The sequence below is a fragment of the Mesoplodon densirostris genome, chromosome 17 (genome assembly GCF_025265405.1).
Source record: "Mesoplodon densirostris isolate mMesDen1 chromosome 17, mMesDen1 primary haplotype, whole genome shotgun sequence".
NCBI classification, from domain to species: domain Eukaryota; kingdom Metazoa; phylum Chordata; class Mammalia; order Artiodactyla; family Ziphiidae; genus Mesoplodon; species Mesoplodon densirostris.
Genome location: NC_082677.1, coordinates 36,293,956 through 36,364,254, shown reverse-complemented (window position 1 = coordinate 36,364,254; position 70,299 = coordinate 36,293,956).

Below are 70,299 nucleotides of genomic sequence, written 5' to 3'. Positions count from 1 at the left end.
CGTAGTGCCGGACCCGGGAGCCTTAGCCGCTGAACCTAGGCCTCAGGAGCCGGCGCTCCGCAATGGGAGAGGCCACAACCGTGAGAGGTGCGCGTACAGCCAAAGAAGAAAAGACACAGGGCAAGATAATATCCCACCCGGGAAACGCAGGCACCCTGTTTCTTGGAAAAAATCTCAACTTCCTATCCGAGCCCTGCATGAAAGGACTAGAATCCTGGAAACACAAGTGTTTTTGCAGAAGCTTCAGGGTGCCCGAATGTAATGGTCAACATTGGGGAAAAGAGGCCTGTGCCCTCAGGCCCCCACTTCGAGGTTGACAGGAAGCGTAAGTAGCTATTGTTTCGAAAAATTCAGAAGAGACACATGGTACTCACCGGGCCCTTCCCTAAATCAACTTCTCGATACAGCGTGTTCTGCGTTGTAGGGCGTGGCCTAAAGGAAAGAATGCCGTGGGTCAGCCTAGGGGCCCGTGCATCTCCCAAAAGCCTGCTGTGTTCCGCGAAGAACTGATCTTTAGTTGCAGTGGAACCCAACCCGAGTTTTTCCTTGAGGTAGGGTGACTGCAGGTAACAAGACCTAGAAGGAATGCTAAGCAGAGTGTCTCTCTCCGTATCGCTCTGACAGGGCAATGAGGCCAACCGGCATTGAATGCTGGAAGGGCTACAACCGTGTGACTGAATCCGTCTGGGACCGGAGGCAGTCTAGCTCTCCAACGCATGAGTTCAATATGTTGCCCTACACTCAGCTACAGAGGGGTACAGCTAAGGATCTTCGCGACTGGATGAGGCTCACCAGGCCACTAGGAGCCTGCAGTTACTCATTGTTCTTATACAGAATCGTGTGCGGACGCGAGGGTCCTAGGAGGCCTTTACAGCTTACTGCCTTTAAAGTAAAGCAGAGCTGCGACGTGGGTCTCATAGAAGATGCCGCACGCCTCCCCTTCTGCATGGCAAAACAGGGCCACACGTCGAGGCGAGTGTTCATGTTGAGTTTCCCTTTCGCTAGAAAGCAGGGCAGGGAAAGCTCCCACCCAGGAAGTCGTAGCACCCTATTTCTTTCGAGGAAACTCAGGTTTTACTCAGTGCCACGCCTGCACTGACTAGTAAGCCGGCAAACGCACTATTACCCGGAAGGGTCAAGGGCTCACGCATGGCGCTTTCCAGCGGGGAAAACAAGGCTTGTGATATCAGGCCCCCCCATTCGAGGTTGACGCACTGCTTACGTACCTGTTATTCTGACGAAGTCAGAAGAGACACAGGCTACCCACTGACCCCCTCCCCTAAATCAACTTTTCTATGCAGGGTTTTCGGCTGGTAGGGAACTGCCTACATTTTCGAAAGCCCCAGGTCGGCCTAGGGGCTTGTGCCTCTTCCAAAAGCCTGCAGTGTTCCACGAAGAACTGTGCGTTCGTTGCAGTGGAACCCAGCCTGACTTTTTCCTTGGTTAAGGTGACTGCAGGTTTGAGGTCCGAGAAGGAGCGCTAAGCAGAGTGTTTTTCGAGGTAGAGCTCAGGTAAGGCGAGGAAGTCAACGTCCTTGTCATGTTGGACTGGATACAACCTTGTTACAGAAGCTGTTGGAGAGCTGAGGAAATCTGTCTCTCCCAAGGAAGAGTGCAGTATGTTGCCCTACACTCGGCATAAACAGGCGTACACCTAAGGGCCCTCGGGGCTGGATGATGCTCAAGCGGGCCCTAGGAGCCTGGCGGTACTCAGTGTTCTAGGACGGACACGGGTGCTGACACGACGGTCTTAGGAGTCCTTAAAGGCGTACCCCCGAAAACGAAAGCAGAACAGCAAGGAATGCCTCAGGAAAACTGCTGCACGCCTTCCAATCGGCAGGGCCCACCAGGGCGATTTTCGAGGCTCGTGTGGACACTGAGTTTCCCTTTCGCCCTAAAGCAGGGCAGGAAAGCTTACTCAGGAACTGGAAGCAAGCAGCCTGCTTCTTTCGAGAAAGCTCATTCGCCTCTCGCAGGCATGCCCGCAGGGACTAAGATCCCGGCAACGAGAGTGCTTTTGACCGGCTGGACTGGCTATGAACGTCTCTCTGAAGCTGGGGCAGAGCTGAGGATATCTAGCTCTCCCAGGGAAGAGTGCAGTGTGTTGCGCTTCACTCAGAAAACACAGGGGTGCGCTGAAGGACCTACGGGGCTGGGTGCTGCTCCACAGGCCCACTGGAGCCTGGCTTCCTGAGTGTTCTGGTAAGGAAACTGGTGCGAACGTGCCAGGAGTCCGGAAAGGCCTACCCTCGTGAAACGAAAGTAGCACAGCCAAAATGCCTCATGGAAGCTGCTGCCCACCAATCTTTCTGCATGGAAACCCAGGGCCGTAGTGAAAAGCCAGTGTTTGCGTTGCGGTTCCCTTTAGCTCTAAAGCAGGGTCAGGCTTTCTTTGTGGAACTGTAGTTGAAAGTCAGCCTGCCGATGCAGGAGACACGGGTTCGGACCCCGATCCGGGAAGATCCCACCTGCTGCCGTAGTGCCGGACCCGGGAGCCTTAGCCGCTGAACCTAGGCCTCAGGAGCCGGCGCTCCGCAATGGGAGAGGCCACAACCGTGAGAGGTGCGCGTACACCCAAAGAAGAAAAGACACAGGGCAAGATAATATCCCACCCGGGAAACGCAGGCACCCTGTTTCTTGGAAAAAACTCAACTTCCTATCCGAGCCCTGCATGAAAGGACTAGAATCCTGGAAACACAAGTGTTTTTGCAGAAGCTTCAGGGTGCCCGAATGTAATGGTCAACATTGGGGAAAAGAGGCCTGTGCCCTCAGGCCCCCACTTCGAGGTTGACAGGAAGCATAAGTACCTATTGTTTCGAAAAATTCAGAAGAGACACATGGTACTCACCGGGCCCTTCCCTAAATCAACTTCTCGATACAGCGTGTTCTGCGTTGTAGGGCGTGGCCTAAAGGAAAGAATGCCGTGGGTCAGCCTAGGGGCCCGTGCATCTCCCAAAAGCCTGCTGTGTTCCGCGAAGAACTGATCTTTAGATGCAGTGGAACCCAACCCGAGTTCTTCCTTGAGGTAGGGTGACTGCAGGTAACAAGACCTAGAAGGAATGCTAAGCAGAGTGTCTCTCTCCGTATCGCTCTGACAGGGCAATGAGGCCGACCGGCATTGAATGCTGGAAGGGCTACAACCGTGTGACTGAATCCGTCTGGGACCGGAGGCAGTCTAGCTCTCCAACGCATGAGTTCAATATGTTGCCCTACACTCAGCTACAGAGGGGTACAGCTAAGGATCTTCGCGACTGGATGAGGCTCACCAGGCCACTAGGAGCCTGCAGTTACTCAGTGTTCGTATACAGAATCGTGTGCGGACGCGAGGGTCCTAGGAGGCCTTTACAGCTTACTGCCTTTAAAGTAAAGCAGAGCTGCGACGTGGGTCTCATAGAAGATGCCGCACGCCTCCCCTTCTGCATGGCAAAGCAGGGCCACACGTCGAGGCGAGTGTTCATGTTGAGTTTCCCTTTCGCTAGAAAGCAGGGCAGGGAAAGCTCCCACCCAGGAAGTCGTAGCACCCTATTTCTTTCGAGGAAACTCAGGTTTTACTCAGTGCCACGCCTGCACTGACTAGTAAGCCGGCAAACGCACTATTACCCGGAAGGGTCAAGGGCTCACGCATGGCGCTTTCCAGCGGGGAAAACAAGGCTTGTGATATCAGGCCCCCCATTCGAGGTTGACGCACTGCTTACGTACCTGTTATTCTGACGAAGTCAGAAGAGACACAGGCTACCCACTGACCCCCTCCCCTAAATCAACTTTTCTATGCAGGGTTTTCGGCTGGTAGGGAACTGCCTACATTTTCGAAAGCCCCAGGTCGGCCTAGGGGCTTGTGCCTCTTCCAAAAGCCTGCAGTGTTCCACGAAGAACTGTGCGTTCGTTGCAGTGGAACCCAGCCTGACTTTTTCCTTGGGTAAGGTGACTGCAGGTTTGAGGTCCGAGAAGGAGCGCTAAGCAGAGTGTTTTTCGAGGTAGAGCTCAGGTAAGGCGAGGAAGTCAACGTCCTTGTCATGTTGGACTGGATACAACCTTGTTACAGAAGCTGTTGGAGAGCTGAGGAAATCTGTCTCTCCCAAGGAAGAGTGCAGTATGTTGCCCTACACTCGGCATAAACAGGCGTACACCTAAGGGCCCTCGGGGCTGGATGATGCTCAAGCGGGCCCTAGGAGCCTGGCGGTACTCAGTGTTCTAGGACGGACACGGGTGCTGACACGACGGTCTTAGGAGTCCTTACAGGCGTACCCCCGAAAACGAAAGCAGAACAGCAAGGAATGCCTCAGGAAAACTGCTGCACGCCTTCCAATCGGCAGGGCCCACCAGGGCGATTTTCGAGGCTCGTGTGGACACTGAGTTTCCCTTTCGCCCTAAAGCAGGGCAGGAAAGCTTACTCAGAAACTGGAAGCAAGCAGCCTGCTTCTTTCGAGAAAGCTCATTCGCCTCTCGCAGGCATGCCCGCAGGGACTAAGATCCCGGCAACGAGAGTGCTTTTGACCGGCTGGACTGGCTAGGAACGTCTTTCTGAAGCTGTGGCAGAGCTGAGGATATCTAGCTCTCCCAGGGAAGAGTGCAGTGTGTTGCGCTTCACTCAGAAAACACAGGGGTGCGCTGAAGGACCTACGGGGCTGGGTGCTGCTCCACAGGCCCACTGGAGCCTGGCTTCCTGAGTGTTCTGGTAAGGAAACTGGTGCGAACGTGCCAGGAGTCCGGAAAGGCCTACCCTCGTGAAACGAAAGTAGCACAGCCAAAATGCCTCATGGAAGCTGCTGCCCACCAATCTTTCTGCATGGAAACCCAGGGCCGTAGTGAAAAGCCAGTGTTTGCGTTGCGGTTCCCTTTAGCTCTAAAGCAGGGTCAGGCTTTCTTTGTGGAACTGTAGTTGAAAGTCAGCCTGCCGATGCAGGAGACACGGGTTCGGACCCCGATCCGGGAAGATCCCACCTGCTGCCGTAGTGCCGGACCGGGAGCCTTAGCCGCTGAACCTAGGCCTCAGGAGCCGGCGCTCCGCAATGGGAGAGGCCACAACCGTGAGAGGTGCGCGTACACCCAAAGAAGAAAAGACACAGGGCAAGATAATATCCCACCCGGGAAACGCAGGCACCCTGTTTCTTGGAAAAAATCTCAACTTCCTATCCGAGCCCTGCATGAAAGGACTAGAATCCTGGAAACACAAGTGTTTTTGCAGAAGCTTCAGGGTGCCCGAATGTAATGGTCAACATTGGGGAAAAGAGGCCTGTGCCCTCAGGCCCCCACTTCGAGGTTGACAGGAAGCGTAAGTAGCTATTGTTTCGAAAAATTCAGAAGAGACACATGGTACTCACCGGGCCCTTCCCTAAATCAACTTCTCGATACAGCGTGTTCTGCGTTGTAGGGCGTGGCCTAAAGGAAAGAATGCCGTGGGTCAGCCTAGGGGCCCGTGCATCTCCCAAAAGCCTGCTGTGTTCCGCGAAGAACTGATCTTTAGATGCAGTGGAACCCAACCCGAGTTCTTCCTTGAGGTAGGGTGACTGCAGGTAACAAGACCTAGAAGGAATGCTAAGCAGAGTGTCTCTCTCCGTATCGCTCTGACAGGGCAATGAGGCCGACCGGCATTGAATGCTGGAAGGGCTACAACCGTGTGACTGAATCCGTCTGGGACCGGAGGCAGTCTAGCTCTCCAACGCATGAGTTCAATATGTTGCCCTACACTCAGCTACAGAGGGGTACAGCTAAGGATCTTCGCGACTGGATGAGGCTCACCAGGCCACTAGGAGCCTGCAGTTACTCAGTGTTCGTATACAGAATCGTGTGCGGACGCGAGGGTCCTAGGAGGCCTTTACAGCTTACTGCCTTTAAAGTAAAGCAGAGCTGCGACGTGGGTCTCATAGAAGATGTCGCACGCCTCCCCTTCTGCATGGCAAAGCAGGGCCACACGTCGAGGCGAGTGTTCATGTTGAGTTTCCCTTTCGCTAGAAAGCAGGGCAGGGAAAGCTCCCACCCAGGAAGTCGTAGCACCCTATTTCTTTCGAGGAAACTCAGGTTTTACTCAGTGCCACGCCTGCACTGACTAGTAAGCCGGCAAACGCACTATTACCCGGAAGGGTCAAGGGCTCACGCATGGCGCTTTCCAGCGGGGAAAACAAGGCTTGTGATATCAGGCCCCCCATTCGAGGTTGACGCACTGCTTACGTACCTGTTATTCTGACGAAGTCAGAAGAGACACAGGCTACCCACTGACCCCCTCCCCTAAATCAACTTTTCTATGCAGTGTTTTCGGCTGGTAGGGAACTGCCTACATTTTCGAAAGCCCCAGGTCGGCCTAGGGGCTTGTGCCTCTTCCAAAAGCCTGCAGTGTTCCACGAAGAACTGTGCGTTCGTTGCAGTGGAACCCAGCCTGACTTTTTCCTTGGGTAAGGTGACTGCAGGTTTGAGGTCCGAGAAGGAGCGCTAAGCAGAGTGTTTTTCGAGGTAGAGCTCAGGTAAGGCGAGGAAGTCAACGTCCTTGTCATGTTGGACTGGATACAACCTTGTTACAGAAGCTGTTGGAGAGCTGAGGAAATCTGTCTCTCCCAAGGAAGAGTGCAGTATGTTGCCCTACACTCGGCATAAACAGGCGTACACCTAAGGGCCCTCGGGGCTGGATGATGCTCAAGCGGGCCCTAGGAGCCTGGCGGTACTCAGTGTTCTAGGACGGACACGGGTGCTGACACGACGGTCTTAGGAGTCCTTACAGGCGTACCCCCGAAAACGAAAGCAGAACAGCAAGGAATGCCTCAGGAAAACTGCTGCACGCCTTCCAATCGGCAGGGCCCACCAGGGCGATTTTCGAGGCTCGTGTGGACACTGAGTTTCCCTTTCGCCCTAAAGCAGGGCAGGAAAGCTTACTCAGGAACTGGAAGCAAGCAGCCTGCTTCTTTCGAGAAAGCTCATTCGCCTCTCGCAGGCATGCCCGCAGGGACTAAGATCCCGGCAACGAGAGTGCTTTTGACCGGCTGGACTGGCTAGGAACGTCTCTCTGAAGCTGGGGCAGAGCTGAGGATATCTAGCTCTCCCAGGGAAGAGTGCAGTGTGTTGCGCTTCACTCAGAAAACACAGGGGTGCGCTGAAGGACCTACGGGGCTGGGTGCTGCTCCACAGGCCCACTGGAGCCTGGCTTCCTGAGTGTTCTGGTAAGGAAACTGGTGCGAACGTGCCAGGAGTCCGGAAAGGCCTACCCTCGTGAAACGAAAGTAGCACAGCCAAAATGCCTCATGGAAGCTGCTGCCCACCAATCTTTCTGCATGGAAACCCAGGGCCGTAGTGAAAAGCCAGTGTTTGCGTTGCGGTTCCCTTTAGCTCTAAAGCAGGGTCAGGCTTTCTTTGTGGAACTGTAGTTGAAAGTCAGCCTGCCGATGCAGGAGACACGGGTTCGGACCCCGATCCGGGAAGATCCCACCTGCTGCCGTAGTGCCGGACCCGGGAGCCTTAGCCGCTGAACCTAGGCCTCAGGAGCCGGCGCTCCGCAATGGGAGAGGCCACAACCGTGAGAGGTGCGCGTACACCCAAAGAAGAAAAGACACAGGGCAAGATAATATCCCACCCGGGAAACGCAGGCACCCTGTTTCTTGGAAAAAATCTCAACTTCCTATCCGAGCCCTGCATGAAAGGACTAGAATCCTGGAAACACAAGTGTTTTTGCAGAAGCTTCAGGGTGCCCGAATGTAATGGTCAACATTGGGGAAAAGAGGCCTGTGCCCTCAGGCCCCCACTTCGAGGTTGACAGGAAGCGTAAGTAGCTATTGTTTCGAAAAATTCAGAAGAGACACATGGTACTCACCGGGCCCTTCCCTAAATCAACTTCTCGATACAGCGTGTTCTGCGTTGTAGGGCGTGGCCTAAAGGAAAGAATGCCGTGGGTCAGCCTAGGGGCCCGTGCATCTCCCAAAAGCCTGCTGTGTTCTGCGAAGAACTGATCTTTAGTTGCAGTGGAACCCAACCCGAGTTCTTCCTTGAGGTAGGGTGACTGCAGGTAACAAGACCTAGAAGGAATGCTAAGCAGAGTGTCTCTCTCTGTATCGCTCTGACAGGGCAATGAGGCCGACCGGCATTGAATGCTGGAAGGGCTACAACCGTGTGACTGAATCCGTCTGGGACCGGAGGCAGTCTAGCTCTCCAACGCATGAGTTCAATATGTTGCCCTACACTCAGCTACAGAGGGGTACAGCTAAGGATCTTCGCGACTGGATGAGGCTCACCAGGCCACTAGGAGCCTGCAGTTACTCAGTGTTCTTATACAGAATCGTGTGCGGACGCGAGGGTCCTAGGAGGCCTTTACAGCTTACTGCCTTTAAAGTAAAGCAGAGCTGCGACGTGGGTCTCATAGAAGATGCCGCACGCCTCCCCTTCTGCATGGCAAAGCAGGGCCACACGTCGAGGCGAGTGTTCATGTTGAGTTTCCCTTTCGCTAGAAAGCAGGGCAGGGAAAGCTCCCACCCAGGAAGTCGTAGCACCCTATTTCTTTCGAGGAAACTCAGGTTTTACTCAGTGCCACGCCTGCACTGACTAGTAAGCCGGCAAACGCACTATTACCCGGAAGGGTCAAGGGCTCACGCATGGCGCTTTCCAGCGGGGAAAACAAGGCTTGTGATATCAGGCCCCCCCATTCGAGGTTGACGCACTGCTTACGTACCTGTTATTCTGACGAAGTCAGAAGAGACACAGGCTACCCACTGACCCCCTTCCCTAAATCAACTTTTCTATGCAGGGTTTTCGGCTGGTAGGGAACTGCCTACATTTTCGAAAGCCCCAGGTCGGCCTAGGGGCTTGTGCCTCTTCCAAAAGCCTGCAGTGTTCCACGAAGAACTGTGCGTTCGTTGCAGTGGAACCCAGCCTGACTTTTTCCTTGGGTAAGGTGACTGCAGGTTTGAGGTCCGAGAAGGAGCGCTAGGCAGAGTGTTTTTCGAGGTAGAGCTCAGGTAAGGCGAGGAAGTCAACGTCCTTGTCATGTTGGACTGGATACAACCTTGTTACAGAAGCTGTTGGAGAGCTGAGGAAATCTGTCTCTCCCAAGGAAGAGTGCAGTATGTTGCCCTACACTCGGCATAAACAGGCGTACACCTAAGGGCCCTCGGGGCTGGATGATGCTCAAGCGGGCCCTAGGAGCCTGGCGGTACTCAGTGTTCTAGGACGGACACGGGTGCTGACACGACGGTCTTAGGAGTCCTTACAGGCGTACCCCCGAAAACGAAAGCAGAACAGCAAGGAATGCCTCAGGAAAACTGCTGCACGCCTTCCAATCGGCAGGGCCCACCAGGGCGATTTTCGAGGCTCGTGTGGACACTGAGTTTCCCTTTCGCCCTAAAGCAGGGCAGGAAAGCTTACTCAGGAACTGGAAGCAAGCAGCCTGCTTCTTTCGAGAAAGCTCATTCGCCTCTCGCAGGCATGCCCGCAGGGACTAAGATCCCGGCAACGAGAGTGCTTTTGACCGGCTGGACTGGCTAGGAACGTCTTTCTGAAGCTGTGGCAGAGCTGAGGATATCTAGCTCTCCCAGGGAAGAGTGCAGTGTGTTGCGCTTCACTCAGAAAACACAGGGGTGCGCTGAAGGACCTACGGGGCTGGCTGCTGCTCCACAGGCCCACTGGAGCCTGGCTTCCTGAGTGTTCTTGTAAGGAAACTGGTGCGAACGTGCCAGGAGTCCGGAAAGGCCTACCCTCGTGAAACGAAAGTAGCACAGCCAAAATGCCTCATGGAAGCTGCTGCCCACCAATCTTTCTGCATGGAAACCCAGGGCCGTAGTGAAAAGCCAGTGTTTGCGTTGCGGTTCCCTTTAGCTCTAAAGCAGGGTCAGGCTTTCTTTGTGGAACTGTAGTTGAAAGTCAGCCTGCCGATGCAGGAGACACGGGTTCGGACCCCGATCCGGGAAGATCCCACCTGCTGCCGTAGTGCCGGACCCGGGAGCCTTAGCCGCTGAACCTAGGCCTCAGGAGCCGGCGCTCCGCAATGGGAGAGGCCACAACCGTGAGAGGTGCGCGTACACCCAAAGAAGAAAAGACACAGGGCAAGATAATATCCCACCCGGGAAACGCAGGCACCCTGTTTCTTGGAAAAAATCTCAACTTCCTATCCAAGCCCTGCATGAAAGGACTAGAATCCTGGAAACACAAGTGTTTTTGCAGAAGCTTCAGGGTGCCCGAATGTAATGGTCAACATTGGGGAAAAGAGGCCTGTGCCCTCAGGCCCCCACTTCGAGGTTGACAGGAAGCATAAGTACCTATTGTTTCGAAAAATTCAGAAGAGACACATGGTACTCACCGGGCCCTTCCCTAAATCAACTTCTCGATACAGCGTGTTCTGCGTTGTAGGGCGTGGCCTAAAGGAAAGAATGCCGTGGGTCAGCCTAGGGGCCCGTGCATCTCCCAAAAGCCTGCTGTGTTCCGCGAAGAACTGATCTTTAGTTGCAGTGGAACCCAACCCGAGTTCTTCCTTGAGGTAGGGTGACTGCAGGTAACAAGACCTAGAAGGAATGCTAAGCAGAGTGTCTCTCTCCGTATCGCTCTGACAGGGCAATGAGGCCGACCGGCATTGAATGCTGGAAGGGCTACAACCGTGTGACTGAATCCGTCTGGGACCGGAGGCAGTCTAGCTCTCCAACGCATGAGTTCAATATGTTGCCCTACACTCAGCTACAGAGGGGTACAGCTAAGGATCTTCGCGACTGGATGAGGCTCACCAGGCCACTAGGAGCCTGCAGTTACTCATTGTTCTTATACAGAATCGTGTGCGGACGCGAGGGTCCTAGGAGGCCTTTACAGCTTACTGCCTTTAAAGTAAAGCAGAGGGCCTCCCTGGTGGCGCAAGTGGTTGAGAGTCCGCCTGCCGATGCAGGGGATACGGGTTCGTGCCCCGGTCTGGGAGGATCCCATATGCCGCGGAGCGGCTGGGCCCGTGAGCCATGGCCGCTGAGCCTGCGCGTCCGGAGCCTGCGCGTCCGGAGCCTGTGCTCCGCAACGGGGGAGGCCACAACAGTGAGAGGCCCGCATACCGAAAAAAAAAAAAAAAAAAAAAAAAAAAAAAAAAAAAGTAAAGCAGAGCTGCGACGTGGGTCTCATAGAAGATGCCGCACGCCTCCCCTTCTGCATGGCAAAGCAGGGCCACACGTCGAGGCGAGTGTTCATGTTGAGTTTCCCTTTCGCTAGAAAGCAGGGCAGGGAAAGCTCCCACCCAGGAAGTCGTAGCACCCTATTTCTTTCGAGGAAACTCAGGTTTTACTCAGTGCCACGCCTGCACTGACTAGTAAGCCGGCAAACGCACTATTACCCGGAAGGGTCAAGGGCTCACGCATGGCGCTTTCCAGCGGGGAAAACAAGGCTTGTGATATCAGGCCCCCCATTCGAGGTTGACGCACTGCTTACGTACCTGTTATTCTGACGAAGTCAGAAGAGACACAGGCTACCCACTGACCCCCTCCCCTAAATCAACTTTTCTATGCAGGGTTTTCGGCTGGTAGGGAACTGCCTACATTTTCGAAAGCCCCAGGTCGGCCTAGGGGCTTGTGCCTCTTCCAAAAGCCTGCAGTGTTCCACGAAGAACTGTGCGTTCGTTGCAGTGGAACCCAGCCTGACTTTTTCCTTGGGTAAGGTGACTGCAGGTTTGAGGTCCGAGAAGGAGCGCTAGGCAGAGTGTTTTTCGAGGTAGAGCTCAGGTAAGGCGAGGAAGTCAACGTCCTTGTCATGTTGGACTGGATACAACCTTGTTACAGAAGCTGTTGGAGAGCTGAGGAAATCTGTCTCTCCCAAGGAAGAGTGCAGTATGTTGCCCTACACTCGGCATAAACAGGCGTACACCTAAGGGCCCTCGGGGCTGGATGATGCTCAAGCGGGCCCTAGGAGCCTGGCGGTACTCAGTGTTCTAGGACGGACACGGGTGCTGACACGACGGTCTTAGGAGTCCTTACAGGCGTACCCCCGAAAACGAAAGCAGAACAGCAAGGAATGCCTCAGGAAAACTGCTGCACGCCTTCCAATCGGCAGGGCCCACCAGGGCGATTTTCGAGGCTCGTGTGGACACTGAGTTTCCCTTTCGCCCTAAAGCAGGGCAGGAAAGCTTACTCAGGAACTGGAAGCAAGCAGCCTGCTTCTTTCGAGAAAGCTCATTCGCCGCTCGCAGGCATGCCCGCAGGGACTAAGATCCCGGCAACGAGAGTGCCTTTGACCGGCTGGACTGGCTAGGAACGTCTTTCTGAAGCTGTGGCAGAGCTGAGGATATCTAGCTCTCCCAGGGAAGAGTGCAGTGTGTTGCGCTTCACTCAGAAAACACAAGGGTGCGCTGAAGGACCTACGGGGCTGGGTGCTGCTCCACAGGCCCACTGGAGCCTGGCTTCCTGAGTGTTCTTGTAAGGAAACTGGTGCGAACGAGCCAGGAGTCCGGAAAGGCCTACCCTCGTGAAACGAAAGTAGCACAGCCAAAATGCCTCATGGAAGCTGCTGCCCACCAATCTTTCTGCATGGAAACCCAGGGTCGTAGTGAAAAGCCAGTGTTTGCGTTGCGGTTCCCTTTAGCTCTAAAGCAGGGTCAGGCTTTCTTTGTGGAACTGTAGTTGAAAGTCAGCCTGCCGATGCAGGAGACACGGGTTCGGACCCCGATCCGGGAAGATCCCACCTGTTGCCGTAGTGCCGGACCCGGGAGCCTTAGCCGCTGAACCTAGGCCTCAGGAGCCGGCGCTCCGCAATGGGAGAGGCCACAACCGTGAGAGGTGCGCGTACACCCAAAGAAGAAAAGACACAGGGCAAGATAATATCCCACCCGGGAAACGCAGGCACCCTGTTTCTTGGAAAAAATCTCAACTTCCTATCCGAGCCCTGCATGAAAGGACTAGAATCCTGGAAACACAAGTGTTTTTGCAGAAGCTTCAGGGTGCCCGAATGTAATGGTCAACATTGGGGAAAAGAGGCCTGTGCCCTCAGGCCCCCACTTCGAGGTTGACAGGAAGCATAAGTACCTATTGTTTCGAAAAATTCAGAAGAGACACATGGTACTCACCGGGCCCTTCCCTAAATCAACTTCTCGATACAGCGTGTTCTGCGTTGTAGGCCGTGGCCTAAAGGAAAGAATGCCGTGGGTCAGCCTAGGGGCCCGTGCATCTCCCAAAAGCCTGCTGTGTTCCGCGAAGAACTGATCTTTAGTTGCAGTGGAACCCAACCCGAGTTCTTCCTTGAGGTAGGGTGACTGCAGGTAACAAGACCTAGAAGGAATGCTAAGCAGAGTGTCTCTCTCCGTATCGCTCTGACAGGGCAATGAGGCCGACCGGCATTGAATGCTGGAAGGGCTACAACCGTGTGACTGAATCCGTCTGGAACCGGAGGCAGTCTAGCTCTCCAACGCATGAGTTCAATATGTTGCCCTACACTCAGCTACAGAGGGGTACAGCTAAGGATCTTCGCGACTGGATGAGGCTCACCAGGCCACTAGGAGCCTGCAGTTACTCAGTGTTCTTATACAGAATCGTGTGCGGACGCGAGGGTCCTAGGAGGCCTTTACAGCTTACTGCCTTTAAAGTAAAGCAGAGCTGCGACGTGGGTCTCATAGAAGATGCCGCACGCCTCCCCTTCTGCATGGCAAAGCAGGGCCACACGTCGAGGCGAGTGTTCATGTTGAGTTTCCCTTTCGCTAGAAAGCAGGGCAGGGAAAGCTCCCACCCAGGAAGTCGTAGCACCCTATTTCTTTCGAGGAAACTCAGGTTTTACTCAGTGCCACGCCTGCACTGACTAGTAAGCCGGCAAACGCACTATTACCCGGAAGGGTCAAGGGCTCACGCATGGCGCTTTCCAGCGGGGAAAACAAGGCTTGTGATATCAGGCCCCCCATTCGAGGTTGACGCACTGCTTACGTACCTGTTATTCTGACGAAGTCAGAAGAGACACAGGCTACCCACTGACCCCCTCCCCTAAATCAACTTTTCTATGCAGGGTTTTCGGCTGGTAGGGAACTGCCTACATTTTCGAAAGCCCCAGGTCGGCCTAGGGGCTTGTGCCTCTTCCAAAAGCCTGCAGTGTTCCACGAAGAACTGTGCGTTCGTTGCAGTGGAACCCAGCCTGACTTTTTCCTTGGGTAAGGTGACTGCAGGTTTGAGGTCCGAGAAGGAGCGCTAGGCAGAGTGTTTTTCGAGGTAGAGCTCAGGTAAGGCGAGGAAGTCAACGTCCTTGTCATGTTGGACTGGATACAACCTTGTTACAGAAGCTGTTGGAGAGCTGAGGAAATCTGTCTCTCCCAAGGAAGAGTGCAGTATGTTGCCCTACACTCGGCATAAACAGGCGTACACCTAAGGGCCCTCGGGGCTGGATGATGCTCAAGCGGGCCCTAGGAGCCTGGCGGTACTCAGTGTTCTAGGACGGACACGGGTGCTGACACGACGGTCTTAGGAGTCCTTACAGGCGTACCCCCGAAAACGAAAGCAGAACAGCAAGGAATGCCTCAGGAAAACTGCTGCACGCCTTCCAATCGGCAGGGCCCACCAGGGCGATTTTCGAGGCTCGTGTGGACACTGAGTTTCCCTTTCGCCCTAAAGCAGGGCAGGAAAGCTTACTCAGGAACTGGAAGCAAGCAGCCTGCTTCTTTCGAGAAAGCTCATTCGCCGCTCGCAGGCATGCCCGCAGGGACTAAGATCCCGGCAACGAGAGTGCCTTTGACCGGCTGGACTGGCTAGGAACGTCTTTCTGAAGCTGTGGCAGAGCTGAGGATATCTAGCTCTCCCAGGGAAGAGTGCAGTGTGTTGCGCTTCACTCAGAAAACACAAGGGTGCGCTGAAGGACCTACGGGGCTGGGTGCTGCTCCACAGGCCCACTGGAGCCTGGCTTCCTGAGTGTTCTTGTAAGGAAACTGGTGCGAACGAGCCAGGAGTCCGGAAAGGCCTACCCTCGTGAAACGAAAGTAGCACAGCCAAAATGCCTCATGGAAGCTGCTGCCCACCAATCTTTCTGCATGGAAACCCAGGGCCGTAGTGAAAAGCCAGTGTTTGCGTTGCGGTTCCCTTTAGCTCTAAAGCAGGGTCAGGCTTTCTTTGTGGAACTGTAGTTGAAAGTCAGCCTGCCGATGCAGGAGACACGGGTTCGGACCCCGATCCGGGAAGATCCCACCTGTTGCCGTAGTGCCGGACCCGGGAGCCTTAGCCGCTGAACCTAGGCCTCAGGAGCCTGCGCTCCGCAATGGGAGAGGCCACAACCGTGAGAGGTGCGCGTACACCCAAAGAAGAAAAGACACAGGGCAAGATAATATCCCACCCGGGAAACGCAGGCACCCTGTTTCTTGGAAAAAATCTCAACTTCCTATCCGAGCCCTGCATGAAAGGACTAGAATCCTGGAAACACAAGTGTTTTTGCAGAAGCTTCAGGGTGCCCGAATGTAATGGTCAACATTGGGGAAAAGAGGCCTGTGCCCTCAGGCCCCCACTTCGAGGTTGACAGGAAGCATAAGTACCTATTGTTTCGAAAAATTCAGAAGAGACACATGGTACTCACCGGGCCCTTCCCTAAATCAACTTCTCGATACAGCGTGTTCTGCGTTGTAGGCCGTGGCCTAAAGGAAAGAATGCCGTGGGTCAGCCTAGGGGCCCGTGCATCTCCCAAAAGCCTGCTGTGTTCCGCGAAGAACTGATCTTTAGTTGCAGTGGAACCCAACCCGAGTTCTTCCTTGAGGTAGGGTGACTGCAGGTAACAAGACCTAGAAGGAATGCTAAGCAGAGTGTCTCTCTCCGTATCGCTCTGACAGGGCAATGAGGCCGACCGGCATTGAATGCTGGAAGGGCTACAACCGTGTGACTGAATCCGTCTGGAACCGGAGGCAGTCTAGCTCTCCAACGCATGAGTTCAATATGTTGCCCTACACTCAGCTACAGAGGGGTACAGCTAAGGATCTTCGCGACTGGATGAGGCTCACCAGGCCACTAGGAGCCTGCAGTTACTCAGTGTTCTTATACAGAATCGTGTGCGGACGCGAGGGTCCTAGGAGGCCTTTACAGCTTACTGCCTTTAAAGTAAAGCAGAGCTGCGACGTGGGTCTCATAGAAGATGCCGCACGCCTCCCCTTCTGCATGGCAAAGCAGGGCCACACGTCGAGGCGAGTGTTCATGTTGAGTTTCCCTTTCGCTAGAAAGCAGGGCAGGGAAAGCTCCCACCCAGGAAGTCGTAGCACCCTATTTCTTTCGAGGAAACTCAGGTTTTACTCAGTGCCACGCCTGCACTGACTAGTAAGCCGGCAAACGCACTATTACCCGGAAGGGTCAAGGGCTCACGCATGGCGCTTTCCAGCGGGGAAAACAAGGCTTGTGATATCAGGCCCCCCATTCGAGGTTGACGCACTGCTTACGTACCTGTTATTCTGACGAAGTCAGAAGAGACACAGGCTACCCACTGACCCCCTCCCCTAAATCAACTTTTCTATGCAGGGTTTTCGGCTGGTAGGGAACTGCCTACATTTTCGAAAGCCCCAGGTCGGCCTAGGGGCTTGTGCCTCTTCCAAAAGCCTGCAGTGTTCCACGAAGAACTGTGCGTTCGTTGCAGTGGAACCCAGCCTGACTTTTTCCTTGGGTAAGGTGACTGCAGGTTTGAGGTCCGAGAAGGAGCGCTAGGCAGAGTGTTTTTCGAGGTAGAGCTCAGGTAAGGCGAGGAAGTCAACGTCCTTGTCATGTTGGACTGGATACAACCTTGTTACAGAAGCTGTTGGAGAGCTGAGGAAATCTGTCTCTCCCAAGGAAGAGTGCAGTATGTTGCCCTACACTCGGCATAAACAGGCGTACACCTAAGGGCCCTCGGGGCTGGATGATGCTCAAGCGGGCCCTAGGAGCCTGGCGGTACTCAGTGTTCTAGGACGGACACGGGTGCTGACACGACGGTCTTAGGAGTCCTTACAGGCGTACCCCCGAAAACGAAAGCAGAACAGCAAGGAATGCCTCAGGAAAACTGCTGCACGCCTTCCAATCGGCAGGGCCCACCAGGGCGATTTTCGAGGCTCGTGTGGACACTGAGTTTCCCTTTCGCCCTAAAGCAGGGCAGGAAAGCTTACTCAGGAACTGGAAGCAAGCAGCCTGCTTCTTTCGAGAAAGCTCATTCGCCGCTCGCAGGCATGCCCGCAGGGACTAAGATCCCGGCAACGAGAGTGCCTTTGACCGGCTGGACTGGCTAGGAACGTCTTTCTGAAGCTGTGGCAGAGCTGAGGATATCTAGCTCTCCCAGGGAAGAGTGCAGTGTGTTGCGCTTCACTCAGAAAACACAAGGGTGCGCTGAAGGACCTACGGGGCTGGGTGCTGCTCCACAGGCCCACTGGAGCCTGGCTTCCTGAGTGTTCTTGTAAGGAAACTGGTGCGAACGAGCCAGGAGTCCGGAAAGGCCTACCCTCGTGAAACGAAAGTAGCACAGCCAAAATGCCTCATGGAAGCTGCTGCCCACCAATCTTTCTGCATGGAAACCCAGGGCCGTAGTGAAAAGCCAGTGTTTGCGTTGCGGTTCCCTTTAGCTCTAAAGCAGGGTCAGGCTTTCTTTGTGGAACTGTAGTTGAAAGTCAGCCTGCCGATGCAGGAGACACGGGTTCGGACCCCGATCCGGGAAGATCCCACCTGTTGCCGTAGTGCCGGACCCGGGAGCCTTAGCCGCTGAACCTAGGCCTCAGGAGCCGGCGCTCCGCAATGGGAGAGGCCACAACCGTGAGAGGTGCGCGTACACCCAAAGAAGAAAAGACACAGGGCAAGATAATATCCCACCCGGGAAACGCAGGCACCCTGTTTCTTGGAAAAAATCTCAACTTCCTATCCGAGCCCTGCATGAAAGGACTAGAATCCTGGAAACACAAGTGTTTTTGCAGAAGCTTCAGGGTGCCCGAATGTAATGGTCAACATTGGGGAAAAGAGGCCTGTGCCCTCAGGCCCCCACTTCGAGGTTGACAGGAAGCATAAGTACCTATTGTTTCGAAAAATTCAGAAGAGACACATGGTACTCACCGGGCCCTTCCCTAAATCAACTTCTCGATACAGCGTGTTCTGCGTTGTAGGCCGTGGCCTAAAGGAAAGAATGCCGTGGGTCAGCCTAGGGGCCCGTGCATCTCCCAAAAGCCTGCTGTGTTCCGCGAAGAACTGATCTTTAGTTGCAGTGGAACCCAACCCGAGTTCTTCCTTGAGGTAGGGTGACTGCAGGTAACAAGACCTAGAAGGAATGCTAAGCAGAGTGTCTCTCTCCGTATCGCTCTGACAGGGCAATGAGGCCGACCGGCATTGAATGCTGGAAGGGCTACAACCGTGTGACTGAATCCGTCTGGGACCGGAGGCAGTCTAGCTCTCCAACGCATGAGTTCAATATGTTGCCCTACACTCAGCTACAGAGGGGTACAGCTAAGGATCTTCGCGACTGGATGAGGCTCACCAGGCCACTAGGAGCCTGCAGTTACTCATTGTTCTTATACAGAATCGTGTGCGGACGCGAGGGTCCTAGGAGGCCTTTACAGCTTACTGCCTTTAAAGTAAAGCAGAGCTGCGACGTGGGTCTCATAGAAGATGCCGCACGCCTCCCCTTCTGCATGGCAAAGCAGGGCCACACGTCGAGGCGAGTGTTCATGTTGAGTTTCCCTTTCGCTAGAAAGCAGGGCAGGGAAAGCTCCCACCCAGGAAGTCGTAGCACCCTATTTCTTTCGAGGAAACTCAGGTTTTACTCAGTGCCACGCCTGCACTGACTAGTAAGCCGGCAAACGCACTATTACCCGGAAGGGTCAAGGGCTCACGCATGGCGCTTTCCAGCGGGGAAAACAAGGCTTGTGATATCAGGCCCCCCATTCGAGGTTGACGCACTGCTTACGTACCTGTTATTCTGACGAAGTCAGAAGAGACACAGGCTACCCACTGACCCCCTTCCCTAAATCAACTTTTCTATGCAGGGTTTTCGGCTGGTAGGGAACTGCCTACATTTTCGAAAGCCCCAGGTCGGCCTAGGGGCTTGTGCCTCTTCCAAAAGCCTGCAGTGTTCCACGAAGAACTGTGCGTTCGTTGCAGTGGAACCCAGCCTGACTTTTTCCTTGGGTAAGGTGACTGCAGGTTTGAGGTCCGAGAAGGAGCGCTAGGCAGAGTGTTTTTCGAGGTAGAGCTCAGGTAAGGCGAGGAAGTCAACGTCCTTGTCATGTTGGACTGGATACAACCTTGTTACAGAAGCTGTTGGAGAGCTGAGGAAATCTGTCTCTCCCAAGGAAGAGTGCAGTATGTTGCCCTACACTCGGCATAAACAGGCGTACACCTAAGGGCCCTCGGGGCTGGATGATGCTCAAGCGGGCCCTAGGAGCCTGGCGGTACTCAGTGTTCTAGGACGGACACGGGTGCTGACACGACGGTCTTAGGAGTCCTTACAGGCGTACCCCCGAAAACGAAAGCAGAACAGCAAGGAATGCCTCAGGAAAACTGCTGCACGCCTTCCAATCGGCAGGGCCCACCAGGGCGATTTTCGAGGCTCGTGTGGACACTGAGTTTCCCTTTCGCCCTAAAGCAGGGCAGGAAAGCTTACTCAGGAACTGGAAGCAAGCAGCCTGCTTCTTTCGAGAAAGCTCATTCGCCGCTCGCAGGCATGCCCGCAGGGACTAAGATCCCGGCAACGAGAGTGCTTTTGACCGGCTGGACTGGCTAGGAACGTCTCTCTGAAGCTGGGGCAGAGCTGAGGATATCTAGCTCTCCCAGGGAAGAGTGCAGTGTGTTGCGCTTCACTCAGAAAACACAGGGGTGCGCTGAAGGACCTACGGGGCTGGCTGCTGCTCCACAGGCCCACTGGAGCCTGGCTTCCTGAGTGTTCTTGTAAGGAAACTGGTGCGAACGTGCCAGGAGTCCGGAAAGGCCTACCCTCGTGAAACGAAAGTAGCACAGCCAAAATGCCTCATGGAAGCTGCTGCCCACCAATCTTTCTGCATGGAAACCCAGGGCCGTAGTGAAAAGCCAGTGTTTGCGTTGCGGTTCCCTTTAGCTCTAAAGCAGGGTCAGGCTTTCTTTGTGGAACTGTAGTTGAAAGTCAGCCTGCCGATGCAGGAGACACGGGTTCGGACCCCGATCCGGGAAGATCCCACCTGCTGCCGTAGTGCCGGACCCGGGAGCCTTAGCCGCTGAACCTAGGCCTCAGGAGCCGGCGCTCCGCAATGGGAGAGGCCACAACCGTGAGAGGTGCGCGTACAGCCAAAGAAGAAAAGACACAGGGCAAGATAATATCCCACCCGGGAAACGCAGGCACCCTGTTTCTTGGAAAAAATCTCAACTTCCTATCCGAGCCCTGCATGAAAGGACTAGAATCCTGGAAACACAAGTGTTTTTGCAGAAGCTTCAGGGTGCCCGAATGTAATGGTCAACATTGGGGAAAAGAGGCCTGTGCCCTCAGGCCCCCACTTCGAGGTTGACAGGAAGCATAAGTACCTATTGTTTCGAAAAATTCAGAAGAGACACATGGTACTCACCGGGCCCTTCCCTAAATCAACTTCTCGATACAGCGTGTTCTGCGTTGTAGGCCGTGGCCTAAAGGAAAGAATGCCGTGGGTCAGCCTAGGGGCCCGTGCATCTCCCAAAAGCCTGCTGTGTTCCGCGAAGAACTGATCTTTAGATGCAGTGGAACCCAACCCGAGTTCTTCCTTGAGGTAGGGTGACTGCAGGTAACAAGACCTAGAAGGAATGCTAAGCAGAGTGTCTCTCTCCGTATCGCTCTGACAGGGCAATGAGGCCGACCGGCATTGAATGCTGGAAGGGCTACAACCGTGTGACTGAATCCGTCTGGGACCGGAGGCAGTCTAGCTCTCCAACGCATGAGTTCAATATGTTGCCCTACACTCAGCTACAGAGGGGTACAGCTAAGGATCTTCGCGACTGGATGAGGCTCACCAGGCCACTAGGAGCCTGCAGTTACTCAGTGTTCTTATACAGAATCGTGTGCGGACGCGAGGGTCCTAGGAGGCCTTTACAGCTTACTGCCTTTAAAGTAAAGCAGAGCTGCGACGTGGGTCTCATAGAAGATGCCGCACGCCTCCCCTTCTGCATGGCAAAGCAGGGCCACACGTCGAGGCGAGTGTTCATGTTGAGTTTCCCTTTCGCTAGAAAGCAGGGCAGGGAAAGCTCCCACCCAGGAAGTCGTAGCACCCTATTTCTTTCGAGGAAACTCAGGTTTTACTCAGTGCCACGCCTGCACTGACTAGTAAGCCGGCAAACGCACTATTACCCGGAAGGGTCAAGGGCTCACGCATGGCGCTTTCCAGCGGGGAAAACAAGGCTTGTGATATCAGGCCCCCCATTCGAGGTTGACGCACTGCTTACGTACCTGTTATTCTGACGAAGTCAGAAGAGACACAGGCTACCCACTGACCCCCTCCCCTAAATCAACTTTTCTATGCAGGGTTTTCGGCTGGTAGGGAACTGCCTACATTTTCGAAAGCCCCAGGTCGGCCTAGGGGCTTGTGCCTCTTCCAAAAGCCTGCAGTGTTCCACGAAGAACTGTGCGTTCGTTGCAGTGGAACCCAGCCTGACTTTTTCCTTGGGTAAGGTGACTGCAGGTTTGAGGTCCGAGAAGGAGCGCTAGGCAGAGTGTTTTTCGAGGTAGAGCTCAGGTAAGGCGAGGAAGTCAACGTCCTTGTCATGTTGGACTGGATACAACCTTGTTACAGAAGCTGTTGGAGAGCTGAGGAAATCTGTCTCTCCCAAGGAAGAGTGCAGTATGTTGCCCTACACTCGGCATAAACAGGCGTACACCTAAGGGCCCTCGGGGCTGGATGATGCTCAAGCGGGCCCTAGGAGCCTGGCGGTACTCAGTGTTCTAGGACGGACACGGGTGCTGACACGACGGTCTTAGGAGTCCTTACAGGCGTACCCCCGAAAACGAAAGCAGAACAGCAAGGAATGCCTCAGGAAAACTGCTGCACGCCTTCCAATCGGCAGGGCCCACCAGGGCGATTTTCGAGGCTCGTGTGGACACTGAGTTTCCCTTTCGCCCTAAAGCAGGGCAGGAAAGCTTACTCAGGAACTGGAAGCAAGCAGCCTGCTTCTTTCGAGAAAGCTCATTCGCCGCTCGCAGGCATGCCCGCAGGGACTAAGATCCCGGCAACGAGAGTGCTTTTGACCGGCTGGACTGGCTAGGAACGTCTCTCTGAAGCTGTGGCAGAGCTGAGGATATCTAGCTCTCCCAGGGAAGAGTGCAGTGTGTTGCGCTTCACTCAGAAAACACAGGGGTGCGCTGAAGGACCTACGGGGCTGGGTGCTGCTCCACAGGCCCACTGGAGCCTGGCTTCCTGAGTGTTCTTGTAAGGAAACTGGTGCGAACGTGCCAGGAGTCCGGAAAGGCCTACCCTCGTGAAACGAAAGTAGCACAGCCAAAATGCCTCATGGAAGCTGCTGCCCACCAATCTTTCTGCATGGAAACCCAGGGCCGTAGTGAAAAGCCAGTGTTTGCGTTGCGGTTCCCTTTAGCTCTAAAGCAGGGTCAGGCTTTCTTTGTGGAACTGTAGTTGAAAGTCAGCCTGCCGATGCAGGAGACACGGGTTCGGACCCCGATCCGGGAAGATCCCACCTGCTGCCGTAGTGCCGGACCCGGGAGCCTTAGCCGCTGAACCTAGGCCTCAGGAGCCGGCGCTCCGCAATGGGAGAGGCCACAACCGTGAGAGGTGCGCGTACAGCCAAAGAAGAAAAGACACAGGGCAAGATAATATCCCACCCGGGAAACGCAGGCACCCTGTTTCTTGGAAAAAATCTCAACTTCCTATCCGAGCCCTGCATGAAAGGACTAGAATCCTGGAAACACAAGTGTTTTTGCAGAAGCTTCAGGGTGCCCGAATGTAATGGTCAACATTGGGGAAAAGAGGCCTGTGCCCTCAGGCCCCCACTTCGAGGTTGACAGGAAGCGTAAGTAGCTATTGTTTCGAAAAATTCAGAAGAGACACATGGTACTCACCGGGCCCTTCCCTAAATCAACTTCTCGATACAGCGTGTTCTGCGTTGTAGGGCGTGGCCTAAAGGAAAGAATGCCGTGGGTCAGCCTAGGGGCCCGTGCATCTCCCAAAAGCCTGCTGTGTTCTGCGAAGAACTGATCTTTAGTTGCAGTGGAACCCAACCCGAGTTCTTCCTTGAGGTAGGGTGACTGCAGGTAACAAGACCTAGAAGGAATGCTAAGCAGAGTGTCTCTCTCTGTATCGCTCTGACAGGGCAATGAGGCCGACCGGCATTGAATGCTGGAAGGGCTACAACCGTGTGACTGAATCCGTCTGGGACCGGAGGCAGTCTAGCTCTCCAACGCATGAGTTCAATATGTTGCCCTACACTCAGCTACAGAGGGGTACAGCTAAGGATCTTCGCGACTGGATGAGGCTCACCAGGCCACTAGGAGCCTGCAGTTACTCAGTGTTCTTATACAGAATCGTGTGCGGACGCGAGGGTCCTAGGAGGCCTTTACAGCTTACTGCCTTTAAAGTAAAGCAGAGCTGCGACGTGGGTTTCATAGAAGATGCCGCACGCCTCCCCTTCTGCATGGCAAAGCAGGGCCACACGTCGAGGCGAGTGTTCATGTTGAGTTTCCCTTTCGCTAGAAAGCAGGGCAGGGAAAGCTCCCACCCAGGAAGTCGTAGCACCCTATTTCTTTCGAGGAAACTCAGGTTTTACTCAGTGCCACGCCTGCACTGACTAGTAAGCCGGCAAACGCACTATTACCCGGAAGGGTCAAGGGCTCACGCATGGCGCTTTCCAGCGGGGAAAACAAGGCTTGTGATATCAGGCCCCCCATTCGAGGTTGACGCACTGCTTACGTACCTGTTATTCTGACGAAGTCAGAAGAGACACAGGCTACCCACTGACCCCCTCCCCTAAATCAACTTTTCTATGCAGGGTTTTCGGCTGGTAGGGAACTGCCTACATTTTCGAAAGCCCCAGGTCGGCCTAGGGGCTTGTGCCTCTTCCAAAAGCCTGCAGTGTTCCACGAAGAACTGTGCGTTCGTTGCAGTGGAACCCAGCCTGACTTTTTCCTTGGGTAAGGTGACTGCAGGTTTGAGGTCCGAGAAGGAGCGCTAGGCAGAGTGTTTTTCGAGGTAGAGCTCAGGTAAGGCGAGGAAGTCAACGTCCTTGTCATGTTGGACTGGATACAACCTTGTTACAGAAGCTGTTGGAGAGCTGAGGAAATCTGTCTCTCCCAAGGAAGAGTGCAGTATGTTGCCCTACACTCGGCATAAACAGGCGTACACCTAAGGGCCCTCGGGGCTGGATGATGCTCAAGCGGGCCCTAGGAGCCTGGCGGTACTCAGTGTTCTAGGACGGACACGGGTGCTGACACGACGGTCTTAGGAGTCCTTACAGGCGTACCCCCGAAAACGAAAGCAGAACAGCAAGGAATGCCTCAGGAAAACTGCTGCACGCCTTCCAATCGGCAGGGCCCACCAGGGCGATTTTCGAGGCTCGTGTGGACACTGAGTTTCCCTTTCGCCCTAAAGCAGGGCAGGAAAGCTTACTCAGGAACTGGAAGCAAGCAGCCTGCTTCTTTCGAGAAAGCTCATTCGCCGCTCGCAGGCATGCCCGCAGGGACTAAGATCCCGGCAACGAGAGTGCTTTTGACCGGCTGGACTGGCTAGGAACGTCTTTCTGAAGCTGTGGCAGAGCTGAGGATATCTAGCTCTCCCAGGGAAGAGTGCAGTGTGTTGCGCTTCACTCAGAAAACACAAGGGTGCGCTGAAGGACCTACGGGGCTGGGTGCTGCTCCACAGGCCCACTGGAGCCTGGCTTCCTGAGTGTTCTTGTAAGGAAACTGGTGCGAACGAGCCAGGAGTCCGGAAAGGCCTACCCTCGTGAAACGAAAGTAGCACAGCCAAAATGCCTCATGGAAGCTGCTGCCCACCAATCTTTCTGCATGGAAACCCAGGGCCGTAGTGAAAAGCCAGTGTTTGCGTTGCGGTTCCCTTTAGCTCTAAAGCAGGGTCAGGCTTTCTTTGTGGAACTGTAGTTGAAAGTCAGCCTGCCGATGCAGGAGACACGGGTTCGGACCCCGATCCGGGAAGATCCCACCTGCTGCCGTAGTGCCGGACCCGGGAGCCTTAGCCGCTGAACCTAGGCCTCAGGAGCCGGCGCTCCGCAATGGGAGAGGCCACAACCGTGAGAGGTGCGCGTACACCCAAAGAAGAAAAGACACAGGGCAAGATAATATCCCACCCGGGAAACGCAGGCACCCTGTTTCTTGGAAAAAATCTCAACTTCCTATCCGAGCCCTGCATGAAAGGACTAGAATCCTGGAAACACAAGTGTTTTTGCAGAAGCTTCAGGGTGCCCGAATGTAATGGTCAACATTGGGGAAAAGAGGCCTGTGCCCTCAGGCCCCCACTTCGAGGTTGACAGGAAGCATAAGTACCTATTGTTTCGAAAAATTCAGAAGAGACACATGGTACTCACCGGGCCCTTCCCTAAATCAACTTCTCGATACAGCGTGTTCTGCGTTGTAGGCCGTGGCCTAAAGGAAAGAATGCCGTGGGTCAGCCTAGGGGCCCGTGCATCTCCCAAAAGCCTGCTGTGTTCCGCGAAGAACTGATCTTTAGTTGCAGTGGAACCCAACCCGAGTTCTTCCTTGAGGTAGGGTGACTGCAGGTAACAAGACCTAGAAGGAATGCTAAGCAGAGTGTCTCTCTCCGTATCGCTCTGACAGGGCAATGAGGCCGACCGGCATTGAATGCTGGAAGGGCTACAACCGTGTGACTGAATCCGTCTGGGACCGGAGGCAGTCTAGCTCTCCAACGCATGAGTTCAATATGTTGCCCTACACTCAGCTACAGAGGGGTACAGCTAAGGATCTTCGCGACTGGATGAGGCTCACCAGGCCACTAGGAGCCTGCAGTTACTCAGTGTTCTTATACAGAATCGTGTGCGGACGCGAGGGTCCTAGGAGGCCTTTACAGCTTACTGCCTTTAAAGTAAAGCAGAGCTGCGACGTGGGTCTCATAGAAGATGCCGCACGCCTCCCCTTCTGCATGGCAAAGCAGGGCCACACGTCGAGGCGAGTGTTCATGTTGAGTTTCCCTTTCGCTAGAAAGCAGGGCAGGGAAAGCTCCCACCCAGGAAGTCGTAGCACCCTATTTCTTTCGAGGAAACTCAGGTTTTACTCAGTGCCACGCCTGCACTGACTAGTAAGCCGGCAAACGCACTATTACCCGGAAGGGTCAAGGGCTCACGCATGGCGCTTTCCAGCGGGGAAAACAAGGCTTGTGATATCAGGCCCCCCATTCGAGGTTGACGCACTGCTTACGTACCTGTTATTCTGACGAAGTCAGAAGAGACACAGGCTACCCACTGACCCCCTCCCCTAAATCAACTTTTCTATGCAGGGTTTTCGGCTGGTAGGGAACTGCCTACATTTTCGAAAGCCCCAGGTCGGCCTAGGGGCTTGTGCCTCTTCCAAAAGCCTGCAGTGTTCCACGAAGAACTGTGCGTTCGTTGCAGTGGAACCCAGCCTGACTTTTTCCTTGGGTAAGGTGACTGCAGGTTTGAGGTCCGAGAAGGAGCGCTAGGCAGAGTGTTTTTCGAGGTAGAGCTCAGGTAAGGCGAGGAAGTCAACGTCCTTGTCATGTTGGACTGGATACAACCTTGTTACAGAAGCTGTTGGAGAGCTGAGGAAATCTGTCTCTCCCAAGGAAGAGTGCAGTATGTTGCCCTACACTCGGCATAAACAGGCGTACACCTAAGGGCCCTCGGGGCTGGATGATGCTCAAGCGGGCCCTAGGAGCCTGGCGGTACTCAGTGTTCTAGGACGGACACGGGTGCTGACACGACGGTCTTAGGAGTCCTTACAGGCGTACCCCCGAAAACGAAAGCAGAACAGCAAGGAATGCCTCAGGAAAACTGCTGCACGCCTTCCAATCGGCAGGGCCCACCAGGGCGATTTTCGAGGCTCGTGTGGACACTGAGTTTCCCTTTCGCCCTAAAGCAGGGCAGGAAAGCTTACTCAGGAACTGGAAGCAAGCAGCCTGCTTCTTTCGAGAAAGCTCATTCGCCGCTCGCAGGCATGCCCGCAGGGACTAAGATCCCGGCAACGAGAGTGCTTTTGACCGGCTGGACTGGCTAGGAACGTCTCTCTGAAGCTGTGGCAGAGCTGAGGATATCTAGCTCTCCCAGGGAAGAGTGCAGTGTGTTGCGCTTCACTCAGAAAACACAGGGGTGCGCTGAAGGACCTACGGGGCTGGGTGCTGCTCCACAGGCCCACTGGAGCCTGGCTTCCTGAGTGTTCTTGTAAGGAAACTGGTGCGAACGTGCCAGGAGTCCGGAAAGGCCTACCCTCGTGAAACGAAAGTAGCACAGCCAAAATGCCTCATGGAAGCTGCTGCCCACCAATCTTTCTGCATGGAAACCCAGGGCCGTAGTGAAAAGCCAGTGTTTGCGTTGCGGTTCCCTTTAGCTCTAAAGCAGGGTCAGGCTTTCTTTGTGGAACTGTAGTTGAAAGTCAGCCTGCCGATGCAGGAGACACGGGTTCGGACCCCGATCCGGGAAGATCCCACCTGCTGCCGTAGTGCCGGACCCGGGAGCCTTAGCCGCTGAACCTAGGCCTCAGGAGCCGGCGCTCCGCAATGGGAGAGGCCACAACCGTGAGAGGTGCGCGTACACCCAAAGAAGAAAAGACACAGGGCAAGATAATATCCCACCCGGGAAACGCAGGCACCCTGTTTCTTGGAAAAAATCTCAACTTCCTATCCGAGCCCTGCATGAAAGGACTAGAATCCTGGAAACACAAGTGTTTTTGCAGAAGCTTCAGGGTGCCCGAATGTAATGGTCAACATTGGGGAAAAGAGGCCTGTGCCCTCAGGCCCCCACTTCGAGGTTGACAGGAAGCATAAGTACCTATTGTTTCGAAAAATTCAGAAGAGACACATGGTACTCACCGGGCCCTTCCCTAAATCAACTTCTCGATACAGCGTGTTCTGCGTTGTAGGCCGTGGCCTAAAGGAAAGAATGCCGTGGGTCAGCCTAGGGGCCCGTGCATCTCCCAAAAGCCTGCTGTGTTCCGTGAAGAACTGATCTTTAGTTGCAGTGGAACCCAACCCGAGTTCTTCCTTGAGGTAGGGTGACTGCAGGTAACAAGACCTAGAAGGAATGCTAAGCAGAGTGTCTCTCTCCGTATCGCTCTGACAGGGCAATGAGGCCGACCGGCATTGAATGCTGGAAGGGCTACAACCGTGTGACTGAATCCGTCTGGGACCGGAGGCAGTCTAGCTCTCCAACGCATGAGTTCAATATGTTGCCCTACACTCAGCTACAGAGGGGTACAGCTAAGGATCTTCGCGACTGGATGAGGCTCACCAGGCCACTAGGAGCCTGCAGTTACTCAGTGTTCTTATACAGAATCGTGTGCGGACGCGAGGGTCCTAGGAGGCCTTTACAGCTTACTGCCTTTAAAGTAAAGCAGAGCTGCGACGTGGGTCTCATAGAAGATGCCGCACGCCTCCCCTTCTGCATGGCAAAGCAGGGCCACACGTCGAGGCGAGTGTTCATGTTGAGTTTCCCTTTCGCTAGAAAGCAGGGCAGGGAAAGCTCCCACCCAGGAAGTCGTAGCACCCTATTTCTTTCGAGGAAACTCAGGTTTTACTCAGTGCCACGCCTGCACTGACTAGTAAGCCGGCAAACGCACTATTAACCGGAAGGGTCAAGTGCTCACGCATGGCGCTTTCCAGCGGGGAAAACAAGGCTTGTGATATCAGGCCCCCCATTCGAGGTTGACGCACTGCTTACGTACCTGTTATTCTGACGAAGTCAGAAGAGACACAGGCTACCCACTGACCCCCTCCCCTAAATCAACTTTTCTATGCAGGGTTTTCGGCTGGTAGGGAACTGCCTACATTTTCGAAAGCCCCAGGTCGGCCTAGGGGCTTGTGCCTCTTCCAAAAGCCTGCAGTGTTCCACGAAGAACTGTGCGTTCGTTGCAGTGGAACCCAGCCTGACTTTTTCCTTGGGTAAGGTGACTGCAGGTTTGAGGTCCGAGAAGGAGCGCTAGGCAGAGTGTTTTTCGAGGTAGAGCTCAGGTAAGGCGAGGAAGTCAACGTCCTTGTCATGTTGGACTGGATACAACCTTGTTACAGAAGCTGTTGGAGAGCTGAGGAAATCTGTCTCTCCCAAGGAAGAGTGCAGTATGTTGCCCTACACTCGGCATAAACAGGCGTACACCTAAGGGCCCTCGGGGCTGGATGATGCTCAAGCGGGCCCTAGGAGCCTGGCGGTACTCAGTGTTCTAGGACGGACACGGGTGCTGACACGACGGTCTTAGGAGTCCTTACAGGCGTACCCCCGAAAACGAAAGCAGAACAGCAAGGAATGCCTCAGGAAAACTGCTGCACGCCTTCCAATCGGCAGGGCCCACCAGGGCGATTTTCGAGGCTCGTGTGGACACTGAGTTTCCCTTTCGCCCTAAAGCAGGGCAGGAAAGCTTACTCAGGAACTGGAAGCAAGCAGCCTGCTTCTTTCGAGAAAGCTCATTCGCCGCTCGCAGGCATGCCCGCAGGGACTAAGATCCCGGCAACGAGAGTGCTTTTGACCGGCTGGACTGGCTAGGAACGTCTCTCTGAAGCTGTGGCAGAGCTGAGGATATCTAGCTCTCCCAGGGAAGAGTGCAGTGTGTTGCGCTTCACTCAGAAAACACAGGGGTGCGCTGAAGGACCTACGGGGCTGGGTGCTGCTCCACAGGCCCACTGGAGCCTGGCTTCCTGAGTGTTCTTGTAAGGAAACTGGTGCGAACGTGCCAGGAGTCCGGAAAGGCCTACCCTCGTGAAACGAAAGTAGCACAGCCAAAATGCCTCATGGAAGCTGCTGCCCACCAATCTTTCTGCATGGAAACCCAGGGCCGTAGTGAAAAGCCAGTGTTTGCGTTGCGGTTCCCTTTAGCTCTAAAGCAGGGTCAGGCTTTCTTTGTGGAACTGTAGTTGAAAGTCAGCCTGCCGATGCAGGAGACACGGGTTCGGACCCCGATCCGGGAAGATCCCACCTGCTGCCGTAGTGCCGGACCCGGGAGCCTTAGCCGCTGAACCTAGGCCTCAGGAGCCGGCGCTCCGCAATGGGAGAGGCCACAACCGTGAGAGGTGCGCGTACACCCAAAGAAGAAAAGACACAGGGTAAGATAATATCCCACCCGGGAAACGCAGGCACCCTGTTTCTTGGAAAAAATCTCAACTTCCTATCCGAGCCCTGCATGAAAGGACTAGAATCCTGGAAACACAAGTGTTTTTGCAGAAGCTTCAGGGTGCCCGAATGTAATGGTCAACATTGGGGAAAAGAGGCCTGTGCCCTCAGGCCCCCACTTCGAGGTTGACAGGAAGCATAAGTACCTATTGTTTCGAAAAATTCAGAAGAGACACATGGTACTCACCGGGCCCTTCCCTAAATCAACTTCTCGATACAGCGTGTTCTGCGTTGTAGGCCGTGGCCTAAAGGAAAGAATGCCGTGGGTCAGCCTAGGGGCCCGTGCATCTCCCAAAAGCCTGCTGTGTTCCGTGAAGAACTGATCTTTAGTTGCAGTGGAACCCAACCCGAGTTCTTCCTTGAGGTAGGGTGACTGCAGGTAACAAGACCTAGAAGGAATGCTAAGCAGAGTGTCTCTCTCCGTATCGCTCTGACAGGGCAATGAGGCCGACCGGCATTGAATGCTGGAAGGGCTACAACCGTGTGACTGAATCCGTCTGGGACCGGAGGCAGTCTAGCTCTCCAACGCATGAGTTCAATATGTTGCCCTACACTCAGCTACAGAGGGGTACAGCTAAGGATCTTCGCGACTGGATGAGGCTCACCAGGCCACTAGGAGCCTGCAGTTACTCAGTGTTCTTATACAGAATCGTGTGCGGACGCGAGGGTCCTAGGAGGCCTTTACAGCTTACTGCCTTTAAAGTAAAGCAGAGCTGCGACGTGGGTCTCATAGAAGATGCCGCACGCCTCCCCTTCTGCATGGCAAAGCAGGGCCACACGTCGAGGCGAGTGTTCATGTTGAGTTTCCCTTTCGCTAGAAAGCAGGGCAGGGAAAGCTCCCACCCAGGAAGTCGTAGCACCCTATTTCTTTCGAGGAAACTCAGGTTTTACTCAGTGCCACGCCTGCACTGACTAGTAAGCCGGCAAACGCACTATTACCCGGAAGGGTCAAGGGCTCACGCATGGCGCTTTCCAGCGGGGAAAACAAGGCTTGTGATATCAGGCCCCCCATTCGAGGTTGACGCACTGCTTACGTACCTGTTATTCTGACGAAGTCAGAAGAGACACAGGCTACCCACTGACCCCCTCCCCTAAATCAACTTTTCTATGCAGGGTTTTCGGCTGGTAGGGAACTGCCTACATTTTCGAAAGCCCCAGGTCGGCCTAGGGGCTTGTGCCTCTTCCAAAAGCCTGCAGTGTTCCACGAAGAACTGTGCGTTCGTTGCAGTGGAACCCAGCCTGACTTTTTCCTTGGGTAAGGTGACTGCAGGTTTGAGGTCCGAGAAGGAGCGCTAGGCAGAGTGTTTTTCGAGGTAGAGCTCAGGTAAGGCGAGGAAGTCAACGTCCTTGTCATGTTGGACTGGATACAACCTTGTTACAGAAGCTGTTGGAGAGCTGAGGAAATCTGTCACTCCCAAGGAAGAGTGCAGTATGTTGCCCTACACTCGGCATAAACAGGCGTACACCTAAGGGCCCTCGGGGCTGGATGATGCTCAAGCGGGCCCTAGGAGCCTGGCGGTACTCAGTGTTCTAGGACGGACACGGGTGCTGACACGACGGTCTTAGGAGTCCTTACAGGCGTACCCCCGAAAACGAAAGCAGAACAGCAAGGAATGCCTCAGGAAAACTGCTGCACGCCTTCCAATCGGCACGGCCCACCAGGGCGATTTTCGAGGCTCGTGTGGACACTGAGTTTCCCTTTCGCCCTAAAGCAGGGCAGGAAAGCTTACTCAGGAACTGGAAGCAAGCAGCCTGCTTCTTTCGAGAAAGCTCATTCGCCTCTCGCAGGCATGCCCGCAGGGACTAAGATCCCGGCAACGAGAGTGCTTTTGACCGGCTGGACTGGCTAGGAACGTCTTTCTGAAGCTGGGGCAGAGCTGAGGATATCTAGCTCTCCCAGGGAAGAGTGCAGTGTGTTGCGCTTCACTCAGAAAACACAGGGGTGCGCTGAAGGACCTACGGGGCTGGGTGCTGCTCCACAGGCCCACTGGAGCCTGGCTTCCTGAGTGTTCTTGTAAGGAAACTGGTGCGAACGAGCCAGGAGTCCGGAAAGGCCTACCCTCGTGAAACGAAAGTAGCACAGCCAAAATGCCTCATGAAAGCTGCTGCCCACCAATCTTTCTGCATGGAAACCCAGGGCCGTAGTGAAAAGCCAGTGTTTGCGTTGCGGTTCCCTTTAGCTCTAAAGCAGGGTCAGGCTTTCTTTGTGGAACTGTAGTTGAAAGTCAGCCTGCCGATGCAGGAGACACGGGTTCGGACCCCGATCCGGGAAGATCCCACCTGCTGCCGTAGTGCCGGACCCGGGAGCCTTAGCCGCTTAACCTAGGCCTCAGGAGCCGGCGCTCCGCAATGGGAGAGGCCACAACCGTGAGAGGTGCGCGTACACCCAAAGAAGAAAAGACACAGGGCAAGATAATATCCCACCCGGGAAACGCAGGCACCCTGTTTCTTGGAAAAAATCTCAACTTCCTATCCGAGCCCTGCATGAAAGGACTAGAATCCTGGAAACACAAGTGTTTTTGCAGAAGCTTCAGGGTGCCCGAATGTAATGGTCAACATTGGGGAAAAGAGGCCTGTGCCCTCAGGCCCCCACTTCGAGGTTGACAGGAAGCGTAAGTACCTATTGTTTCGAAAAATTCAGAAGAGACACATGGTACTCACCGGGCCCTTCCCTAAATCAACTTCTCGATACAGCGTGTTCTCCGTTGTAGGGCGTGGCCTAAAGGAAAGAATGCCGTGGGTCAGCCTAGGGGCCCGTGCATCTCCCAAAAGCCTGCTGTGTTCCGCGAAGAACTGATCTTTAGTTGCAGTGGAACCCAACCCGAGTTCTTCCTTGAGGTAGGGTGACTGCAGGTAACAAGACCTAGAAGGAATGCTAAGCAGAGTGTCTCTCTCCGTATCGCTCTGACAGGGCAATGAGGCCGACCGGCATTGAATGCTGGAAGGGCTACAACCGTGTGACTGAATCCGTCTGGGACCGGAGGCAGTCTAGCTCTCCAACGCATGAGTTCAATATGTTGCCCTACACTCAGCTACAGAGGGGTACAGCTAAGGATCTTCGCGACTGGATGAGGCTCACCAGGCCACTAGGAGCCTGCACTTACTCAGTGTTCTTATACAGAATCGTGTGCGGACGCGAGGGTCCTAGGAGGCCTTTACAGCTTACTGCCTTTAAAGTAAAGCAGAGCTGCGACGTGGGTCTCATAGAAGATGCCGCACGCCTCCCCTTCTGCATGGCAAAGCAGGGCCACACGTCGAGGCGAGTGTTCATGTTGAGTTTCCCTTTCGCTAGAAAGCAGGGCAGGGAAAGCTCCCACCCAGGAAGTCGTAGCACCCTATTTCTTTCGAGGAAACTCAGGTTTTACTCAGTGCCACGCCTGCACTGACTAGTAAGCCGGCAAACGCACTATTACCCGGAAGGGTCAAGGGCTCACGCATGGCGCTTTCCAGCGGGGAAAACAAGGCTTGTGATATCAGGCCCCCCATTCGAGGTTGACGCACTGCTTACGTACCTGTTATTCTGACGAAGTCAGAAGAGACACAGGCTACCCACTGACCCCCTCCCCTAAATCAACTTTTCTATGCAGGGTTTTCGGCTGGTAGGGAACTGCCTACATTTTCGAAAGCCCCAGGTCGGCCTAGGGGCTTGTGCCTCTTCCAAAAGCCTGCAGTGTTCCACGAAGAACTGTGCGTTCGTTGCAGTGGAACCCAGCCTGACTTTTTCCTTGGGTAAGGTGACTGCAGGTTTGAGGTCCGAGAAGGAGCGCTAAGCAGAGTGTTTTTCGAGGTAGAGCTCAGGTAAGGCGAGGAAGTCAACGTCCTTGTCATGTTGGACTGGATACAACCTTGTTACAGAAGCTGTTGGAGAGCTGAGGAAATCTGTCTCTCCCAAGGAAGAGTGCAGTATGTTGCCCTACACTCGGCATAAACAGGCGTACACCTAAGGGCCCTCGGGGCTGGATGATGCTCAAGCGGGCCCTAGGAGCCTGGCGGTACTCAGTGTTCTAGGACGGACACGGGTGCTGACACGACGGTCTTAGGAGTCCTTACAGGCGTACCCCCGAAAACGAAAGCAGAACAGCAAGGAATGCCTCAGGAAAACTGCTGCACGCCTTCCAATCGGCAGGGCCCACCAGGGCGATTTTCGAGGCTCGTGTGGACACTGAGTTTCCCTTTCGCCCTAAAGCAGGGCAGGAAAGCTTACTCAGGAACTGGAAGCAAGCAGCCTGCTTCTTTCGAGAAAGCTCATTCGCCGCTCGCAGGCATGCCCGCAGGGACTAAGATCCCGGCAACGAGAGTGCTTTTGACCGGCTGGACTGGCTAGGAACGTCTCTCTGAAGCTGTGGCAGAGCTGAGGATATCTAGCTCTCCCAGGGAAGAGTGCAGTGTGTTGCGCTTCACTCAGAAAACACAGGGGTGCGCTGAAGGAACTACGGGGCTGGGTGCTGCTCCACAGGCCCACTGGAGCCTGGCTTCCTGAGTGTTCTTGTAAGGAAACTGGTGCGAACGTGCCAGGAGTCCGGAAAGGCCTACCCTCGTGAAACGAAAGTAGCACAGCCAAAATGCCTCATGGAAGCTGCTGCCCACCAATCTTTCTGCATGGAAACCCAGGGCCGTAGTGAAAAGCCAGTGGTTGCGTTGCGGTTCCCTTTAGCTCTAAAGCAGGGTCAGGCTTTCTTTGTGGAACTGTAGTGGAAAGTCAGCCTGCCGATGCAGGAGACACGGGTTCGGACCCCGATCCGGGAAGATCCCACCTGCTGCCGTAGTGCCGGACCCGGGAGCCTTAGCCGCTGAACCTAGGCCTCAGGAGCCGGCGCTCCGCAATGGAAGAGGCCACAACCGTGAGAGGTGCGCGTACACCCAAAGAAGAAAAGACACAGGGCAAGATAATATCCCACCCGGGAAACCGAGGCACCCTGTTTCTTGGAAAAAACTCAACTTCCTATCCGAGCCCTGCATGAAAGGACTAGAATCCTGGAAACACAAGTGTTTTTGCAGAAGCTTCAGGGTGCCCGAATGTAATGGTCAACATTGGGGAAAAGAGGCCTGTGCCCTCAGGCCCCCACTTCGAGGTTGACAGGAAGCATAAGTACCTATTGTTTCGAAAAATTCAGAAGAGACACATGGTACTCACCGGGCCCTTCCCTAAATCAACTTCTCGATACAGCGTGTTCTGCGTTGTAGGCCGTGGCCTAAAGGAAAGAATGCCGTGGGTCAGCCTAGGGGCCCGTGCATCTCCCAAAAGCCTGCTGTGTTCCGCGAAGAACTGATCTTTAGATGCAGTGGAACCCAACCCGAGTTCTTCCTTGAGGTAGGGTGACTGCAGGTAACAAGACCTAGAAGGAATGCTAAGCAGAGTGTCTCTCTCCGTATCGCTCTGACAGGGCAATGAGGCCGACCGGCATTGAATGCTGGAAGGGCTACAACCGTGTGACTGAATCCGTCTGGGACCGGAGGCAGTCTAGCTCTCCAACGCATGAGTTCAATACGTTGCCCTACACTCAGCTACAGAGGGGTACAGCTAAGGATCTTCGCGACTGGATGAGGCTCACCAGGCCACTAGGAGCCTGCAGTTACTCATTGTTCTTATACAGAATCGTGTGCGGACGCGAGGGTCCTAGGAGGCCTTTACAGCTTACTGCCTTTAAAGTAAAGCAGAGCTGCGACGTGGGTCTCATAGAAGATGCCGCACGCCTCCCCTTCTGCATGGCAAAGCAGGGCCACACGTCGAGGCGAGTGTTCATGTTGAGTTTCCCTTTCGCTAGAAAGCAGGGCAGGGAAAGCTCCCACCCAGGAAGTCGTAGCACCCTATTTCTTTCGAGGAAACTCAGGTTTTACTCAGTGCCACGCCTGCACTGACTAGTAAGCCGGCAAACGCACTATTACCCGGAAGGGTCAAGGGCTCACGCATGGCGCTTTCCAGCGGGGAAAACAAGGCTTGTGATATCAGGCCCCCCATTCGAGGTTGACGCACTGCTTACGTACCTGTTATTCTGACGAAGTCAGAAGAGACACAGGCTACCCACTGACCCCCTCCCCTAAATCAACTTTTCTATGCAGGGTTTTCGGCTGGTAGGGAACTGCATACATTTTCGAAAGCCCCAGGTCGGCCTAGGGGCTTGTGCCTCTTCCAAAAGCCTGCAGTGTTCCACGAAGAACTGTGCGTTCGTTGCAGTGGAACCCAGCCTGACTTTTTCCTTGGGTAAGGTGACTGCAGGTTTGAGGTCCGAGAAGGAGCGCTAAGCAGAGTGTTTTTCGAGGTAGAGCTCAGGTAAGGCGAGGAAGTCAACGTCCTTGTCATGTTGGACTGGATACAACCTTGTTACAGAAGCTGTTGGAGAGCTGAGGAAATCTGTCTCTCCCAAGGAAGAGTGCAGTATGTTGCCCTACACTCGGCATAAACAGGCGTACACCTAAGGGCCCTCGGGGCTGGATGATGCTCAAGCGGGCCCTAGGAGCCTGGCGGTACTCAGTGTTCTAGGACGGACACGGGTGCTGACACGACGGTCTTAGGAGTCCTTACAGGCGTACCCCCGAAAACGAAAGCAGAACAGCAAGGAATGCCTCAGGAAAACTGCTGCACGCCTTCCAATCGGCAGGGCCCACCAGGGCGATTTTCGAGGCTCGTGTGGACACTGAGTTTCCCTTTCGCCCTAAAGCAGGGCAGGAAAGCTTACTCAGGAACTGGAAGCAAGCAGCCTGCTTCTTTCGAGAAAGCTCATTCGCCGCTCGCAGGCATGCCCGCAGGGACTAAGATCCCGGCAACGAGAGTGCTTTTGACCGGCTGGACTGGCGAGGAACGTCTCTCTGAAGCTGTGGCAGAGCTGAGGATATCTAGCTCTCCCAGGGAAGAGTGCAGTGTGTTGCGCTTCACTCAGAAAACACAGGGGTGCGCTGAAGGAACTACGGGGCTGGGTGCTGCTCCACAGGCCCACTGGAGCCTGGCTTCCTGAGTGTTCTTGTAAGGAAACTGGTGCGAACGTGCCAGGAGTCCGGAAAGGCCTACCCTCGTGAAACGAAAGTAGCACAGCCAAAATGCCTCATGGAAGCTGCTGCCCACCAATCTTTCTGCATGGAAACCCAGGGCCGTAGTGAAAAGCCAGTGGTTGCGTTGCGGTTCCCTTTAGCTCTAAAGCAGGGTCAGGCTTTCTTTGTGGAACTGTAGTTGAAAGTCAGCCTGCCGATGCAGGAGACACGGGTTCAGACCCCGATCCGGGAAGATCCCACCTGCTGCCGTAGTGCCGGACCCGGGAGCCTTAGCCGCTGAACCTAGGCCTCAGGAGCCGGCGCTCCGCAATGGAAGAGGCCACAACCATGAGAGGTGCGCGTACACCCAAAGAAGAAAAGACACAGGGCAAGATAATATCCCACCCGGGAAACGGAGGCACCCTGTTTCTTGGAAAAAACTCAACTCCCTATCCGAGCCCTGCATGAAAGGACTAGAATCCTGGAAACACAAGTGTTTTTGGAGAAGCTTCAGGGTGCCCGAATGTAATGGTCAACATTGGGGAAAAGAGGCCTGTGCCCTCAGGCCCCCACTTCGAGGTTGACAGGAAGCATAAGTACCTATTGTTTCGAAAAATTCAGAAGAGACACATGGTACTCACCGGGCCCTTCCCTAAATCAACTTCTCGATACAGCGTGTTCTCCGTTGTAGGGCGTGGCCTAAAGGAAAGAATGCCGTGGGTCAGCCTAGGGGCCCGTGCATCTCCCAAAAGCCTGCTGTGTTCCGCGAAGAACTGATCTTTAGATGCAGTGGAACCCAACCCGAGTTCTTCCTTGAGGTAGGGTGACTGCAGGTAACAAGACCTAGAAGGAATGCTAAGCAGAGTGTCTCTCTCCGTATCGCTCTGACAGGGCAATGAGGCCGACCGGCATTGAATGCTGGAAGGGCTACAACCGTGTGACTGAATCCGTCTGGGACCGGAGGCAGTCTAGCTCTCCAACGCATGAGTTCAATATGTTGCCCTACACTCAGCTACAGAGGGGTACAGCTAAGGATCTTCGCGACTGGATGAGGCTCACCAGGCCACTAGGAGCCTGCAGTTACTCAGTGTTCTTATACAGAATCGTGTGCGGACGCGAGGGTCCTAGGAGGCCTTTACAGCTTACTGCCTTTAAAGTAAAGCAGAGCTGCGACGTGGGTCTCATAGAAGATGCCGCACGCCTCCCCTTCTGCATGGCAAAGCAGGGCCACACGTCGAGGCGAGTGTTCATGTTGAGTTTCCCTTTCGCTAGAAAGCAGGGCAGGGAAAGCTCCCACCCAGGAAGTCGTAGCACCCTATTTCTTTCGAGGAAACTCAGGTTTTACTCAGTGCCACGCCTGCACTGACTAGTAAGCCGGCAAACGCACTATTACCCGGAAGGGTCAAGGGCTCACGCATGGCGCTTTCCAGCGGGGAAAACAAGGCTTGTGATATCAGGCCCCCCATTCGAGGTTGACGCACTGCTTACGTACCTGTTATTCTGACGAAGTCAGAAGAGACACAGGCTACCCACTGACCCCCTCCCCTAAATCAACTTTTCTATGCAGGGTTTTCGGCTGGTAGGGAACTGCCTACATTTTCGAAAGCCCCAGGTCGGCCTAGGGGCTTGTGCCTCTTCCAAAAGCCTGCAGTGTTCCACGAAGAACTGTGCGTTCGTTGCAGTGGAACCCAGCCTGACTTTTTCCTTGGGTAAGGTGACTGCAGGTTTGAGGTCCGAGAAGGAGCGCTAAGCAGAGTGTTTTTCGAGGTAGAGCTCAGGTAAGGCGCGGAAGTCAACGTCCTTGTCATGTTGGACTTGATACAACCTTGTTACAGAAGCTGTTGGAGAGCTGAGGAAATCTGTCTCTCCCAAGGAAGAGTGCAGTATGTTGCCCTACACTCGGCATAAACAGGCGTACACCTAAGGGCCCTCGGGGCTGGATGATGCTCAAGCGGGCCCTAGGAGCCTGGCGGTACTCAGTGTTCTAGGACGGACACGGGTCCTGACACGACGGTCTTAGGAGTCCTTACAGGCGTACCCCCGAAAACGAAAGCAGAACAGCAAGGAATGCCTCAGAAAAACTGCTGCACGCCTTCCAATCGGCAGGGCCCACCAGGGCGATTTTCGAGGCTCGTGTGGACACTGAGTTTCCCTTTCGCCCTAAAGCAGGGCAGGAAAGCTTACTCAGGAACTGGAAGCAAGCAGCCTGCTTCTTTCGAGAAAGCTCATTCGCCGCTCGCAGGCATGCCCGCAGGGACTAAGATCCCGGCAACGAGAGTGCTTTTGACCGGCTGGACTGGCTAGGAACGTCTTTCTGAAGCTGTGGCAGAGCTGAGGATATCTAGCTCTCCCAGGGAAGAGTGCAGTGTGTTGCGCTTCACTCAGAAAACACAGGGGTGCGCTGAAGGACCTACGGGGCTGGGTGCTGCTCCACAGGCCCACTGGAGCCTGGCTTCCTGAGTGTTCTTGTAAGGAAACTGGTGCGAACGTACCAGGAGTCCGGAAAGGCCTACCCTCGTGAAACGAAAGTAGCACAGCCAAAATGCCTCATGGAAGCTGCTGCCCACCAATCTTTCTGCATGGAAACCCAGGGCCGTAGTGAAAAGCCAGTGGTTGCGTTGCGGTTCCCTTTAGCTCTAAAGCAGGGTCAGGCTTTCTTTGTGGAACTGTAGTTGAAAGTCAGCCTGCCGATGCAGGAGACACGGGTTCGGACCCCGATCCGGGAAGATCCCACCTGCTGCCGTAGTGCCGGACCCGGGAGCCTTAGCCGCTGAACCTAGGCCTCAGGAGCCGGCGCTCCGCAATGGGAGAGGCCACAACCGTGAGAGGTGCGCGTACAGCCAAAGAAGAAAAGACACAGGGCAAGATAATATCCCACCCGGGAAACGCAGGCACCCTGTTTCTTGGAAAAAATCTCAACTTCCTATCCGAGCCCTGCATGAAAGGACTAGAATCCTGGAAACACAAGTGTTTTTGCAGAAGCTTCAGGGTGCCCGAATGTAATGGTCAACATTGGGGAAAAGAGGCCTGTGCCCTCAGGCCCCCACTTCGAGGTTGACAGGAAGCATAAGTACCTATTGTTTCGAAAAATTCAGAAGAGACACATGGTACTCACCGGGCCCTTCCCTAAATCAACTTCTCGATACAGCGTGTTCTCCGTTGTAGGGCGTGGCCTAAAGGAAAGAATGCCGTGGGTCAGCCTAGGGGCCCGTGCATCTCCCAAAAGCCTGCTGTGTTCCGCGAAGAACTGATCTTTAGTTGCAGTGGAACCCAACCCGAGTTCTTCCTTGAGGTAGGGTGACGGCAGGTAACAAGACCTAGAAGGAATGCTAAGCAGAGTGTCTCTCTCCGTATCGCTCTGACAGGGCAATGAGGCCGACCGGCATTGAATGCTGGAAGGGCTACAACCGTGTGACTGAATCCGTCTGGGACCGGAGGCAGTCTAGCTCTCCAACGCATGAGTTCAATATGTTGCCCTACACTCAGCTACAGAGGGGTACAGCTAAGGATCTTCGCGACTGGATGAGGCTCACCAGGCCACTAGGAGCCTGCAGTTACTCAGTGTTCTTATACAGAATCGTGTGCGGACGCGAGGGTCCTAGGAGGCCTTTACAGCTTACTGCCTTTAAAGTAAAGCAGAGCTGCGACGTGGGTCTCATAGAAGATGCCGCACGCCTCCCCTTCTGCATGGCAAAGCAGGGCCACACGTCGAGGCGAGTGTTCATGTTGAGTTTCCCTTTCGCTAGAAAGCAGGGCAGGGAAAGCTCCCACCCAGGAAGTCGTAGCACCCTATTTCTTTCGAGGAAACTCAGGTTTTACTCAGTGCCACGCCTGCACTGACTAGTAAGCCGGCAAACGCACTATTACCCGGAAGGGTCAAGGGCTCACGCATGGCGCTTTCCAGCGGGGAAAACAAGGCTTGTGATATCAGGCCCCCCATTCGAGGTTGACGCACTGCTTACGTACCTGTTATTCTGACGAAGTCAGAAGAGACACAGGCTACCCACTGACCCCCTTCCCTAAATCAACTTTTCTATGCAGGGTTTTCGGCTGGTAGGGAACTGCCTACATTTTCGAAAGCCCCAGGTCGGCCTAGGGGCTTGTGCCTCTTCCAAAAGCCTGCAGTGTTCCACGAAGAACTGTGCGTTCGTTGCAGTGGAACCCAGCCTGACTTTTTCCGTGAGTAAGGTGACTGCAGGTTTGAGGTCCGAGAAGGAGCGCTAAGCAGAGTGTTTTTCGAGGTAGAGCTCAGGTAAGGCGAGGAAGCCAACGTCCTGGTCATGTTGGACTGGATACAACCTTGTTACAGAAGCTGTTGGAGAGCTGAGGAAATCTGTCTCTCCCAAGGAAGAGTGCTGTATGTTGCCCGACACTCGGCATAAACAGGCGTACACCTAAGGGCCCTCGGGGCTGGATGATGCTCAAGCGGGCCCTAGGAGCCTGGCGGTACTCAGTGTTCTAGGACGGACACGGGTGCTGACACGACGGTCTTAGGAGTCCTTACAGGCGTACCCCCGAAAACGAAAGCAGAACAGCAAGGAATGCCTCAGGAAAACTGCTGCACGCCTTCCAATCGGCACGGCCCACCAGGGCGATTTTCGAGGCTCGTGTGGACACTGAGTTTCCCTTTCACCCTAAAGCAGGGCAGGAAAGCTTACTCAGGAACTGGAAGCAAGTAGCCTGCTTCTTTCGAGAAAGCTCATTCGCCGCTCGCAGGCATGCCCGCAGGGACTAAGATCCCGGCAACGAGAGTGCTTTTGACCGGCTGGACTGGCTAGGAACGTCTTTCTGAAGCTGTGGCAGAGCTGAGGATATCTAGCTCTCCCAGGGAAGAGTGCAGTGTGTTGCGCTTCACTCAGAAAACACAGGGGTGCGCTGAAGGACCTACGGGGCTGGGTGCTGCTCCACTGGCCCACTGGAGCCTGGCTTCCTGAGTGTTCTTGTAAGGAAACTGGTGCGAACGTGCCAGGAGTCCGGAAAGGCCTACCCTCGTGTAACGAAAGTAGCACAGCCAAAATGCCTCATGGAAGCTGCTGCCCACCAATCTTTCTGCATGGAAACCCAGGGCCGTAGTGAAAAGCCAGTGTTTGCGTTGCGGTTCCCTTTAGCTCTAAAGCAGGGTCAGGCTTTCTTTGTGGAACTGTAGTTGAAAGTCAGCCTGCCGATGCAGGAGACACGGGTTCGGACCCCGATCCGGGAAGATCCCACCTGCTGCCGTAGTGCCGGACCCGGGAGCCTTAGCCGCTGAACCTAGGCCTCAGGAGCCGGCGCTCCGCAATGGGAGAGGCCACAACCGTGAGAGGTGCGCGTACAGCCAAAGAAGAAAAGACACAGGGCAAGATAATATCCCACCCGGGAAACGCAGGCACCCTGTTTCTTGGAAAAAATCTCAACTTCCTATCCGAGCCCTGCATGAAAGGACTAGAATCCTGGAAACACAAGTGTTTTTGCAGAAGCTTCAGGGTGCCCGAATGTAATGGTCAACATTGGGGAAAAGAGGCCTGTGCCCTCAGGCCCCCACTTCGAGGTTGACAGGAAGCATAAGTACCTATTGTTTCGAAAAATTCAGAAGAGACACATGGTACTCACCGGGCCCTTCCCTAAATCAACTTCTCGATACAGCGTGTTCTGCGTTGTAGCGCGTGGCCTAAAGGAAAGAATGCCGTGGGTCAGCCTAGGGGCCCGTGCATCTCCCAAAAGCCTGCTGTGTTCCGCGAAGAACTGATCTTTAGTTGCAGTGGAACCCAACCCGAGTTCTTCCTTGAGGTAGGGTGACGGCAGGTAACAAGACCTAGAAGGAATGCTAAGCAGAGTGTCTCTCTCCGTATCGCTCTGACAGGGCAATGAGGCCGACCGGCATTGAATGCTGGAAGGGCTACAACCGTGTGACTGAATCCGTCTGGGACTGGAGGCAGTCTAGCTCTCCAACGCATGAGTTCAATATGTTGCCCTACACTCAGCTACAGAGGGGTACAGCTAAGGATCTTCGCGACTGGATGAGGCTCACCAGGCCACTAGGAGCCTGCAGTTACTCAGTGTTCTTATACAGAATCGTGTGCGGACGCGAGGGTCCTAGGAGGCCTTTACAGCTTACTGCCTTTAAAGTAAAGCAGAGCTGCGACGTGGGTCTCATAGAAGATGCCGCACGCCTCCCCTTCTGCATGGCAAAGCAGGGCCACACGTCGAGGCGAGTGTTCATGTTGAGTTTCCCTTTCGCTAGAAAGCAGGGCAGGGAAAGCTCCCACCCAGGAAGTCGTAGCACCCTATTTCTTTCGAGGAAACTCAGGTTTTACTCAGTGCCACGCCTGCACTGACTAGTAAGCCGGCAAACGCACTATTACCCGGAAGTGTCAAGGGCTCACGCATGGCGCTTTCCAGCGGGGAAAACAAGGCTTGTGATATCAGGCCCCCCATTCGAGGTTGACGCACTGCTTACGTACCTGTTATTCTGACGAAGTCAGAAGAGACACAGGCTACCCACTGACCCCCTCCCCTAAATCAACTTTTCTATGCAGGGTTTTCGGCTGGTAGGGAACTGCCTACATTTTCGAAAGCCCCAGGTCGGCCTAGGGGCTTGTGCCTCTTCCAAAAGCCTGCAGTGTTCCACGAAGAACTGTGCGTTCGTTGCAGTGGAACCCAGCCTGACTTTTTCCTTGGGTAAGGTGACTGCAGGTTTGAGGTCCGAGAAGGAGCGCTAAGCAGAGTGTTTTTCGAGGTAGAGCTCAGGTAAGGCGAGGAAGTCAACGTCCTTGTCATGTTGGACTGGATACAACCTTGTTACAGAAGCTGTTGGAGAGCTGAGGAAATCTGTCTCTCCCAAGGAAGAGTGCAGTATGTTGCCCTACACTCGGCATAAACAGGCGTACACCTAAGGGCCCTCGGGGCTGGATGATGCTCAAGCGGGCCCTAGGAGCCTGGCGGTACTCAGTGTTCTAGGAAGGACACAGGTGCTGACACGACGGTCTTAGGAGTCCTTACAGGCGTACCCCCGAAAACGAAAGCAGAACAGCAAGGAATGCCTCAGGAAAACTGCTGCACGCCTTCCAATCGGCAGGGCCCACCAGGGCGATTTTCGAGGCTCGTGTGGACACTGAGTTTCCCTTTCGCCCTAAAGCAGGGCAGGAAAGCTTACTCAGGAACTGGAAGCAAGCAGCCTGCTTCTTTCGAGAAAGCTCATTCGCCGCTCGCAGGCATGCCCGCAGGGACTAAGATCCCGGCAACGAGAGTGCTTTTGACCGGCTGGACTGGCTAGGAACGTCTCTCTGAAGCTGTGGCAGAGCTGAGGATATCTAGCTCTCCCAGGGAAGAGTGCAGTGTGTTGCGCTTCACTCAGAAAACACAGGGGTGCGCTGAAGGACCTACGGGGCTGGCTGCTGCTCCACAGGCCCACTGGAGCCTGGCTTCCTGAGTGTTCTTGTAAGGAAACGGGTGCGAACGTGCCAGGAGTCCGGAAAGGCCTACCCTCGTGAAACGAAAGTAGCACAGCCAAAATGCCTCATGGAAGCTGCTGCCCACCAATCTTTCTGCATGGAAACCCAGGGCCGTAGTGAAAAGCCAGTGGTTGCGTTGCGGTTCCCTTTAGCTCTAAAGCAGGGTCAGGCTTTCTTTGTGGAACTGTAGTTGAAAGTCAGCCTGCCGATGCAGGAGACACGGGTTCGGACCCCGATCCGGGAAGATCCCACCTGCTGCCGTAGTGCCGGACCCGGGAGCCTTAGCCGCTGAACCTAGGCCTCAGGAGCCGGCGCTCCGCAATGGGAGAGGCCACAACCGTGAGAGGTGCACGTACACCCAAAGAAGAAAAGACACAGGGCAAGATAATATCCCACCCGGGAAACGGAGGCACCCTGTTTCTTGGAAAAAACTCAACTTCCTATCCGAGCCCTGCATGAAAGGACTAGAATCCTGGAAACACAGGTGTTTTTGCAGAAGCTTCAGGGTGCCCGAATGTAATGGTCAACATTGGGGAAAAGAGGCCTGTGCCCTCAGGCCCCCACTTCGAGGTTGACAGGAAGCATAAGTACCTATTGTTTCGAAAAATTCAGAAGAGACACATGGTACTCACCGGGCCCTTCCCTAAATCAACTTCTCGATACAGCGTGTTCTCCGTTGTAGGGCGTGGCCTAAAGGAAAGAATGCCGTGGGTCAGCCTAGGGGCCCGTGCATCTCCCAAAAGCCTGCTGTGTTCCGCGAAGAACTGATCTTTAGATGCAGTGGAACCCAACCCGAGTTCTTCCTTGAGGTAGGGTGACTGCAGGTAACAAGACCTAGAAGGAATGCTAAGCAGAGTGTCTCTCTCCGTATCGCTCTGACAGGGCAATGAGGCCGACCGGCATTGAATGCTGGAAGGGCTACAACCGTGTGACTGAATCCGTCTGGGACCGGAGGCAGTCTAGCTCTCCAACGCATGAGTTCAATATGTTGCCCTACACTCAGCTACAGAGGGGTACAGCTAAGGATCTTCATGACTGGATGAGGCTCACCAGGCCACTAGGAGCCTGCAGTTACTCAGTGTTCTTATACAGAATCGTGTGCGGACGCGAGGGTCCTAGGAGGCCTTTACAGCTTACTGCCTTTAAAGTAAAGCAGAGCTGCGACGTGGGTCTCATAGAAGATGCCGCACGCCTCCCCTTCTGCATGGCAAAGCAGGGCCACACGTCGAGGCGAGTGTTCATGTTGAGTTTCCCTTTCGCTAGAAAGCAGGGCAGGGAAAGCTCCCACCCAGGAAGTCGTAGCACCCTATTTCTTTCGAGGAAACTCAGGTTTTACTCAGTGCCACGCCTGCACTGACTAGTAAGCCGGCAAACGCACTATTACCCGGAAGGGTCAAGGGCTCACGCATGGCGCTTTCCAGCGGGGAAAACAAGGCTTGTGATATCAGGCCCCCCATTCGAGGTTGACGCACTGCTTACGTACCTGTTATTCTGACGAAGTCAGAAGAGACACAGGCTACCCACTGACCCCCTCCCCTAAATCAACTTTTCTATGCAGGGTTTTCGGCTGGTAGGGAACTGCCTACATTTTCGAAAGCCCCAGGTCGGCCTAGGGGCTTGTGCCTCTTCCAAAAGCCTGCAGTGTTCCACGAAGAACTGTGCGTTCGTTGCAGTGGAACCCAGCCTGACTTTTTCCTTGGGTAAGGTGACTGCAGGTTTGAGGTCCGAGAAGGAGCGCTAAGCAGAGTGTTTTTCGAGGTAGAGCTCAGGTAAGGCGAGGAAGCCAACGTCCTGGTCATGTTGGACTGGATACAACCTTGTTACAGAAGCTGTTGGAGAGCTGAGGCAATCTGTCTCTCCCAAGGAAGAGTGCAGTATGTTGCCCTACACTCGGCATAAACAGGCGTACACCTAAGGGCCCTCGGGGCTGGATGATGCTCAAGCGGGCCCTAGGAGCCTGGCGGTACTCAGTGTTCTAGGACGGACACGGGTGCTGACACGACGGTCTTAGGAGTCCTTACAGGCGTACCCCCGAAAACGAAAGCAGAACAGCAAGGAATGCCTCAGGAAAACTGCTGCACGCCTTCCAATCGGCAGGGCCCACCAGGGCGATTTTCGAGGCTCGTGTGGACACTGAGTTTCCCTTTCGCCCTAAAGCAGGGCAGGAAAGCTTACTCAGGAACTGGAAGCAAGCAGCCTGCTTCTTTCGAGAAAGCTCATTCGCCGCTCGCAGGCATGCCCGCAGGGACTAAGATCCCGGCAACGAGAGTGCTTTTGACCGGCTGGACTGGCTAGGAACGTCTCTCTGAAGCTGTGGCAGAGCTGAGGATATCTAGCTCTCCCAGGGAAGAGTGCAGTGTGTTGCGCTTCACTCAGAAAACACAGGGGTGCGCTGAAGGACCTACGGGGCTGGCTGCTGCTCCACAGGCCCACTGGAGCCTGGCTTCCTGAGTGTTCTTGTAAGGAAACTGGTGCGAACGTGCCAGGAGTCCGGAAAGGCCTACCCTCGTGAAACGAAAGTAGCACAGCCAAAATGCCTCATGGAAGCTGCTGCCCACCAATCTTTCTGCATGGAAACCCAGGGCCGTAGTGAAAAGCCAGTGGTTGCGTTGCGGTTCCCTTTAGCTCTAAAGCAGGGTCAGGCTTTCTTTGTGGAACTGTAGTTGAAAGTCAGCCTGCCGATGCAGGAGACACGGGTTCGGACCCCGATCCGGGAAGATCCCACCTGCTGCCGTAGTGCCGGACCCGGGAGCCTTAGCCGCTGAACCTAGGCCTCAGGAGCCGGCGCTCCGCAATGGGAGAGGCCACAACCGTGAGAGGTGCGCGTACACCCAAAGAAGAAAAGACACAGGGCAAGATAATATCCCACCCGGGAAACGGAGGCACCCTGTTTCTTGGAAAAAACTCAACTTCCTATCCGAGCCCTGCATGAAAGGACTAGAATCCTGGAAACACAAGTGTTTTTGCAGAAGCTTCAGGGTGCCCGAATGTAATGGTCAACATTGGGGAAAAGAGGCCTGTGCCCTCAGGCCCCCACTTCGAGGTTGACAGGAAGCATAAGTACCTATTGTTTCGAAAAATTCAGAAGAGACACATGGTACTCACCGGGCCCTTCCCTAAATCAACTTCTCGATACAGCGTGTTCTCCGTTGTAGGGCGTGGCCTAAAGGAAAGAATGCCGTGGGTCAGCCTAGGGGCCCGTGCATCTCCCAAAAGCCTGCTGTGTTCCGCGAAGAACTGATCTTTAGATGCAGTGGAACCCAACCCGAGTTCTTCCTTGAGGTAGGGTGACTGCAGGTAACAAGACCTAGAAGGAATGCTGAGCAGAGTGTCTCTCTCCGTATCGCTCTGACAGGGCAATGAGGCCGACCGGCATTGAATGCTGGAAGGGCTACAACCGTGTGACTGAATCCGTCTGGGACCGGAGGCAGTCTAGCTCTCCAACGCATGAGTTCAATATGTTGCCCTACACTCAGCTACAGAGGGGTACAGCTAAGGATCTTCGCGACTGGATGAGGCTCACCAGGCCACTAGGAGCCTGCAGTTACTCAGTGTTCTTATACAGAATCGTGTGCGGACGCGAGGGTCCTAGGAGGCCTTTACAGCTTACTGCCTTTAAAGTAAAGCAGAGCTGCGACGTGGGTCTCATAGAAGATGCCGCACGCCTCCCCTTCTGCATGGCAAAGCAGGGCCACACGTCGAGGCGAGTGTTCATGTTGAGTTTCCCTTTCGCTAGAAAGCAGGGCAGGGAAAGCTCCCACCCAGGAAGTCGTAGCACCCTATTTCTTTCAAGGAAACTCAGGTTTTACTCAGTGCCACGCCTGCACTGACTAGTAAGCCGGCAAACGCACTATTACCCGGAAGGGTCAAGGGCTCACGCATGGCGCTTTCCAGCGGGGAAAACAAGGCTTGTGATATCAGGCCCCCCATTCGAGGTTGACGCACTGCTTACGTACCTGTTATTCTGACGAAGTCAGAAGAGACACAGGCTACCCACTGACCCCCTCCCCTAAATCAACTTTTCTATGCAGGGTTTTCGGCTGGTAGGGAACTGCCTACATTTTCGAAAGCCCCAGGTCGGCCTAGGGGCTTGTGCCTCTTCCAAAACCCTGCAGTGTTCCACGAAGAACTGTGCGTTCGTTGCAGTGGAACCCAGCCTGACTTTTTCCTTGGGTAAGGTGACTGCAGGTTTGAGGTCCGAGAAGGAGCGCTAAGCAGAGTGTTTTTCGAGGTAGAGCTCAGGTAAGGCGAGGAAGCCAACGTCCTGGTCATGTTGGACTGGATACAACCTTGTTACAGAAGCTGTTGGAGAGCTGAGGAAATCTGTCTCTCCCAAGGAAGAGTGCAGTATGTTGCCCTACACTCGGCATAAACAGGCGTACACCTAAGGGCCCTCGGGGCTGGATGATGCTCAAGCGGGCCCTAGGAGCCTGGCGGTACTCAGTGTTCTAGGACGGACACGGGTGCTGACACGACGGTCTTAGGAGTCCTTACAGGCGTACCCCCGAAAACGAAAGCAGAACAGCAAGGAATGCCTCAGGAAAACTGCTGCACGCCTTCCAATCGGCAGGGCCCACCAGGGCGATTTTCGAGGCTCGTGTGGACACTGAGTTTCCCTTTCGCCCTAAAGCAGGGCAGGAAAGCTTACTCAGGAACTGGAAGCAAGCAGCCTGCTTCTTTCGAGAAAGCTCATTCGCCGCTCGCAGGCATGCCCGCAGGGACTAAGATCCCGGCAACGAGAGTGCTTTTGACCGGCTGGACTGGCTAGGAACGTCTTTCTGAAGCTGTGGCAGAGCTGAGGATATCTAGCTCTCCCAGGGAAGAGTGCAGTGTGTTGCGCTTCACTCAGAAAACACAGGGGTGCGCTGAAGGACCTACGGGGCTGGGTGCTGCTCCACAGGCCCACTGGAGCCTGGCTTCCTGAGTGTTCTTGTAAGGAAACTGGTGCGAACGTGCCAGGAGTCCGGAAAGGCCTACCCTCGTGAAACGAAAGTAGCACAGCCAAAATGCCTCATGGAAGCTGCTGCCCACCAATCTTTCTGCATGGAAACCCAGGGCCGTAGTGAAAAGCCAGTGTTTGCGTTGCGGTTCCCTTTAGCTCTAAAGCAGGGTCAGGCTTTCTTTGTGGAACTGTAGTTGAAAGTCAGCCTGGCGATGCAGGAGACACGGGTTCGGACCCCGATCCGGGAAGATCCCACCTGCTGCCGTAGTGCCGGACCCGGGAGCCTTAGCCGCTGAACCTAGGCCTCAGGAGCCGGCGCTCCGCAATGGGAGAGGCCACAACCGTGAGAGGTGCGCGTACACCCAAAGAAGAAAAGACACGGGGCAAGATAATATCCCACCCGGGAAACGGAGGCACCCTGTTTCTTGGAAAAAACTCAACTTCCTATCCGAGCCCTGCATGAAAGGACTAGAATCCTGGAAACACAAGTGTTTTTGCAGAAGCTTCAGGGTGCCCGAATGTAATGGTCAACATTGGGGAAAAGAGGCCTGTGCCCTCAGGCCCCCACTTCGAGGTTGACAGGAAGCATAAGTACCTATTGTTTCGAAAAATTCAGAAGAGACACATGGTACTCACCGGGCCCTTCCCTAAATCAACTTCTCGATACAGCGTGTTCTGCGTTGTAGGGCGTGGCCTAAAGGAAAGAATGCCGTGGGTCAGCCTAGGGGCCCGTGCATCTCCCAAAAGCCTGCTGTGTTCCGCGAAGAACTGATCTTTAGTTGCAGTGGAACCCAACCCGAGTTCTTCCTTGAGGTAGGGTGACTGCAGGTAACAAGACCTAGAAGGAATGCTAAGCAGAGTGTCTCTCTCCGTATCGCTCTGACAGGGCAATGAGGCCGACCGGCATTGAATGCTGGAAGGGCTACAACCGTGTGACTGAATCCGTCTGGGACCGGAGGCAGTCTAGCTCTCCAACGCATGAGTTCAATATGTTGCCCTACACTCAGCTACAGAGGGGTACAGCTAAGGATCTTCGCGACTGGATGAGGCTCACCAGGCCACTAGGAGCCTGCAGTTACTCAGTGTTCTTATACAGAATCGTGTGCGGACGCGAGGGTCCTAGGAGGCCTTTACAGCTTACTGCCTTTAAAGTAAAGCAGAGCTGCGACGTGGGTCTCATAGAAGATGCCGCACGCCTCCCCTTCTGCATGGCAAAGCAGGGCCACACGTCGAGGCGAGTGTTCATGTTGAGTTTCCCTTTCGCTAGAAAGCAGGGCAGGGAAAGCTCCCACCCAGGAAGTCGTAGCACCCTGTTTCTTTCGAGGAAACTCAGGTTTTACTCAGTGCCACGCCTGCACTGACTAGTAAGCCGGCAAACGCACTATTACCCGGAAGGGTCAAGGGCTCACGCATGGCGCTTTCCAGCGGGGAAAACAAGGCTTGTGATATCAGGCCCCCCATTCGAGGTTGACGCACTGCTTACGTACCTGTTATTCTGACGAAGTCAGAAGAGACACAGGCTACCCACTGACCCCCTCCCCTAAATCAACTTTTCTATGCAGGGTTTTCGGCTGGTAGGGAACTGCCTACATTTTCGAAAGCCCCAGGTCGGCCTAGGGTCCTTTGCCTCTTCCAAAAGCCTGCAGTGTTCCACGAAGAACTGTGCGTTCGTTGCAGTGGAACCCAGCCTGACTTTTTCCTTGGGTAAGGTGACTGCAGGTTTGAGGTCCGAGAAGGAGCGCTAAGCAGAGTGTTTTTCGAGGTAGAGCTCAGGTAAGGCGAGGAAGTCAACGTCCTTGTCATGTTGGACTGGATACAACCTTGTTACAGAAGCTGTTGGAGAGCTGAGGAAATCTGTCTCTCCCAAGGAAGAGTGCAGTATGTTGCCCTACACTCGGCATAAACAGGCGTACACCTAAGGGCCCTCGGGGCTGGATGATGCTCAAGCGGGCCCTAGGAGCCTGGCGGTACTCAGTGTTCTAGGACGGACACGGGTGCTGACACGACGGTCTTAGGAGTCCTTACAGGCGTACCCCCGAAAACGAAAGCAGAACAGCAAGGAATGCCTCAGGAAAACTGCTGCACGCCTTCCAATCGGCACGGCCCACCAGGGCGATTTTCGAGGCTCGTGTGGACACTGAGTTTCCCTTTCGCCCTAAAGCAGGGCAGGAAAGCTTACTCAGGAACTGGAAGCAAGCAGCCTGCTTCTTTCGAGAAAGCTCATTCGCCGCTCGCAGGCATGCCCGCAGGGACTAAGATCCCGGCAACGAGAGTGCTTTTGACCGGCTGGACTGGCTAGGAACGTCTCTCTGAAGCTGTGGCAGAGCTGAGGATATCTAGCTCTCCCAGGGAAGAGTGCAGTGTGTTGCGCTTCACTCAGAAAACACAGGGGTGCGCTGAAGGAACTACGGGGCTGGGTGCTGCTCCACAGGCCCACTGGAGCCTGGCTTCCTGAGTGTTCTTGTAAGGAAACTGGTGCGAACGTGCCAGGAGTCCGGAAAGGCCTACCCTCGTGAAACGAAAGTAGCACAGCCAAAATGCCTCATGGAAGCTGCTGCCCACCAATCTTTCTGCATGGAAACCCAGGGCCGTAGTGAAAAGCCAGTGTTTGCGTTGCGGTTCCCTTTAGCTCTAAAGCAGGGTCAGGCTTTCTTTGTGGAACTGTAGTTGAAAGTCAGCCTGCCGATGCAGGAGACACGGGTTCAGACCCCGATCCGGGAAGATCCCACCTGCTGCCGTAGTGCCGGACCCGGGAGCCTTAGCCGCTGAACCTAGGCCTCAGGAGCCGGCGCTCCGCAATGGAAGAGGCCACAACCATGAGAGGTGCGCGTACACCCAAAGAAGAAAAGACACAGGGCAAGATAATATTCCACCCGGGAAACGCAGGCACCCTGTTTCTTGGAAAAAACTCAACTTCCTATCCGAGCCCTGCATGAAAGGACTAGAATCCTGGAAACACAAGTGTTTTTGCAGAAGCTTCAGGGTGCCCGAATGTAATGGTCAACATTGGGGAAAAGAGGCCTGTGCCCTCAGGCCCCCACTTCGAGGTTGACAGGAAGCATAAGTACCTATTGTTTCGAAAAATTCAGAAGAGACACATGGTACTCACCGGGCCCTTCCCTAAATCAACTTCTCGATACAGCGTGTTCTCCGTTGTAGGGCGTGGCCTAAAGGAAAGAATGCCGTGGGTCAGCCTAGGGGCCCGTGCATCTCCCAAAAGCCTGCTGTGTTCCGCGAAGAACTGATCTTTAGATGCAGTGGAACCCAACCCGAATTCTTCCTTGAGGTAGGGTGACTGCAGGTAACAAGACCTAGAAGGAATGCTAAGCAGAGTGTCTCTCTCCGTATCGCTCTGACAGGGCAATGAGGCCGACCGGCATTGAATGCTGGAAGGGCTACAACCGTGTGACTGAATCCGTCTGGGACCGGAGGCAGTCTAGCTCTCCAACGCTTGAGTTCAATACGTTGCCCTACACTCAGCTACAGAGGGGTACAGCTAAGGATCTTCGCGACTGGATGAGGCTCACCAGGCCACTAGGAGCCTGCAGTTACTCAGTGTTCTTATACAGAATCGTGTGCGGACGCGAGGGTCCTAGGAGGCCTTTACAGCTTACTGCCTTTAAAGTAAAGCAGAGCTGCGACGTGGGTCTCATAGAAGATGCCGCACGCCTCCCCTTCTGCATGGCAAAGCAGGGCCACACGTCGAGGCGAGTGTTCATGTTGAGTTTCCCTTTCGCTAGAAAGCAGGGCAGGGAAAGCTCCCACCCAGGAAGTCGTAGCACCCTATTTCTTTCGAGGAAACTCAGGTTTTACTCAGTGCCACGCCTGCACTGACTAGTAAGCCGGCAAACGCACTATTACCCGGAAGGGTCAAGGGCTCACGCATGGCGCTTTCCAGCGGGGAAAACAAGGCTTGTGATATCAGGCCCCCCATTCGAGGTTGACGCACTGCTTACGTACCTGTTATTCTGACGAAGTCAGAAGAGACCCAGGCTACCCACTGACCCCCTCCCCTAAATCAACTTTTCTATGCAGGGTTTTCGGCTGGTAGGGAACTGCCTACATTTTCGAAAGCCCCAGGTCGGCCTAGGGGCTTGTGCCTCTTCCAAAAGCCTGCAGTGTTCCACGAAGAACTGTGCGTTCGTTGCAGTGGAACCCAGCCTGACTTTTTCCTTGGGTAAGGTGACTGCAGGTTTGAGGTCCGAGAAGGAGCGCTAAGCAGAGTGTTTTTCGAGGTAGAGCTCAGGTAAGGCGAGGAAGCCAACGTCCTGGTCATGTTGGACTGGATACAACCTTGTTACAGAAGCTGTTGGAGAGCTGAGGAAATCTGTCTCTCCCAAGGAAGAGTGCAGTATGTTGCCCTACACTCGGCATAAACAGGCGTACACCTAAGGGCCCTCGGGGCTGGATGATGCTCAAGCGGGCCCTAGGAGCCTGGCGGTACTCAGTGTTCTAGGACGGACACGGGTGCTGACACGACGGTCTTAGGAGTCCTTACAGGCGTACCCCCGAAAACGAAAGCAGAACAGCAAGGAATGCCTCAGGAAAACTGCTGCACGCCTTCCAATCGGCACGGCCCACCAGGGCGATTTTCGAGGCTCGTGTGGACACTGAGTTTCCCTTTCGCCCTAAAGCAGGGCAGGAAAGCTTACTCAGGAACTGGAAGCAAGCAGCCTGCTTCTTTCGAGAAAGCTCATTCGCCGCTCGCAGGCATGCCCGCAGGGACTAAGATCCCGGCAACGAGAGTGCTTTTGACCGGCTGGACTGGCTAGGAACGTCTCTCTGAAGCTGTGGCAGAGCTGAGGATATCTAGCTCTCCCAGGGAAGAGTGCAGTGTGTTGCGCTTCACTCAGAAAACACAGGGGTGCGCTGAAGGACCTACGGGGCTGGGTGCTGCTCCACAGGCCCACTGGAGCCTGGCTTCCTGAGTGTTCTTGTAAGGAAACTGGTGCGAACGTGCCAGGAGTCCGGAAAGGCCTACCCTCGTGAAACGAAAGTAGCACAGCCAAAATGCCTCATGGAAGCTGCTGCCCACCAATCTTTCTGCATGGAAACCCAGGGCCGTAGTGAAAAGCCAGTGTTTGCGTTGCGGTTCCCTTTAGCTCTAAAGCAGGGTCAGGCTTTCTTTGTGGAACTGTAGTTGAAAGTCAGCCTGCCGATGCAGGAGACACGGGTTCGGACCCCGATCCGGGAAGATCCCACCTGCTGCCGTAGTGCCGGACCCGGGAGCCTTAGCCGCTGAACCTAGGCCTCAGGAGCCGGCGCTCCGCAATGGGAGAGGCCACAACCGTGAGAGGTGCGCGTACAGCCAAAGAAGAAAAGACACAGGGCAAGATAATATCCCACCCGGGAAACGCAGGCACCCTGTTTCTTGGAAAAAATCTCAACTTCCTATCCGAGCCCTGCATGAAAGGACTAGAATCCTGGAAACACAAGTGTTTTTGCAGAAGCTTCAGGGTGCCCGAATGTAATGGTCAACATTGGGGAAAAGAGGCCTGTGCCCTCAGGCCCCCACTTCGAGGTTGACAGGAAGCATAAGTACCTATTGTTTCGAAAAATTCAGAAGAGACACATGGTACTCACCGGGCCCTTCCCTAAATCAACTTCTCGATACAGCGTGTTCTCCGTTGTAGGGCGTGGCCTAAAGGAAAGAATGCCGTGGGTCAGCCTAGGGGCCCGTGCATCTCCCAAAAGCCTGCTGTGTTCCGCGAAGAACTGATCTTTAGATGCAGTGGAACCCAACCCGAGTTCTTCCTTGAGGTAGGGTGACTGCAGGTAACAAGACCTAGAAGGAATGCTAAGCAGAGTGTCTCTCTCCGTATCGCTCTGACAGGGCAATGAGGCCGACCGGCATTGAATGCTGGAAGGGCTACAACCGTGTGACTGAATCCGTCTGGGACCGGAGGCAGTCTAGCTCTCCAACGCTTGAGTTCAATACGTTGCCCTACACTCAGCTACAGAGGGGTACAGCTAAGGATCTTCGCGACTGGATGAGGCTCACCAGGCCACTAGGAGCCTGCAGTTACTCAGTGTTCTTATACAGAATCGTGTGCGGACGCGAGGGTCCTAGGAGGCCTTTACAGCTTACTGCCTTTAAAGTAAAGCAGAGCTGCGACGTGGGTCTCATAGAAGATGCCGCACGCCTCCCCTTCTGCATGGCAAAGCAGGGCCACACGTCGAGGCGAGTGTTCATGTTGAGTTTCCCTTTCGCTAGAAAGCAGGGCAGGGAAAGCTCCCACCCAGGAAGTCGTAGCACCCTATTTCTTTCGAGGAAACTCAGGTTTTACTCAGTGCCACGCCTGCACTGACTAGTAAGCCGGCAAACGCACTATTACCCGGAAGGGTCAAGGGCTCACGCATGGCGCTTTCCAGCGGGGAAAACAAGGCTTGTGATATCAGGCCCCCCATTCGAGGTTGACGCACTGCTTACGTACCTGTTATTCTGACGAAGTCAGAAGAGACACAGGCTACCCACTGACCCCCTCCCCTAAATCAACTTTTCTATGCAGGGTTTTCGGCTGGTAGGGAACTGCCTACATTTTCGAAAGCCCCAGGTCGGCCTAGGGGCTTGTGCCTCTTCCAAAAGCCTGCAGTGTTCCACGAAGAACTGTGCGTTCGTTGCAGTGGAACCCAGCCTGACTTTTTCCTTGGGTAAGGTGACTGCAGGTTTGAGGTCCGAGAAGGAGCGCTAGGCAGAGTGTTTTTCGAGGTAGAGCTCAGGTAAGGCGAGGAAGTCAACGTCCTTGTCCTGTTGGACTGGATACAACCTTGTTACAGAAGCTGTTGGAGAGCTGAGGAAATCTGTCTCTCCCAAGGAAGAGTGCAGTATGTTGCCCTACACTCGGCATAAACAGGCGTACACCTAAGGGCCCTCGGGGCTGGATGATGCTCAAGCGGGCCCTAGGAGCCTGGCGGTACTCAGTGTTCTAGGACGGACACGGGTGCTGACACGACGGTCTTAGGAGTCCTTACAGGCGTACCCCCGAAAACGAAAGCAGAACAGCAAGGAATGCCTCAGGAAAACTGCTGCACGCCTTCCAATCGGCAGGGCCCACCAGGGCGATTTTCGAGGCTCGTGTGGACACTGAGTTTCCCTTTCGCCCTAAAGCAGGGCAGGAAAGCTTACTCAGGAACTGGAAGCAAGGAGCCTGCTTCTTTCGAGAAAGCTCATTCGCCGCTCGCAGGCATGCCCGCAGGGACTAAGATCCCGGCAACGAGAGTGCTTTTGACCGGCTGGACTGGCTAGGAACGTCTTTCTGAAGCTGTGGCAGAGCTGAGGATATCTAGCTCTCCCAGGGAAGAGTGCAGTGTGTTGCGCTTCACTCAGAAAACACAGGGGTGCGCTGAAGGACCTACGGGGCTGGGTGCTGCTCCACAGGCCCACTGGAGCCTGGCTTCCTGAGTGTTCTTGTAAGGAAACTGGTGCGAACGAGCCAGGAGTCCGGAAAGGCCTACCCTCGTGAAACGAAAGTAGCACAGCCAAAATGCCTCATGGAAGCTGCTGCCCACCAATCTTTCTGCATGGAAACCCAGGGCCGTAGTGAAAAGCCAGTGTTTGCGTTGCGGTTCCCTTTAGCTCTAAAGCAGGGTCAGGCTTTCTTTGAGGAACTGTAGTTGAAAGTCAGCCTGCCGATGCAGGAGACACGGGTTCGGACCCCGATCCGGGAAGATCCCACCTGCTGCCGTAGTGCCGGACCCGGGAGCCTTAGCCGCTGAACCTAGGCCTCAGGAGCCGGCGCTCCGCATTGGGAGAGGCCACAACCATGAGAGGTGCGAGTACACCCAAAGAAGAAAAGACACAGGGCAAGATAATATCCCACCCGGGAAACGGAGGCACCCTTTTTCTTGGGAAAAACTCAACTTCCTATCCGAGCCCTGCATGAAAGGACTAGAATCCTGGAAACACAAGTGTTTTTGCAGAAGCTTCAGGGTGCCCGAATGTAATGGTCAACATTGGGGAAAAGAGGCCTGTGCCCTCAGGCCCCCACTTCGAGGTTGACAGGAAGCATAAGTACCTATTGTTTCGAAAAATTCAGAAGAGACACATGGTACTCACCGGGCCCTTCCCTAAATCAACTTCTCGATAGAGCGTGTTCTGCGTTGTAGGGCGTGGCCCAAAGGAAATAATGCCGTGGGTCAGCCTAGGGGCCCGTGCATCTCCCAGAAGCCTGCCGTGTTCCGCGAAGAACTGATCTTTAGTTGCAGTGGAACCCAACCCGAGTTTTTCCTTGAGGTAGGGTGACTGCAGGTAACAAGACCTAGAAGGAATGCTAAGCAGAGTGTCTCTCTCCGTATCGCTCTGACAGGGCAATGAGGCCGACCGGCATTGAATGCTGGAAGGGCTACAACCGTGTGACTGAATCCGTCTGGGACCGGAGGCAGTCTAGCTCTCCAACGCATGAGTTCAATATGTTGCCCTACACTCAGCTACAGAGGGGTACAGCTAAGGATCTTCGCGACTGGATGAGGCTCACCAGACCACTAGGAGCCTGCAGTTACTCAGTGTTCTTATACAGAATCGTGTGCGGACGCGAGGGTCCTAGGAGGCCTTTACAGCTTACTGCCTTTAAAGTAAAGCAGAGCTGCGACGTGGGTCTCATAGAAGATGCCGCACGCCTCCCCTTCTGCATGGCAAAGCAGGACCACACGTCGAGGCGAGTGTTCATGTTGAGTTTCCCTTTCGCTAGAAAGCAGGGCAGGGAAAGCTCCCACCCAAGAAGTCGTAGCACCCTGTTTCTTTCGAGGAAACTCAGGTTTTACTCAGTGCCACGCCTGCACTGACTAGTAAGCCGGCAAACGCACTATTACCCGGAAGGGTCAATGGCTCACGCATGGCGCTATCCAGCGGGGAAAACAAGGCTTGTGATATCAGGCCCCCCATTCGAGGTTGACGCACTGCTTACGTACCTGTTATTCTGACGAAGTCAGAAGAGACACAGGCTACCCACTGACCCCCTCCCCTAAATCAACTTTTCTATGCAGGGTTTTCGGCTGGTAGGGAACTGCCTACATTTTCGAAAGCCCCAGGTCGGCCTAGGGTCCTTTGCCTCTTCCAAAAGCCTGCAGTGTTCCACGAAGAACTGTGCGTTCGTTGCAGTGGAACCCAGCCTGACTTTTTCCTTGGGTAAGGTGACTGCAGGTTTGAGGTCCGAGAAGGAGCGCTAAGCAGAGTGTTTTTCGAGGTAGAGCTCAGGTAAGGCGAGGAAGTCAACGTCCTTGTCATGTTGGACTGGATACAACCTTGTTACAGAAGCTGTTGGAGAGCCGAGGAAATCTGTCTCTCCCAAGGAAGAGTGCAGTATGTTGCCCTACACTCGGCATAAACAGGCGTACACCTAAGGGCCCTCGGGGCTGGATGATGCTCAAGCGGGCCCTAGGAGCCTGGCGGTACTCAGTGTTCTAGGACGGACACGGGTGCTGACACGACGGTCTTAGGAGTCCTTAAAGGCGTACCCCCGAAAACGAAAGCAGAACAGCAAGGAATGCCTCAGGAAAACTGCTGCACGCCTTCCAATCGGCACGGCCCACCAGGGCGATTTTCGAGGCTCGTGTGGACACTGAGTTTCCCTTTCGCCCTAAAGCAGGGCAGGAAAGCTTACTCAGGAACTGGAAGCAAGCAGCCTGCTTCTTTCGAGAAAGCTCATTCGCCGCTCGCAGGCATGCCCGCAGGGACTAAGATCCCGGCAACGAGAGTGCTTTTGACCGGCTGGACTGGCTAGGAACGTCTTTCTGAAGCTGGGGCAGAGCTGAGGATATCTAGCTCTCCCAGGGAAGAGTGCAGTGTGTTGCGCTTCACTCAGAAAACACAGGGGTGCGCTGAAGGACCTACGGGGCTGGCTGCTGCTCCACAGGCCCACTGGAGCCTGGCTTCCTGAGTGTTCTGGTAAGGAAACTGGTGCGAACGTGCCAGGAGTCCGGAAAGGCCTACCCTCGTGAAACGAAAGTAGCACAGCCAAAATGCCTCATGGAAGCTGCTGCCCACCAATCTTTCTGCATGGAAACCCAGGGCCGTAGTGAAAAGCCAGTGGTTGCGTTGCGGTTCCCTTTAGCTCTAAAGCAGGGTCAGGCTTTCTTTGTGGAACTGTAGTGGAAAGTCAGCCTGCCGATGCAGGAGACACGGGTTCGGACCCCGATCCGGGAAGATCCCACCTGCTGCCGTAGTGCCGGACCCGGGAGCCTTAGCCGCTGAACCTAAGCCTCAGGAGCCGGCGCTCCGCAATGGGAGAGGCCACAACCGTGAGAGGTGCGCGTACACCCAAAGAAGAAAAGACACAGGGCAAGATAATATCCCACCCGGGAAACGCAGGCACCCTGTTTCTTGGAAAAAATCTCAACTTCCTATCCGAGCCCTGCATGAAAGAACTAGAATCCTGGAAACACAAGTGTTTTTGCAGAAGCTTCAGGGTGCCCGAATGTAATGGTCAACATTGGGGAAAAGAGGCCTGTGCCCTCAGGCCCCCACTTCGAGGTTGACAGGAAGCATAAGTACCTATTGTTTCGAAAAATTCAGAAGAGACACATGGTACTCACTGGGCCCTTCCCTAAATCAACTTCTCGATAGAGCGTGTTCTGCGTTATAGGGCGTGGCCCAAAGGAAAGAATGCCGTGGGTCAGCCTAGGGGCCTGTGCATCTCCCAGAAGCCTGCCGTGTTCCGCGAAGAACTGATCTTTAGTTGCAGTGGAACCCAACCCGAGTTTTTCCTTGAGGTAGGGTGACTACAGGTAACAAGACCTAGAAGGAATGCTAAGCAGAGTGTCTCTCTCCGTATCGCTCTGACAGGGCAGTGAGGCCGACCGGCATTGAATGCTGGAAGGGCTACAACCGTGTGACTGAATCCGTCTGGGACCGGAGGCAGTCTAGCTCTCCAACGCATGAGTTCAATATGTTGCCCTACACTCAGCTACAGAGGGGTACAGCTAAGGATCTTCGCGACTGGATGAGGCTCACCAGGCCACTAGGAGCCTGCACTTACTCAGTGTTCTTATACAGAATCGTGTGCGGACACGAGGGTCCTAGGAGGCCTTTACAGCTTACTGCCTTTAAAGTAAAGCAGAGCTGCGACGTGGGTCTCATAGAAGCTGCCGCACGCCTCCCCTTCTGCATGGCAAAGCAGGGCCACACGTCGAGGCGAGTGTTCATGTTGAGTTTCCCTTTCGCTAGAAAGCAGGGCAGGGAAAGCTCCCACCCAGGAAGTCGTAGCACCCTGTTTCTTTCGAGGAAACTCAGGTTTTACTCAGTGCCACGCCTGCACTGACTAGTAAGCCGGCAAACGCACTATTACCCGGAAGGGTCAAGGGCTCACGCATGGCGCTTTCCAGCGGGGAAAACAAGGCTTGTGATATCAGGCCCCCCATTCGAGGTTGACGCACTGCTTTACGTACCTGTTATTCTGACGAAGTCAGAAGAGACCCAGGCTACCCACTGACCCCCTCCCCTAAATCAACTTTTCTATGCAGGGTTTTCGGCTGGTAGGGAACTGCCTAAATTTTCAAAAGCCCCAGGTCGGCCTAGGGTCCTTTGCCTCTTCCAAAAGCCTGCAGTGTTCCACGAAGAACTGTGCGTTCGTTGCAGTGGAACCCAGCCTGACTTTTTCCTTGGGTAAGGTGACTGCAGGTTTGAGGTCCGAGAAGGAGCGCTAAGCAGAGTGTTTTTCGAGGTAGAGCTCAGGTAAGGCGAGGAAGCCAACGTCCTGGTCATGTTGGACTGGATACAACCTTGTTACAGAAGCTGTTGGAGAGCTGAGGAAATCTGTCTCTCCCAAGGAAGAGTGCAGTATGTTGCCCTACACTCGGCATAAACAGGCGTACACCTAAGGGCCCTCGGGGCTGGATGATGCTCAAGCGGGCCCTAGGAGCCTGGCGGTACTCAGTGTTCTAGGACGGACACGGGTGCTGACACGACGGTCTTAGGAGTCCTTACAGGCGTACCCCCGAAAACGAAAGCAGAACAGCAAGGAATGCCTCAGGAAAACTGCTGCACGCCTTCCAATCGGCACGGCCCACCAGGGCGATTTTCGAGGCTCGTGTGGACACTGAGTTTCCCTTTCGCCCTAAAGCAGGGCAGGAAAGCTTACTCAGGAACTGGAAGCAAGCAGCCTGCTTCTTTCGAGAAAGCTCATTCGCCTCTCGCAGGCATGCCCGCAGGGACTAAGATCCCGGCAACGAGAGTGCTTTTGACCGGCTGGACTGGCTAGGAACGTCTTTCTGAAGCTGGGGCAGAGCTGAGGATATCTAGCTCTCCCAGGGAAGAGTGCAGGGTGTTGCGCTTGACTCAGAAAACACAGGGGTGGCTGACGGACCTACGGGGCTGGGTGCTGCTCCACAGGCCCACTGGAGCCTGGCTTCCTGAGTGTTCTGGTAAGGAAACTGGTGCGAATGTGCCAGGAGTCCGGAAAGGCCTACCCTCATGAAACGAAAGTAGCACAGCCAAAATGCCTCATGGAAGCTGCTGCCCACCAATCTTTCTGCATGGAAACCCAGGGCCGTAGTGAAAAGCCAGTGGTTGCGTTGCGGTTCCCTTTAGCTCTAAAGCAGGGTCAGGCTTTCTTTGTGGAACTGTAGTGGAAAGTCAGCCTGCCGATGCAGGAGACACGGGTTCGGACCCCGATCCGGGAAGATCCCACCTGCTGCCGTAGTGCCGGACCCGGGAGCCTTAGCCGCTGAACCTAGGCCTCAGGAGCCGGCGCTCCGCATTGGGAGAGGCCACAACCATGAGAGGTGCGCGTACACCCAAAGAAGAAAAGACACAGGGCAAGATAATATCCCACCCGGGAAACGGAGGCACCCTTTTTCTTGGGAAAAACTCAACTTCCTATCCGAGCCCTGCATGAAAGGACTAGAATCCTGGAAACACAAGTGTTTTTGCAGAAGCTTCAGGGTGCCCGAATGTAATGGTCAACATTGGGGAAAAGAGGCCTGTGCCCTCAGGCCCCCACTTCGAGGTTGACAGGAAGCATAAGTACCTATTGTTTCGAAAAATTCAGAAGAGACACATGGTACTCACTGGGCCCTTCCCTAAATCAACTTCTCGATAGAGCGTGTTCTGCGTTGTAGGGCGTGGCCTAAATGAAATAATGCCGTGGGTCAGCCTAGGGGCCCGTGCATCTCCCAGAAGCCTGCCGTGTTCCGCGAAGAACTGATCTTTAGTTGCAGTGGAACCCAACCCGAGTTTTTCCTTGAGGTAGGGTGACTGCAGGTAACAAGACCTAGAAGGAATGCTAAGCAGAGTGTCTCTCTCCGTATCGCTCTGACAGGGCACTGAGGCCGACCGGCATTGAATGCTGGAAGGGCTACAACCGTGTGACTGAATCCGTCTGGGACCGGAGGCAGTCGAGCTCTCCAACGCATGAGTTCAATATGTTGCCCTACACTCAGCTACAGAGGGGTACAGCTAAGGATCTTCGCGACTGGATGAGGCTCACCAGGCCACTAGGAGCCTGCAGTTACTCAGTGTTCTTATACAGAATCGTGTGCGGACGCGAGGGTCCTAGGAGGCCTTTACAGCTTACTGCCTTTAAAGTAAAGCAGAGCTGCGACGTGGGTCTCATAGAATATGCCGCACGCCTCCCCTTCTGCATGGCAAAGCAGGACCACACGTCGAGGCGAGTGTTCATGTTGAGTTTCCCTTTCGCTAGAAAGCAGGGCAGGGAAAGCTCCCACCCAAGAAGTCGTAGCACCCTGTTTCTTTCGAGGAAACTCAGGTTTTACTCAGTGCCACGCCTGCACTGACTAGTAAGCCGGCAAACGCACTATTACCCGGAAGGGTCAATGGCTCACGCATGGCGCTATCCAGCGGGGAAAACAAGGCTTGTGATATCAGGCCCCCCATTCGAGGTTGACGCACTGCTTACGTACCTGTTATTCTGACGAAGTCAGAAGAGACACAGGCTACCCACTGACCCCCTCCCCTAAATCAACTTTTCTATGCAGGGTTTTCGGCTGGTAGGGAACTGCCTAAATTTTCGAAAGCCCCAGGTCGGCCTAGGGTCCTTTGCCTCTTCCAAAAGCCTGCAGTGTTCCACGAAGAACTGTGCGTTCGTTGCAGTGGAACCCAGCCTGACTTTTTCCTTGGGTAAGGTGACTGCAGGTTTGAGGTCCGAGAAGGAGCGCTAAGCAGAGTGTTTTTCGAGGTAGAGCTCAGGTAAGGCGAGGAAGTCAACGTCCTTGTCATGTTGGACTGGATACAACCTTGTTACAGAAGCTGTTGGAGAGCTGAGGCAATCTGTCTCTCCCAAGGAAGAGTGCAGTATGTTGCCCTACACTCGGCATAAACAGGCGTACACCTAAGGGCCCTCGGGGCTGGATGATGCTCAAGCGGGCCCTAGGAGCCTGGCGGTACTCAGTGTTCTAGGACGGACACGGGTGCTGACACGACGGTCTTAGGAGTCCTTAAAGGCGTACCCCCGAAAACGAAAGCAGAACAGCAAGGAATGCCTCAGGAAAACTGCTGCACGCCTTCCAATCGGCACGGCCCACCAGGGCGATTTTCGAGGCTCGTGTGGACACTGAGTTTCCCTTTCGCCCTAAAGCAGGGCAGGAAAGCTTACTCAGGAACTGGAAGCAAGCAGCCTGCTTCTTTCGAGAAAGCTCATTCGCCGCTCGCAGGCATGCCCGCAGGGACTAAGATCCCGGCAACGAGAGTGCTTTTGACCGGCTGGACTGGCTAGGAACGTCTTTCTGAAGCTGGGGCAGAGCTGAGGATATCTAGCTCTCCCAGGGAAGAGTGCAGTGTGTTGCGCTTCACTCAGAAAACACAGGGGTGCGCTGAAGGACCTACGGGGCTGGCTGCTGCTCCACAGGCCCACTGGAGCCTGGCTTCCTGAGTGTTCTGGTAAGGAAACTGGTGCGAACGTGCCAGGAGTCCGGAAAGGCCTACCCTCGTGAAACGAAAGTAGCACAGCCAAAATGCCTCATGGAAGCTGCTGCCCACCAATCTTTCTGCATGGAAACCCAGGGCCGTAGTGAAAAGCCAGTGGTTGCGTTGCGGTTCCCTTTAGCTCTAAAGCAGGGTCAGGCTTTCTTTGTGGAACTGTAGTGGAAAGTCAGCCTGCCGATGCAGGAGACACGGGTTCGGACCCCGATCCGGGAAGATCCCACCTGCTGCCGTAGTGCCGGACCCGGGAGCCTTAGCCGCTGAACCTAAGCCTCAGGAGCCGGCGCTCCGCAATGGGAGAGGCCACAACCGTGAGAGGTGCGCGTACACCCAAAGAAGAAAAGACACAGGGCAAGATAATATCCCACCCGGGAAACGCAGGCACCCTGTTTCTTGGAAAAAATCTCAACTTCCTATCCGAGCCCTGCATGAAAGAACTAGAATCCTGGAAACACAAGTGTTTTTGCAGAAGCTTCAGGGTGCCCGAATGTAATGGTCAACATTGGGGAAAAGAGGCCTGTGCCCTCAGGCCCCCACTTCGAGGTTGACAGGAAGCATAAGTACCTATTGTTTCGAAAAATTCAGAAGAGACACATGGTACTCACTGGGCCCTTCCCTAAATCAACTTCTCGATAGAGCGTGTTCTGCGTTGTAGGGCGTGGCCCAAAGGAAAGAATGCCGTGGGTCAGCCTAGGGGCCTGTGCATCTCCCAGAAGCCTGCCGTGTTCCGCGAAGAACTGATCTTTAGTTGCAGTGGAACCCAACCCGAGTTTTTCCTTGAGGTAGGGTGACTGCAGGTAACAAGACCTAGAAGGAATGCTAAGCAGAGTGTCTCTCTCCGTATCGCTCTGACAGGGCAGTGAGGCCGACCGGCATTGAATGCTGGAAGGGCTACAACCGTGTGACTGAATCCGTCTGGGACCGGAGGCAGTCGAGCTCTCCAACGCATGAGTTCAATATGTTGCCCTACACTCAGCTACAGAGGGGTACAGCTAAGGATCTTCGCGACTGGATGAGGCTCACCAGGCCACTAGGAGCCTGCACTTACTCAGTGTTCTTATACAGAATCGTGTGCGGACACGAGGGTCCTAGGAGGCCTTTACAGCTTACTGCCTTTAAAGTAAAGCAGAGCTGCGACGTGGGTCTCATAGAAGCTGCCGCACGCCTCCCCTTCTGCATGGCAAAGCAGGGCCACACGTCGAGGCGAGTGTTCATGTTGAGTTTCCCTTTCGCTAGAAAGCAGGGCAGGGAAAGCTCCCACCCAGGAAGTCGTAGCACCCTGTTTCTTTCGAGGAAACTCAGGTTTTACTCAGTGCCACGCCTGCACTGACTAGTAAGCCGGCAAACGCACTATTACCCGGAAGGGTCAAGGGCTCACGCATGGCGCTTTCCAGCGGGGAAAACAAGGCTTGTGATATCAGGCCCCCCATTCGAGGTTGACGCACTACTTTACGTACCTGTTATTCTGACGAAGTCAGAAGAGACCCAGGCTACCCACTGACCCCCTCCCCTAAATCAACTTTTCTATGCAGGGTTTTCGGCTGGTAGGGAACTGCCTAAATTTTCGAAAGCCCCAGGTCGGCCTAGGGTCCTTTGCCTCTTCCAAAAGCCTGCAGTGTTCCACGAAGAACTGTGCGTTCGTTGCAGTGGAACCCAGCCTGACTTTTTCCTTGGGTAAGGTGACTGCAGGTTTGAGGTCCGAGAAGGAGCGCTAAGCAGAGTGTTTTTCGAGGTAGAGCTCAGGTAAGGCGAGGAAGCCAACGTCCTGGTCATGTTGGACTGGATACAACCTTGTTACAGAAGCTGTTGGAGAGCTGAGGCAATCTGTCTCTCCCAAGGAAGAGTGCAGTATGTTGCCCTACACTCGGCATAAACAGGCGTACACCTAAGGGCCCTCGGGGCTGGATGATGCTCAAGCGGGCCCTAGGAGCCTGGCGGTACTCAGTGTTCTAGGACGGACACGGGTGCTGACACGACGGTCTTAGGAGTCCTTAAAGGCGTACCCCCGAAAACGAAAGCAGAACAGCAAGGAATGCCTCAGGAAAACTGCTGCACGCCTTCCAATCGGCACGGCCCACCAGGGCGATTTTCGAGGCTCGTGTGGACACTGAGTTTCCCTTTCGCCCTAAAGCAGGGCAGGAAAGCTTACTCAGGAACTGGAAGCAAGCAGCCTGCTTCTTTCGAGAAAGCTCATTCGCCGCTCGCAGGCATGCCCGCAGGGACTAAGATCCCGGCAACGAGAGTGCTTTTGACCGGCTGGACTGGCTAGGAACGTCTTTCTGAAGCTGGGGCAGAGCTGAGGATATCTAGCTCTCCCAGGGAAGAGTGCAGTGTGTTGCGCTTCACTCAGAAAACACAGGGGTGCGCTGAAGGACCTACGGGGCTGGCTGCTGCTCCACAGGCCCACTGGAGCCTGGCTTCCTGAGTGTTCTGGTAAGGAAACTGGTGCGAACGTGCCAGGAGTCCGGAAAGGCCTACCCTCGTGAAACGAAAGTAGCACAGCCAAAATGCCTCATGGAAGCTGCTGCCCACCAATCTTTCTGCATGGAAACCCAGGGCCGTAGTGAAAAGCCAGTGGTTGCGTTGCGGTTCCCTTTAGCTCTAAAGCAGGGTCAGGCTTTCTTTGTGGAACTGTAGTGGAAAGTCAGCCTGCCGATGCAGGAGACACGGGTTCGGACCCCGATCCGGGAAGATCCCACCAGCTGCCGTAGTGCCGGACCCGGGAGCCTTAGCCGCTGAACCTAGGCCTCAGGAGCCGGCGCTCCGCAATGGGAGAGGCCACAACCGTGAGAGGTGCGCGTACACCCAAAGAAGAAAAGACACAGGGCAAGATAATATCCCACCCGGGAAACGGAGGCACCCTGTTTCTTGGAAAAAATCTCAACTTCCTATCCGAGCCCTGCATGAAAGGACTAGAATCCTGGAAACACAAGTGTTTTTGCAGAAGCTTCAGGGTGCCCGAATGTAATGGTCAACATTGGGGAAAAGAGGCCTGTGCCCTAAGGCCCCCACTTCGAGGTTGACAGGAAGCATAAGTACCTATTGTTTCGAAAAATTCAGAAGAGACACATGGTACTCACTGGGCCCTTCCCTAAATCAACTTCTCGATAGAGCGTGTTCTGCGTTGTAGGGCGTGGCCCAAAGGAAAGAATGCCGTGGGTCAGCCTAGGGGCCTGTGCATCTCCCAGAAGCCTGCCGTGTTCCGCGAAGAACTGATCTTTAGTTGCAGTGGAACCCAACCCGAGTTTTTCCTTGAGGTAGGGTGACTGCAGGTAACAAGACCTAGAAGGAATGCTAAGCAGAGTGTCTCTCTCCGTATCGCTCTGACAGGGCAGTGAGGCCGACCGGCATTGAATGCTGGAAGGGCTACAACCGTGTGACTGAATCCGTCTGGGACCGGAGGCAGTCTAGCTCTCCAACGCATGAGTTCAATATGTTGCCCTACACTCAGCTACAGAGGGGTACAGCTAAGGATCTTCGCGACTGGATGAGGCTCACCAGGCCACTAGGAGCCTGCACTTACTCAGTGTTCTTATACAGAATCGTGTGCGGACACGAGGGTCCTAGGAGGCCTTTACAGCTTACTGCCTTTAAAGTAAAGCAGAGCTGCGACGTGGGTCTCATAGAAGCTGCCGCACGCCTCCCCTTCTGCATGGCAAAGCAGGGCCACACGTCGAGGCGAGTGTTCATGTTGAGTTTCCCTTTCGCTAGAAAGCAGGGCAGGGAAAGCTCCCACCCAGGAAGTCGTAGCACCCTGTTTCTTTCGAGGAAACTCAGGTTTTACTCAGTGCCACGCCTGCACTGACTAGTAAGCCGGCAAACGCACTATTACCCGGAAGGGTCAAGGGCTCACGCATGGCGCTTTCCAGCGGGGAAAACAAGGCTTGTGATATCAGGCACCCCATTCGAGGTTGACGCACTGCTTTACGTACCTGTTATTCTGACGAAGTCAGAAGAGACCCAGGCTACCCACTGACCCCCTCCCCTAAATCAACTTTTCTATGCAGGGTTTTCGGCTGGTAGGGAACTGCCTAAATTTTCGAAAGCCCCAGGTCGGCCTAGGGTCCTTTGCCTCTTCCAAAAGCCTGCAGTGTTCCACGAAGAACTGTGCGTTCGTTGCAGTGGAACCCAGCCTGACTTTTTCCTTGGGTAAGGTGACTGCAGGTTTGAGGTCCGAGAAGGAGCGCTAAGCAGAGTGTTTTTCGAGGTAGAGCTCAGGTAAGGCGAGGAAGCCAACGTCCTGGTCATGTTGGACTGGATACAACCTTGTTACAGAAGCTGTTGGAGAGCTGAGGCAATCTGTCTCTCCCAAGGAAGAGTGCAGTATGTTGCCCTACACTCGGCATAAACAGGCGTACACCTAAGGGCCCTCGGGGCTGGATGATGCTCAAGCGGGCCCTAGGAGCCTGGCGGTACTCAGTGTTCTAGGACGGACACGGGTGCTGACACGACGGTCTTAGGAGTCCTTAAAGGCGTACCCCCGAAAACGAAAGCAGAACAGCAAGGAATGCCTCAGGAAAACTGCTGCACGCCTTCCAATCGGCACGGCCCACCAGGGCGATTTTCGAGGCTCGTGTGGACACTGAGTTTCCCTTTCGCCCTAAAGCAGGGCAGGAAAGCTTACTCAGGAACTGGAAGCAAGCAGCCTGCTTCTTTCGAGAAAGCTCATTCGCCGCTCGCAGGCATGCCCGCAGGGACTAAGATCCCGGCAACGAGAGTGCTTTTGACCGCCTGGACTGGCTAGGAACGTCTTTCTGAAGCTGGGGCAGAGCTGAGGATATCTAGCTCTCCCAGGGAAGAGTGCAGTGTGTTGCGCTTCACTCAGAAAACACAGGGGTGCGCTGAAGGACCTACGGGGCTGGCTGCTGCTCCACAGGCCCACTGGAGCCTGGCTTCCTGAGTGTTCTGGTAAGGAAACTGGTGCGAACGTGCCAGGAGTCCGGAAAGGCCTACCCTCGTGAAACGAAAGTAGCACAGCCAAAATGCCTCATGGAAGCTGCTGCCCACCAATCTTTCTGCATGGAAACCCAGGGCCGTAGTGAAAAGCCAGTGGTTGCGTTGCGGTTCCCTTTAGCTCTAAAGCAGGGTCAGGCTTTCTTTGTGGAACTGTAGTGGAAAGTCAGCCTGCCGATGCAGGAGACACGGGTTCGGACCCCGATCCGGGAAGATCCCACCTGCTGCCGTAGTGCCGGACCCGGGAGCCTTAGCCGCTGAACCTAGGCCTCAGGAGCCGGCGCTCCGCAATGGGAGAGGCCACAACCGTGAGAGGTGCGCGTACACCCAAAGAAGAAAAGACACAGGGCAAGATAATATCCCACCCGGGAAACGGAGGCACCCTGTTTCTTGGAAAAAATCTCAACTTCCTATCCGAGCCCTGCATGAAAGGACTAGAATCCTGGAAACACAAGTGTTTTTGCAGAAGCTTCAGGGTGCCCGAATGTAATGGTCAACATTGGGGAAAAGAGGCCTGTGCCCTCAGGCCCCCACTTCGAGGTTGACAGGAAGCATAAGTACCTATTGTTTCGAAAAATTCAGAAGAGACACATGGTACTCACTGGGCCCTTCCCTAAATCAACTTCTCGATAGAGCGTGTTCTGCGTTGTAGGGCGTGGCCCAAAGGAAAGAATGCCGTGGGTCAGCCTAGGGGCCTGTGCATCTCCCAGAAGCCTGCCGTGTTCCGCGAAGAACTGATCTTTAGTTGCAGTGGAACCCAACCCGAGTTTTTCCTTGATGTAGTGTGACTGAAGGTAACAAGACCTAGAAGGAATGCTAAGCAGAGTGTCTCTCTCCGTATCGCTCTGACAGGGCAGTGAGGCCGACCGGCATTGAATGCTGGAAGGGCTACAACCGTGTGACTGAATCCGTCTGGGACCGGAGGCAGTCTAGCTCTCCAACGCATGAGTTCAATATGTTGACCTACACTCAGCTACAGAGGGGTACAGCTAAGGATCTTCGCGACTG